Raw genomic sequence first — 72089 nt, forward strand, 5'->3', positions numbered from 1 at the left:
ACGAACAGAGATAGTACGAAGCTTGCAGAAAGGTTGTCACATGCACGAGGCATTGGAAGATGTCATTTTTCTTTAAAGGCCCACGGAGAGGAGGAATAGGTTCGTGCAACGGATCCTGATGACTTTCTTGCGAGACACTGGGTTGAGTGACATTTGTGACTGACCCCTATAGTTTAAGAGATGCTCAAGCGGAACAATTGCCGGCCTCTTAGGCAAGGCTAACCCCGCCTTCGCAACATCGCAATCAGCCAGCCAACCAACCAACATTTTTAAATTTCTTTAGAGAAGTGAATATAAAATTATAACTTTGTAAACCGATTTTTTTGCTGTTGGTATCATCTATTGAAGTGGAGAGACAGACGAACTGAATGACTGAGCGACCGCCTGAGCGACCGACTCAACGACCGACTGAATAGTGACAGACAGACAGACAGACAGACAGACAGACAGACAGACAGACAGACAGACAGACAGACAGACAGACAGACAGACAGACAGACAGACAGATAGATAGATAGATAGATAGATAGATAGATAGATAGATAGATAGATAGATAGATAGATAGATAGATAGATAGATAGATAGATAGATAGATAGATAGATAGATAGACAGTTAGAAGAGGATCGAAAAACCTAAAATGCGCAAGACCCATTTTATGATCTGCGCTTTCCTTAATTTACTCTCAGGCAGCACGCATGGTGTGTTCATAATAGCCCGTACGGCCTTCTGTAGACACATAAGCATGCGCAGGGTTCCTCGTCAGGTGAGAGGGGAGGGGGGGTTCACAGCACCCCTGTCCCTATTATGTCAGTATAATATACGGGGCTGACATAGCACCCCCCCTAACGCCTACGTTCCTATAACTGCAATATATTGGGCTGGCTTTGCACATTCCCCTCGGTGTCCCCCCCTCCCTGGGGGGCATGTATATGTGTACCTCTACCCACCTTCGATGTTCCCCACGCATCCACCTGGCATTATCCACAATAAAAGTAAAATTATCAAATTTTCTAATACACACTTTTCCTTGGTGCATTGCGCTTGATTTATTAAAGAGAGAACTAAACATTTTTGTCACACACTTCATTGCAGATGTGGACTTCACCCTCATGTGGGAGCGTATCAACTATGGCTGCTCACTATATGTAAGCACAAATGCCAGACATTTCACAATATTCATCACATGCTAGGCACAGAAGCTCCAGTGGTGAACGGTCATAAAATAGTAAAATAAACATAAAACATAAACATAAAGTAAACATAAAAGAGTAAAATAGCTTAGGCATACATTGCTGACCACGACGCCACACTTCGTGATGGCGAGTACGGGGCCTCTGAACATGATTGGACAGCAACGCTTCCGTATCTACTTCATAAAGTACTTAAAGTGATTCAAAACATAAGGATACACTACGCTTAACGATAAAAACGATCTTCTTGTGCCAGAGGATCGTTGAGGAACATCTGAACCGTCATTGGAAATGGAATCGTGCGCATAAATGTTGGAAATGTCAAATTATGATTGGACGTATAGCAAGCATTAGTGACAAAATTAAGGTAGATTTTATCGAATGCAGTGCGTGAACTTGCAAGCTCTTGTAGCTCAGGAAACAACGTATAACTTTATAATTCTGCAGCTAAGATACTTCTGCAAGGTTCTCATACCGATTTCCCCCGAACATTAATAACCTTGAGTGACGCTCACAAAAACGTTTTATTACGTAAGCTGTAAGGAAATGACATGCATCAAAAATGATTGAACTTAAATTTCCCAACTGCATTTTTGAAGTCAGTTAACATTTATTGGAATGCAAATTCAATATCAAGGTAGCAAAACCTTCTGTTTCCCATGAATTTCCATGCTGCAACCATCTTTATATACTTGTTGAAATGAAATAACTTTATTGAAATGCAGAGAATTTAGCTGGCACGTAAAATTCGATGACTAGCTACTCTGCGTGAGGAAGGGGATTGAGGATTGAAAGTACAAATAAGAAGATAGAGAGAAAAAAAGACAAATTGTGAATATAGATGATAGAATGAAAAGAAATAAAGGAAAAGGCCACCTCTTTGATTATTGAATGAGGACGTGCGTTTATAGTTTTTTCGTGGTGTCAAGCTACCGCTACAGCTTGTCTAGCTGACCGATGCTGTCCAAGTATGCAAACAAAAGTTTCATAGCACGCCTCTGTAAAGTAGGGCAGGCTAAAGGTCCCAATACACCGTCAAGGGAGAAAGTTCTCTTGGTTATAGAATGCATGCAATGTCCATAAAGTGCACGCTCCTCAGCATACGCTCTACACTCAAACAATATATGTTCCACAGATTTGATGGAGCCACAGTTGTTGCAATACGAACTCGCTGACTGACCGAAGCGGTACCATAGGCTGTCAGCATAGGCACTGTTTAGACGTAAGCGATGGTATAGCGTTTCCAGATGGCGAGAAATTTGGAATGAGAGTCTTGTTCTAAGATAGGGGTCGATTGAGTGGAGGAAGGCATATTGATGTGTCGGAAGGTTCCAGCGCCTCTTTTTTTCTTCAATCGCAAGTCTTTTGGCCATCTGAGCTGCATGTAATTTAGTGAAATAAGTTCAGGTGTAATTGCGGTGTCAAAGACCCTTGCCTGCTGCTTCATCTGCTTTTTCGTTGGCGGAAATCCCACAGTGAGCCGGTATCCGCTGAAATGTGATGGAGTTCCCTGCGGTCACAGCCAGGTGATTTAGATATGCTATGTCGAACGAAATGGCGTGACAATTCGTTTTTTAGGAGGTTGAACAATATCTGTAGTTCTCGTTTGGAGTCGGTGAAAATTACCCATCGGTGCGGCATTTGGCGCAAGATGTAGAGGACAGCTTCTTTGATGCCATGAAGTTCTGCTGCTGTCGAAGATGTTTTCCGTTGCAGTCGACAGGATAGTGTTTGTCTCTTGTAGAAGGGATATAAAGTCCGTAAGCGGAAGTCTCCTGAGTGGTTGAGGCGTCGGTGTAAATGTGGGAGTGCTGAGCATAGTTCTCAGCTAAGGAGAGGAGAGTAGTCTGCATTAGCGCAGCCTGCTTCCGCTACAGTTCCCAATGCAGATGAGCTCTTCGGGAGCCCTAGACATATTCGTAGGCAGCTGTTGCGTGCTGCTTCCGAAGTTCTCCTATTTGCTGGGGATAATTGGTGAAGCACCGGTAGACAAAAGCGTAATGTCTCTCAATGTATGCTTTCTGAAGCAGTAACATTGAGCGGCAACTACATCCCCATCATGTTCCAGCCATGAATTTGAAGAATTGAGTGGCTGCTACTATTCTAGTTCGAAGTTTATTCACATGAGGAGACCAGGAAAGATTTCTGTCGATGATGATTCCCAGGAATCTTTGAGACCGTACATAGGTCAGCGGCCGTCCACCGAGGAGTAGCGCATACTTGCTGATTTTCTTTTTCGTGAAAGCAATGGCTGTGCTCTTTTCTAGTCAAAGGTGCATGCCTCGAGGCGCTAGATATGTGGAGATGTTCTGTAAAGCTTTCTGAAGTCGCTGTTTGGTGATGTAACGTGACCTTGAAGTGCTCCAGATGCAGATGTCATCAGCGTAAATCTTGATGCATACTACTCGAGGGAGTGATTTCGTTATGTGTATCAAGGGTAAGGTTGAAAAGGAGCGGGCTGAGCACGGCAACCTGGGGTGCACCCTTCTCTACTGTATAGAACTGTGTGGGACCTTTTGGAGTGCTCATATATATTTTCCCCTCTTCTAGATAGTTCTCAATCCATTTGTATAGATTCCCTCCTAGGCCAAGATTTTCCATGGTTGCGAGAATGGCATGATGAAAGATTGAATCGAAAGGTGCCTTGATCTCAAGTAATACCGCTGTCGGGATTCGACCTGCCCAGAGGTCCTTTTCAAGGGAAGAGACAAGTGCGATGACATTGTCGATAGCCGACCTGCCTTGGCGCAACCCATTCAGTTCTTGCGGAAACTCGTTGCGGCTTTCTAGGAACCAGGTCAATCGTTTGTGAACCATTTGCTCCATGAGTTTGCCAACGCAACTCAGTAGGGCGACATGCCAGAAAGAGGTGTAGCTTGTTGGCTGCTTAGCAGGTTTCAAAATAGGCACTATTTTCGCCAGATTCCACTCAGCGGGGACCACTCCAGACATCCGCGAGGAATTACAATATTCTAGGAGTCGTAGGCGGGACGCGTGGGGTAGCTTTGCAATGGCTTCATAGGTTACTTCGTCATGACCAGGTGATGTGCGTCTGTTTGACTCACCGATAGCAGTGTTCCGTTTTTCAATTGTAAAAGGTATGTCTAGCGCTGGCACTGCCACCCGTTAGTTGCCAGGCTGGTTACCTGCCGATGCGGTCGAAAGTGTTGAATTTTCTGATAGTAGTGCGCAGTATCCTTCTGGGAGCTCTTTTAGCAATTTTCGTTCGTGCAGCGAGAGTGCGGCGAAAAGGTGAAGCTGCTGGAGTGGCATGCACATGCCTCTAAAAACCCGCCAGATTTCTGACACAGGTTGGCGAACATCTAGTGTTGAGCAAAATTCACGCCATCTTTGCCAGCGTGTATTCAGGTAGCGCCGAATATGACGCTGTGTCCATCGACAGGCTCTGAGATCTTCTAAACTCTTTGTGGGCAGAACTTTCCGTTCAGCTCGCCTGCGAATAGCAGACAGTCTTTCAAACTCCTCATCATTTGACGGAAATCTGTCGTTTTTAGTTGAAACGCGTGTGTATTCTTTTAGGCAATCAACCATCGTAGGGAGTAATTTATCATAGTTTGTAGCGGCAGCGATTCCCTTTCCTGCTGCGTCTTTGTACGCCTTCCATTCTGTGGATTTCATGAGGGTTTTCTTTGATGTCATATTTACACCAGCAGCTGATATCATAATTGGGTAGTGATCACTCCCACGCGTTTCCAAGTCGGTGCACCAGCCAAAGATGCGAGCGACTGAACTTGTTACGAAGGTCACTTCGATGCTGCTGCTAGTCGTGGTGCCTCGTAGGAAGGTAATGCTGCCGTCATTTAGAGGTTCAATTGAATGTTTTGAAAGCAGCTCTGCAAGCTTAGCTCCTCGAGAACAAGTGTGTGAGCTGCCCCAAATTTCATAATAGGCATTGAAGTCTCCACAAAAGATGTGTGGGGAAGGTGTCCTTGAAATCAAGTTTTCAATCCTTGAAGCGTCTAAAGGCCTGCCAGGTATGCTCCAATGAGAGTGTATTCCTGTTTACCTATTATCGTTATGGCACACACATATTTGTCGTCGCAGTGGGGCGGGATGTCCATCGCAGAGGCTGGAATGTCTTTACGAAAGCCGATGAGTAATTTGCTGATATCGTCAGGTCGCTTTGAGTGATGAAAATAGTATCCGTTCATTCTAAAATTTGGGTCGACGCGTGATTCAGAAATGACAATGAATGGGAATCGGTATTCTCAAACCAGTCGCCGGAAGTGTCAGAGCCTCGAGCGAAGACCACGAGCGTCCCACTGGAATATGGTGCATGTGCGGAAGATTCTGTGAATGGTCACTTCAAGTTAAGATGTCGTTGGGGAAGCCATGATTACTAGTGCGAGAAAGAACGCCCATGTGGAGCATAAGACGACACCAAAGGCTTCATTGTAAGAACTGCTTCTACCTCTGGGAATTGTTTGACGAAGGATTTGCGCGGACAAGTGCTTTAAAAGCTACGAGCAGCATTGGAATCAGTGTGCGTGAGAAATCTTGGTGTGTGTTTCCGTGTTGTTGCCCTCCGCAGATCCCCCTGTCGTGTTGCGGTGGCTGAGACTGGTGACGACGGTACTCTACCGATGAAATTGAGTTACACAAATGAAGACTTACAAGACTATCTGCGTGATCAGGTTGTCGGGTCGGCAAGACGACTCACCACCTACACACCCGAAGATGGCGGCAAGGTGAAAGAGGTACGTCATCGATCCATTATTTTGCGATTCGCCAAAGGTTCACCATTACCTAAACGAGTTACGCTTGGGTTCTGTAGCTACCCGGTGGCCGAGTACGTCGGGGCAGCTACTCAGTGTTATAAATGCCAGAGACATGATCATATATCGAGACAATGCGATGGCCCGGTGTGCTGCAAAGTCTGTGCTAGTGCTCATTCACACAAAGAGTGTACCTCAAGAGCACAACCTAAATGTGCTAACGGCGGTATGGAGGGTACGTTAAAATAACGTTCGTATGGAGGGTACGTTAAAAATAAGGTTGCTACACTTGCACGCTCGTCGCAGCAAGCACGAGGGCAACCACCAAGGCGCCATGATCTACCCCATAATTCATAAGTTGTATTCACGAATATGAAAGACTTCTACCAGGAAAGATCATCGCAAAGCCGTAAGGCAACTGGTGACACGTACGCTGATGTGACGAAAAAGAAACTTGGGAAGCCGACTGGTACATCGCATCTTTCAAAACCACCTTTTCAAAACAACCGTCTCACAAGACTCATGCTTGTTGTCTTTTGCTTACAGACCACAGACAGGCGTGTCACTTTCGGAACATGCCTCATATAGTCTTACGAAAGTTTCAGTAAGGTTGGCAGGTATTAGATTAGTAGCGCAGTCTATGTATCTGTACAACTTTTCTAATCGCTTTGCGCTGGCGATGACGGACGATGCTTGTACAAGGCCGCGGCTACATAAGTTACACGACGTAGAGCAGAAAGATGAGGGTGGATTTTTAAACACGCAGACCTTTGACAGCCATTAATACGAACTCGAACATAAGGACTCTCACGCGCTACTTTGTGAGACCAGATACGTAGCTAAGCAACTCAAGTACGCACTACGAAGTTTTCAAAACTAACACCCGTATGCGCATTATAAGTAAGGCACAAAAGACTCACGCCCATGTCTCGCCTCAAAGGTAATGTAACTTGGCTTTTGTTTATGCGGTTTGATGATCCCAAGCGACAAAGTGGCCTATAGCGCCCCCCACTAATATCGCGCAGCACATGGGCTTCTAGCGTATCACCTCTATCGAAATTGGACGGGCGTGGACGGCGCATACAACCAACACCACTTTTTCACCTACAGCTCTACAAAGACGCCCCCACCACAGACGCCGGAATTCTCGAGAAAAAAGTTTTTAGAGCTAGCCTTTTCAACAGCGTGCTACACCTCCCGCTCACTAAGAAGGGACAAAAAACTGCCTGCCCCTTTTCCTGCAAGTTCCCTGATGAATGAGGAATGCTGGATGCGTAGTATTGTATTCACGGGTGTCTGATGCTCCTAAAATGTTCATAACGGTAAATAACGATCATCCGCCATCGTACGTCATCATACATCATTCGTAATACGAGAAATTATGCACGTTTGCGAATAGCGGCAACAGGATGTACTCAACGTGGAAGCTAAGTGGTTATGATGTACTCTTTTAGAAGATCGAGGATGCCGTGTAATCCGGCCATGATTGTCAATTTTCAATTGAGGCAAAATGAAAAAAAAAAACGCTCTTGCACCTATAGTACAGGCTAAAAAAGCCCATGTGGTCAGTAGTTATCTGCAATTTACCCACACAACCTATCTCAAAAACGTATTATGGTTTTGGTACGTAAATTCACACAATATAATTAAAATTTATTTATAACGTGAGCGCCATCTTATAGAGCGAAAAACAAAACAACTTTATGTGCGCGTGCGCACAAACACACAGAGAGAGAAAAAGAGGAAAACTGAAGCTAAAGAAAAAAGAACACTTTATTTGGACATGGCACATTATTATTTTTTGTTATTATTATGCGGAATACACTTAGCTACATCTATTTTTTGCTTAAAGTAAGGAACCAGGAAAGTGGCAGACAGGCATGGCCTGGCAGCCCCTCTTCTTATAGATGACTCTGATCGTTACTTTTTTATATTCTTTCTTGCTCTCGCTCTGATCATTAAATGTTTTTCATTTTCCTCTCTCTTTAAACACTGCTTAGTGTCGACAAGGTCAGAGACAGGGAGATTGGTGTGACCCAGACTGAACTTGTAGGGCTCACATTTTGTTCCCAGCGTTCATGACGTCCGTGGGAATCTACTCTAGGACGCCATTTCTGATGCGTTCATGAAGCCCGCCAAGACAAAGTTTACCGCACCCATGACACTTCAAAAAGTCGCCATGCTTCCTGCATAGACCGTGTGCCAGCTCATAGGCTCTGAAGAGCTTCTTCGTATACTTCATTTGATGTGCCATGTAGATTTTAAAATTTTATTTCAAGAATAAAACGTTGACCACTTTAGGCACGTGTCACGAGACGATACCAAAACATGTGAGCAAACTTTCAAGCAACACTGCTATGTCCTGTGAATCTCGAATTTCTATTGCCCTATTTTGCTAGAATATCGCTGTTTTCTGTTTCTTTTGTAGATCTTTACTTCGTCAATGTCTTCTGGAGAAGCACTCTCTTTCTTTCTTCTTGTATGGATATACAGAATCATTACTTGAAATAAACACAATTCGTTAGGTGCTTACCGTGCCTCAGTCTCAGTTCTTACTGCGTTGCACCTTTCTCTGCCTCACACATACATGTTCTCTGCAGTTTGTGTACTGATTTCGCAAGTGCACATTGGACTAACCCGTTTGAGTGACGCCTTATACGTGTGTCACAGGTCCCGTTAATTCGGGAGGCGATTGCCGGGCTAATTCCAAGGGCCGAAGTATCGGCCCCCCGAACCGCACCACGAAAGCGTGGACAATTTAGAAGTGGTCCTATTTGGCGCGCCAGCGGACGCCGGCTGTGGCCCAAAGAACAAGTCAGAGCCGAGAGTTGATAAACAAACGAAATTATATTCTCAATAATGGCAGATCAAAACAACACACAAGTATGCACACTCCACAATAGTTGAGTACAATATGTCACCAAACAAACAACGTACTACACAGTACAATCAGTCACACTCGAAACAACGGACACAGACAACAATACGCACTACAATGCAGTCGCATGCATTGAACAACCAAGACACTCAAAGACTAAAGAGATAGGAAACCTATTCAGTCCAAAGTTCTTGGAACAAAAGTCTGGATGATACTCTTCCGAGAATCACTCACTCAAAGTCCAGCGTTGTTGTCGTTCCGCTGCCCTCGAAGTTTCTCTTCCAGGAAACCTCGCCGAAGTTTTTCTTCCAGGAAACCTCGCGTCTTCAACTGGCCACTCTCCAAGCTTCAAAATTCTTCGCCGGAAACACGTCGGCTTCACACACACAGCTGTTGCCACACGTCTTCGCTTGATAGCGGTAAACACACACTCTTGCCTGTAGCTCGAGTCGTCACCCCTCAGGTGGAAATCATCTTCTCCTGCTTTGTCTCTACGGACAAAACCTTCGCCGACTACACGGCAGAATTCCTACGCGCTCTGGCGCTAACTTCCGTCTTCTCCTGATCTTTGGTCTCGGCTGCTCGACTAAATACCTTCCGCGCGAGATTCCAGAAAGTTCTCATCATTTCGTCGGCGCGATGCGCAGCGAAGGCTGGGGGAAAGGTCGAGACGATACGAGGGCCGTCCGCGACGGATCACTAGACCCGGCGTCGCCACGCCCCTTTCCATCTAGAAAATTCGAGTGCTTGCTCGGCCGCCGTTGTGGGGTGAGGAAGCTCGTCGGCGAGCCTACGCTTCCGAGAGGGGAGGGTCGCGCGCCCCGGGGAGTCCTTGGATGCTTGTTTTCTCTTTTTTTCCCGTTGACCTCGCGGCGTCTCTCCCGCGCGTTATCGCAAGAATTTGGCGGCGCGCCCATTTAAAGCGCTCGTTCTGTGACAGTGCCCCCCACTTTAAGAATATTTTCTCATAATATTGAAAACCACACAAATGAGCGCGAACAGTCACCACACACTCTGAAAGACTGTAACACAAACCATCGCTCATGACACTGCACATTCACAATAGATCGCTCAATACAATCGTACATTGTAATTCAATTCCACAACACATGAGATATAGCCACAGGTACATGAATGCAACACTCCATCACATATTCCAAACAATACAAATGTACAAAGTTCTCTCATTACAACAAATATACAATACTATACATCACATCACCGTATCAAACATTTTGACTCGCTCAACATACAGTTGTGACACAGAACAACAAGAACATTAACACAACATATGGCACTCAGTCCTGCCAAACACATTCCGATTTGACCTCAGCACCTATCCTGTGCATTTTGAGCGGCGCTTGCGCCCTTTCTTGCGGTGCTCTCTCGATCTCTTCTTATTGTTTTTGCTCGTTTTGTTTCGGCGAGCCCCTTTCGATGACGGTATCCGAGGCGGCGTCTCAGCCATCGTTGTCACTTGCGACTCTGCTAGCGGGTCATGACGCTCAACCGATTCTGCCCGGTTATTCACCCGTTTTTTCACGTCCCGAAATTTGGCCTGGCTGGCCGACTCCGTCACCTTTACACTGTCGCTCGGTTGAGGTCGTGCCGACGTAAGTCCAGCTGCCCAGCCCGTGAACTCATTCAACACGATCATCTTCTCATTCACTGTCTCTTGCGCCTCGGCTTCACCTTGGGCTCGAGTGAGATCGGTCACGGGATGCTCCTCCACTGTATCTCGCGGCCGCTGGGTTGGTGAGGGCTCTATCTCCGGGTCTTCCCCCAAACGTTCTGGATCATTCGGCCCTCGCGCCCCGTCGATGTTTCCGATGACGAGGTCGTACAGGGGGGTCGTCATGCATAAAGCAGTAACCTTCCCGCTGAAGTACGGGGTTTCAACCTCAATTTCTGCTTCGGGAAGCATCCGAACCGTACGGTCAATTAGGCAAACCGGTTTCGTTTTGCCTGTTAACTCACTTTCCCGTACCAAATTTCTCCGCACGATAATCGTGGAGCTACCGGTATCTCTTAACACCATAATCTTTTTGTCCGTGACTTTTCCAGGCAATGTTGGCCTTCCCTTCGAAACACCGGTTGGTTGTTTTGTCATTACAGCACCCACAATAAAGATTTTCTCCCCCTTTTTCAACTCTACGAATCCATCGGTGACGGCATCATTACCAGATTTCGGTGCCGCTTGCACACAGGATACCTGGTGAGTTTGACTCGCTCCGTTACGAAATGCGTCTACCTTGTGCCCAGTCTGTCCACACTTGAAACATTTTACAACCGTGGGGCTCGTGAAGTTAGTTCGGCAGTTTTTAGCACGGTGACCCACTCGGTTAGACAGAAAACATCGCGGAATGCTCTCCGGTGCACGCTTCTTTTCTTCGGGAGCCGATTTCTTCGAATCTTCGGGACAATCCTTCTTGACCTTGGCCAAATTAGTGCCACCTTGCGCTTCCAAGAATTGATCAGCCAATTCAAGCATGCCTTCAAGTGACTTCGCTCTCCTCTTTTTAAAGCACAGCGACAGGCTTGGGTGGCAACTAGTAAGAAATTGTTCTCTAATTAGGAGCTCTCTAAGTTCATCGTACCCCTGCGCTGTCCCTGAAAGTTCAATCCATCTGTCGAAATAATGGCAAAGTCGGGCGGCATACTGCGTAGCCGTCTCACCATCAGCTGGCTTTCCTGTCCGAAATCTGTCCCGGAATCCTTCCACAGTAAATCTTAATCGCTTCAGCAAAGCAGCTTTCACCTTTGCATAGTTGGCTGATCGGTCGGCGTCAGCCTGCCGTACACACTGAGCGCTTCACCACTCAAGCAGGTACTCAAAGCAGTTGCCCATTGATGTTCCGGCCAATTCTGGCTCCTTGCAATCGTCTCAAATCTGTGAAGGTACGCGTCAAGGTCGTCCTTCCTTTCATCAAACGCTACGAGCAGCTTGCTTGTGTTTAAGCGGAAGCCATGATCTTCCCGTTCGCTGCTTTCAACTCTAGCTTGGACCGGAGTTTCACTTCGCTGTTGCAAACGGAGCTGCTCGAGTTCCATCTCGTGCTGCTGCTGCCGTTCCCTTTCAGACATCTCCGCTTCTCTTTCTTCTTTCAGCTGTCGCTCCTTTGCCTCTCTTTCTTCTTTCAGCTGTCGCTCCTTTGCTTCTCTTTCTTCTCTCGCCCTTTCAGCTGCCAACTTTTCTCTCTCCAGCTCCAACTTCAACTGCTGCTCTCTTGTTTCAGCTGTCGCTCCTTTGCCTCTCTTTCTTTCTCGCCCTTTCGGCTGCCAACCTCTCTCTCTCCAACTCCAACTTCAGTTTTTGCTCTCTTTTTTCCTTCGCCCTTTCAGCGGCGAGCCTTTCTCTCTCCGACTCAGCTGCTTTTTCTTCCTTGGCCCCCTCAGCTGCCAACCTCTCTCGTTCCAACTCAGCTGCTTTTTCTTCCTTGGCTCTCTCTGCTGCCAACCTCTCACTCTCTCCACCGCTTCTTTCTCCTTCTGGCTTACCCACTTCCGTAGTTCGGTGCCAGAAAGAGCCATCTTCTCACCAAGAGCTACTAACTTTTGGAGATCCATTGAGTCTCGCAAATGAAGTCTTGCCGCGTGCATAAAGCATCTCCCTAAATCAGTCTATCGGAACACTCCACTGCACTCGTTAACGAGAACACTGAACAACACACGAAATCGTTCCGATAGCACTATCAACAACTCGAGGTTCGTTCTCACTACTTTGGACACACTGTGCACCAAAAGGTCCTCGTCGCGGACGCCAGATTAATTGTCGCAGGTCCCGTTAATTCGGGGGGCGATCACTGGGCTAATTCAAAGGGCCGAAGTATCGGCCCCCCGAACCACACCACGAAAGCGTGAACAATTTAGAAGTGGTCCTATTTGGCGCACCAGCGGACGCCGGCTGTGGCCCAAAGAACAAGTCAGAGCCGAGAGTTGATAAAGAAACGAAATTATATTCTCAATAATGGCAGATCAAAACAACACACAAGTATGCACACTCCACAATAGTTGAGTACAATATGTCACCAAACAAACAACGTACTACACAGTACAATCAGCCACACTCGAAACAATGAACACAGACAACAATACGCACTACAATGCAGTCGCATGCACTGAACAACCAAGACACTTAAAGACTAAGTCGATAGAAAACCTATTCAGTCCAAAGTTCTTGGAACAAAAGTCTGGATGATACTATTTCGAGAATCACTCACTCAAAGTCCAGCGTTGTTGTCGTTCCGCTGCCCTCGAAGTTTCTCTTCCAGGAAACCTCGCCGAAGTTTCTCTTCCAGGAAACCCCGCGTCTTCAATTGGCCACTCTCCAAGCTTCAAACTTCTTCGCCGGAAACACGTCGGCTTCACACACGCAGCTGTTGCCACGCGTCTTCGCTCGGTAGTGGTAAACACACACTCTTGCCTGTAGCTCGAGTCGTCACCCCTCAGGTGGAAATGATCTTCTTCTCCTGCTTTGTCTCTACAGACAAAACCTTCGCCGACTACACGGCGGAATCCCTACGCGCTCTGGCGCTTAATTCCGTCTTCTCCTGATCTTTGGTCTCGGCTGCTCAATTAAATACCTTCCGCGTGAGATTCCAAAAAGTTCTCATCATTTCGTCGGCGCGATGCGCAGCGAAGGCTGGGGGAAAGGTCGAGACGATACGAGGGCCGTCCGCGACGGATGACTCAACCCGGCGTCTCCACGCCCCTTTCCATCTAGAAAATTCGAATGCTTGCTCGGCCGCTGTTGTGGGGTGAGGAGGTTCGTCGGCAAGCCTACGCTTCCGAGAGGGGAGGGTCGCGCGCCCCGGGGAGTCCTTGGATGCTTGTTTTCTCTTTTTTTTCGTTGACCTCGCGGCGTCTCTCCCGCGCGTTATCGCAAGAATTTGGCGGCGCACCCATTTTGAGCGCTCGTTCTGTGACAACGTGTGTGGTGCGCATGTGATGGAGAGATCACTTGACTAGGTACAACACTGTTGCTTTAATACTAAACAAAGGCTTCTTGATAGTTTGATTTCCTCGAATGAGTCGTTTGGCTGAACATAGTCTATGTTAAACCCTGTTTAGATAAGGGAGACTCCATACGAAACACAAACACGTGCGGGACTTCCCGCCAGTATAGGGACCCATCTTGTGCACGGAAAACAGACACTGTATTTGCGATGGAAAATGACGTCTTGCAAAAACTTTATCGCAAAGCCGTCCCAGGTAGAAGTGGTAACTCGCCTAACTGACAGCTTTACACTAACTTCATCATGGAATCGTAGGCATACTGGCTAATTTGCAGAGGACACAACTTCCTCAAAGTATCAGTGTAAACAGCAAACGCACGAAATTAGCATACACAAGACGAGCGCAGACTAACAACTCTCACAGCTCGTCACTTGAAGCACGCTGTTCAAACAGAAGGAAAGTTGCACGAAATGAGCGCAAAAGTATACACACGACAAGCGCTGACACAAACCTTACGTCACCATGTGTAAGCCGCGCGGTCCTTTCGTAAACGCGGCTGCGGAAGCGAGCGAGGTGACCTTCGCCCTCTCCCGAACTACGAGTCTGATAGCCGCACATAGGGGAGACCACGCTCCGTCTTGGGGACGAGTGCGCCCAATGCGAGCACGTCGCGCCATCTCGCTACTGATAACGACAACGCTGTAAAGTTTCGGAGCTCCGAGGTCCGCCAAACGGTGTATGGTGTATATCGTGGACTTCTTTCTCCGTGGTGTATATAAATGGCTTGCCGTTAGCACCCTCGACCACGTACTCTCTATGGCATAGTGGTTAGTGCCGCGCACTGCGAAACGAGAGACTGCTGGCTTAATGCCGTGTGAAGAAAACCTGTCTTTTGGTTTTGTTCTTTGCAATTTGTTAGTATATATAGTTTTGGACGTAATATACGTGATCGAAATGTGTCAGCGAAGCCATGGTGAACCCCGGTATAAAAGCTGTCTACAGCCTGGAAGCAAAGCAGTAACAAGGTGCTAATTTTCTTTTGTGGCGTTCATTGTTGGAAAAGAAAAAAATCTGTGAATGCGTAGTGAAAGTACAGTTGTTAAGTGCCCAATACGCCATCATTATTCCCTTTGAGAATCACCTAAGAGCCCAGTACGCGTCCGTAAGGCAACCCACGAACCTAAACAGCTGCCCACGGTGTTCATGCTTTTGAAAATGAAGATGGTCGAGTATGCTTGAGCACTTGGTAGTGGGCGGAGCTTCACCACCCTCCTGCTTCGCCATCTCGATTTGCCACCCGGACTCTGCATGGCTGGTAATAACCGGAATGCAATGAAAGGTAAGGCTGCTGTGGATTCCACTGCACCTACATTGCCCAAACCACAGCCACACAAATTGGTGACGGCGGGTACAAACCAGAACATCGTGGAATGCATGGACAAAGCTCACGCGGCTTGGCCGCCGTTGCCCAGTCACAGTGAAATGCAGTTTCACTGTGCACATCGGCAAGTGTGACCCCCCATCGGACGACTGACCATTTGCCAGAAGAAGACAAACCCATCCTTAAACTTTTTCAATCACTGTTAGGCATACTTCGGGCTGTTACAAAGCGCACCTCCGACGACGTTACGAAGGGCGCTACGAATCTCACCGCTGTAACCACTGTTTCCGAAAGACGGCGACGCCAACACGGTCCCGAAGGCGCCACTGCTTCGAACTCCGCCGAGAAGGTCACCAGCCGTTTGGTAGCGTAGGTTCCTCAGCTAGCGACTGCTTCTGCGCAGAGCTGATAGACGAGCGGACGAGACGACGGTGAGTCAAACAAGGTTTATGCACAACATATATACAGAGGCGGTGCAAATTCGGCACTGGGGCCGACAGAGGCTCGAAGAGCTGAGCTCTCCTCTGTAACACATAGGTCTGCTCTCAATTGGGTCCGCTGTCAAAGGGGTCTGCTCTCGACGCACCGCAGGGCTTCTTTTATATGCACCGGGTCCAACCCAAATGTCCAACCAGAAGCGCCGCTGGTCGTGAGGTTAGAATCCTCCAATGGGGTCACCGCTGGGCCGCGTCATTCTTTCTCATCGAATCTGGAGAGGCTGCGCTGCAGGTGGCTGCACCCAAGGACGAGTGACGTCGCCAGACATTGCGTCACCCCCCCCAGACAGGAAGACGCCGGTTGTTTACTCGACGGATCACTTGCTGAGGTGACTCACTGCACGTGGGCGAAAGAAAGGCGCCGTCGCGTGTTGACGCCGTTGAGCTGTTCATCGCGTCTGGTGGGATCGCGTGCTGGCCTCGACATAGATTTCTTTTTTTTCCGAGGCTGGACGTTTGGTGCGGACTCGCAGGCATAACAGGGCGTTCTTCGGGAGCCTGAAACCACCATAGGTTGAGTCTGTACAACAGGTACTAGTTTATGTTTAGTGCTTGCAAGTATTCAGTAGGCACCATGACGAGAAGATCTACAGTGGAAAATGATACACCTAAAATCCTGTCTCCACTAGTGCCGAACGCAACAGTGTAGTTTAGGCTCACGTGTGCTTTTTTGCCCGTTTTCTTTTTTATATATCCCTAACTTTCAATCCCTTAGTCTATTTGCCCTAGCGTAGCATAGCATATCGGACGCACGTATGGTTCACCTTTTTACACCTTCTTCTTCTTCTGTCTTCTCCCCCTGCTCCTCCCCTCCCCCCGCTGCGCCTTTCACATGTTCTGATGCCAGGCTCGCTTCTACACTTCTGCCAGAGAATATATATTACATTACATTTGTATAGAGTTTTTAAACAGTTAAAAAAATAGCGTTGCTTTGTGGCAGGGCACCTTCTTGACACGGAGGCGGGCTGATTTCAATCGTCACTAGGACCGAAGTTTTTCGTTATTCTTATTTACACCTTTCTTGAATTTTCGTTCACGGACGAGAAGGCTTATCGCTGATAATAAAACGTCAGCGAGGCTTACGCGGGCATCCGTATTTCTGGGAAACAAGCTCTAACACTTTCGCGTCAATGATGGCACTTGGTGCTGTGCAAACAAAACGGTCCTTCATAAATGCAAAAGTGCAATGTGGAAGAGTGTGTGCTGTTGCCATTTACATACCACACATTTGCCCAATGATGAAGGTAAGGAGTGTAATTTCAAGGGCTTCTTTTCTTTGCTCGACACACTATAATAAGAACTACCAGCCAATGAAATTAACATTGACAATTGCCCATTGTACTCCAGAAACCACGAAGGACCGCTTTCTTCGCAGAGGAGCGAGTGACAATACATCATAACATTGTGCAAAAATATATATCTATAGATTTCAAAATACAGACCTTATAGGCCCCGCAGAGAACAGCTGGTACTTTTAGTACGAGAACAAACGGTGAAGATGAAGGCTGTGATTTTGTCTCTCGTTTTATTGGCAGCGCTCACCACCATGACACTGTAAGTAAGGCTCTTAGAAAAACCGTGGTAAATTTTTAAGTATGAACATGCTTAAGAGGAAGTTCAAGGAAAAAATATGACAGTGACTTATTGAATGTTCAGTCTACCACCTTATCGAGGGCAAAGTGGATAACTGCAAATGTTTGCTACTTTTGAATACAGTGCGTGGCAGAAAACATGTTGCAAAAAAATAAACAATATTCTTCTTCTTCTCCTTAATATTAGTTCATTCATACAGCAATTAGCGATACTGTCTAGAGTACCATTTGACCGTGGTGGTGAGTGGCTTGCTTACTTGCAATATGTGGCGTGTCAACGTGATCGTGCGAGGTCACGTTGACTTTGGTATGTGGGGCTGAGAATATGAAACTAGTGCGTGGGGCTGTAAACATGAGGGTGGTGAGCGTGGAGGGGGGGGGGGTGAGTGAAATGGGAGGTTCTAACGTCTCTGAAGTGAAAGTTCCACATATGTGAACATACGCAAACACATACCAGAACATGCACGACAAACTCAACTAAAGAGATTGGCCCCGTAGCTACATGTTACACTGCAAATGTGGTCGAAAGACGATAGTCTTGCGTCTGTAGAGAGTGAACAAAGCAGGTCACGGGTTCGATTCCCGGCTGCGGCGGCTGCATTTCCGATGGAGGCGGAAATATTGTAGGCCCGTGTACTCAGATTTGGGTGCACGTTAAAGAACCCCAGGTGATCAAAATTTCCGGAGCCCTCCACTACGGCGTCTCTCATAATCAAATGGTGGTTTTGGGACGTTAAACCCCACAAATCAATCAATCAGAGTGAACAAAGCATTTATCTGGTGTGCTGCGCGAGAAAATCGCTGAATGGTATTCTGGAGGCGCTGCGTTAGAGTGCTTCGAGTGTGCAGCGGAGGCGAACGAGCGCATCAAGTCACGTCACGCGAGAAACATGAGCGCTATTTGGCAGTTATCTTGAAAAACGAAGCGCGCGTGCCCGGTGCGCCCGTATCGGAGGTGATAAGACGTAGAACGCAAGTTGACGGGTAGGTGCCACCGCCGTGTCGTCTTAGCAAAGCGTTGGAAACACTTGCCTTTTCGCGCAAGTGTTGCATGGTCAGCGCAACGTGATAAACGCTACGGTCCTTAGAATTACTTATGTATGCCTTTTCTAGTAAGAGACACACATACAGCATATTGACGTGTTATTATGGTGCCTTATATATGCTCAATAATTGCTTTTAAAGTGACAATCGCACAAGTGTGAACACTGAACCTGAGCAATATTTGTGGGCGCTGCGAATGGGGTCGGCCATTTGGATTATCGTTGAACCACTTTGATGCCGTTTGAAGTACCATTAAGGGCGGACAAACAGACAAATATACAGACAGAGAGACCAAACTTTTTGCGTCGAAGGCTCCAAGAAAGAATCGTCTTAATAATTGTTGGACGCACTTCTCTCAAACCAATGGAAAAATATCACCCAAGGGGAGTACTTCACTATTCACTGAATGGCAGGTGCAACTTCTTCATAGGGTACGATGGATGGTAGGTCGACTCGCCCTTGCAATTTAAGGCATGTCCAATTAGCGTGAGTGAGGATGGACTCAAACACGGAGCCCACAGGGACAGGTGCTGAGAACAGCCTATCGTTAAAGATACACTAATGAGCAAAACCATTTTTCACGTATTGGTAAGGTATAATTTTATAATCCCGAAAACGCCACTCTTACCGCGACACGATGCTTGGTAAGCTAGAAAACGCGCGAAAAGAATATGTGGGTGGAGACGCCACCTTGAAGTTCCGGCAAAGAACACCATGACGTCATAGAATTAGAAGGCGTCCACTACTCAGTTCTACGTAGCCTCCAACCGATAAAAAAAATACCACGAATCGAATCACAGTCACAGTGCAAGCTGGAAGAGCGGCCTTTAAAAGCCTTTTCTAAACACTCTTTGGGAAACTGCTACAGGCCAACTTGCTGGGTACCAAGTACGCCGTAAATAATCATGATTTCTGGGTAGAAGGCCGGCATTCGCCATCCTTCGTCATTCTTCGGAGAAGCGTAATGTCGGCTACACACATGCAAGGAATTTAGTTCAATTTTTTTTATGCAGTGCATTACAACGACGAAGAATTAGGCCTGAAGTGGGTATACGCCACAGGTATCAGGTGATCAAGAACAACCTTTTGTAGTGCGAACGAGCATTGAATGACACGTTCGTTACGCAATCCGGATTCTGTGACGCCTGGTTCTTCCTTTGATGGTACAAAGGAAGAACCAGGAATATGAGCTGTATTACTCATATTATCGCGATTCCTTTCCCGATATCAATCCTGCCTAAGGCAAATTAGCTAAAAGAGTTTGATTGATTGATTTGTGGGGTTTAACGTCCCAAAACCACTATATGATTATGAGAGACGCCGTAGTGAAGGGCTCCGGAAATTTTGACCACCTGGGGTTCTTTAACGTGCGCCCAAATCTGAGCACACGGGCCTACAACATTTCCGCCTCCATCGGATTTGCTAAAAGAGTTTCAGGGGCACCGGCGTGGCCCAACGCTGGCACGGGACACCTGTTCGAACCCCGCTGCGTCCTAGGTGTTTTAGGGGCGATGATCTTTATAGCGGCACCTGTTTGTACTTCGTAGCCGTGGTAGTAGTCGTAGTGTATAACCAGTATCACATTTTGACCTTCAAGGTGGTGCCGGTGGGAGATTTCTTCTGTGCGTTGTTTAACAATAAAAGATAGTGCTAAATGTACATGCCAATGGCTCCTAAGGGGGAATGAGAGACAGGAGAAGTTGGCTTTTAAGTAACGCGCATGCTGCGAATTTTTCATTGTTCAACGACGCACAGAAGACAAGAAAGGGTTGCTACGTTATACTCGCTGGGCATAACCTCCTAGGTTTTAGATCGGTTTAGTGAGCGTTTGGCCGCAGTGCCATCAATACAGTGAACTAGTATATACCATTAACTCGAGGTGGCTAATGGTGAGAAGTAGACACGAAGCGCAAGCCGTAAAGAAAGTGTGCCTCCTCTCGTTCAGTCCTTGGAATGTCCGCTGGATGACGGTGCTTCTATATGAGGAATATATGATGAAAAAATGCGAGATGGTGGTACTTAGAATGTTGAATAGATGGACGAACGGACACACAGACAGATGCATGGACGGACGCACGGATGGCTGCATGGACGGATGGACGCATGGACGGACGCAGGAGGGGATGCATGGGCGAAAGCAGGGACGGACGCACAGATGAACGTGCGGACTCACGAACAGACGCATGCACGGACGGGTGGATTGACGCTTGGGCGGTCACACAGACGCACGCATGAATGGACGGAAGCAAGAACGAATGGACGGACGGATGTTTCGCCCCACTATCCATCATTCACTCCGTGGATAATGGATATTGGTGCGATAGTAGGATAGTGGATACTTATATTTTTTCTCGTTTAATTCGACAGTGGTTACGGACAACTACGGTGCCGCACGTGACCCGTGTGGTGACATCATAACAGCATATGAAGTTTCAGAAACTTCTTTCGAGTCAGCGTCACTAAAATACGAAAAAAACTTGAAATTTTTGACATCACACGCATGGTTTGTAGCGTACTCGCCCCACGGAGGCGCGAAAAAAGGCACCTGCACTTCTTGAAGCTTGGGACAAGACTAGTTTATTTTCCAAGAAAAACAGGCTTCGAAAGTGAGAAACAAAAAGGGGGTGGCTGCCTATCTTCCGCGGCCCTCCGGAGATAATGTGAGGGATGTTGGCCGCGTCTGCGCCATGCGCCTCGGCATGCGAATTGGTATGGCACACAAATAAAATTATCGCGATCATCGGCATCATCGCCTGCTACAGATTGATCTGTAAATATCAAAAATAATACTTCAATCTACATTTTCTTGGCTATAAAAAACCTATTATAGTGAAACGTATATTACAGCTCTCCGAGTGCGAGTGAAGTTTGTCAATCTAAACCAAGTATATGTTACTCTTCAGCTCTCTTCAAGTGCCGGCATATTATTGATAGTATTGACGTAGTACTGTTATACTGGCTTAATACAGCTGTGACCTCTTTACTCTTTAGCAGGGTAATAAAGCATTTTTACTGGTCCTAACGTTTCCCATTTTATCTTTCTCTAGCAGCTAATTCATATTCTTGAACGTCCTCGCTATTCCAGATGTGGACTTCCACCTCGTCTTGGTAGGGGCCTTAAATCCGCCTGCACTCCTTATGTAAGCCCGCATGACATTTATTCTAAAGCCTTTCTTATATGATAGACTCCGCACCTTCTACTTTGAGTGCACGGGCACTGCGAGTGGAATATTCTTTCTTGATTTTTCGTTGAAGAAACACCATTTCAGTCGTCATGGCTCAAATTTATAGATGCTTTTTGTGCTTACACATTTATTAATATTTGTCCAAGTATTAGATGTTTTTTTTACTCTCTCATTTTCCATGAATTTTATTTTATGGATGCCTTTGTATGTATGTTATGCCCTTGTATGTTGTACTTTTTCACTGTGGAGCATACTACAAGTGATAAAGCCTCGATCAGGCAGATGATGTTCCGTCTTTAACCTCGCCCTGGTAGTCTAATGGTTATGGTGATCGACGGTTGAACCAGAAGTCAACGAATGGAATCCTCGCCATGATTGATTGATTGGTTGATTTGATTTATATGTGGGATTTATATGATTAGGAGAGATGTCGCAGTGAAGGGGTCCGGACATATTGAATACCTAGGGTTCCTTAACGTGGACCCAAATCTGAACACACTCTAACGTGGATCCAAATCTAACACCATTTTCGCCTCCATCGAAAATGCAGCCGCCGCCACCAGGTTTCGATCCCTTGACCTGCGGGTCAGCAGCTGAGTATTTTAGCCACTAGACCGCCACGGCGGGCAATCGTGGCCTTGCAGGCTGCGTTTCGCAGAAAGCGAAATGTAGAAGCCCATGTAATTAGATCTACGAGCACGTTTAGAAAAACAAGATCATAATCATATTTGTGGTTCTGGACCTAAGTCCACAATTACTAATAATGCCGTGCTTTTGGCCTTGTCTCACAAGGCTCTACTATCTGAGACAAATGAAATAAACAAGCTATTCAACGGATATTTTTTCGGTACTGTGACAACAGTGATTTTTTTCTATTGTTCAGTGCGGCTTGGGAATGCGGCATGGCCAGCGGTGTGGACCACTGTGTACCTGTCAAGCGTTCTTTCACGCCCCAGGAGCGTTAGCGTGCGTGGGAATCTACTCCAGGAGTCCATATGGAGTCCGTCCTCGGCCACTACCAGGACCACAACATTAACTTGGAGATACTCTTCCAAGAGGCTTCCTATGGAGGTAGTTTCTCGCGATGTAGGCCATGAGCTTCTTGGAGCGTTTCATTGGACCCGCTGTCGGGAAGATTCAAAAAATTTTAATCCAACAACACTTGCGATGCAAGCCCTGCGTACAGCATATATAACGATAGTAAACGGAAACATTTATGCAACTGGTCAAACGATGTCGTTGTATTCGTAAACCGCAAATCCCCTCCCCGAACAAGACTTATGCAGTTCCATGTCTGTGTCGTACTGTTTACATCTGCAGCTTCCCGCTGGAAGCCTTTCTTTCTGCATTGACCAATGACTGCGCACGTATTTGCAAGGTTCTTCTGCAACACGCTCACAAAACAAAAGTGTACATACATCTCTTTCTAATGATTTTTGGACCTCGGCGTTGTTCTCTGGCCCTTCAACGAGCTTTCTTACAGAAATCGTCTCGCCAAGAAACGTCACGTGCTCCTCTGAGCAAGCTCCTCCAACTTAATTCTCTTTGTGGATAAGGCGGTGACTTTATTATATTATCATCAATATTATATATCGTCATCCAACATCTGAAACACGTTTGCATGCAAGTTTACACTTGACAAGTTTGAGTGTCCTTTTATTGTACATTTTGTTTATTTTCAGTCTTTGCTCTGGGAATATGCTGGCCGGTTCAGTGCATCGACGTGGTCGAAAGCGCAATCACACCGGGGCTCACTGCTTTTTCCGGGCAACAGTATGCACTCGGCCGGAATAAACACGTCTAATAAATATCAAAATTGCACAAGGATTCTTGATGAGTCATCAAATGAACTGGATATTTTGTCCGCAGCTGATTGGCTCGAGCCGGGAGAGCAGCTCACTATTTGTTTTCAGTTCTTTCATCGCCGGGAATTAGGGCGTCATGGAGCTTCCAAATTCCAATCGGGACAGACTTCCAAAAAGGAAGTCTGTCCCGATTTTGGCCGCTCGAATCTCGTAGGTCGTTTATCAACTCTGAATGCAATAATCCTCGAATTAGGTTTAACGGAGCTTTCCGCTTAACGCCCCTATGACGGTAGCTATGCATTTCCTGCATCCTTTTCAAGCCTTCTTCGACGCGCCATTATGCAAGAACAGACGTAGAAAGATTGGGGGTCGTGTTAGTGTAGGTATTTTTTGTAAACTTTTTCTTTTTACTATGGCAGTGGGCAACGCGAGTGGGTCAGCGTAGACCTGTCAAGGGAGCTGTGACTCCAGGGCTCGGTGATTTCTCGAGGAGGTTGATGTATTCCACAATACTAACATGTCTTTTAGATGTACATTTCGAGAATAGTGACCTCGATAAATACAACCATGTACAAATCTTAGCTGCCCACATAAAAACACACAGAAGCTTCCAAATTGACGTGTCTGCCCCATCAAGCAAATATGTCTCTACGCCTATCTTGAGAAAAAGGGACACTTTAATCAATATATAAATAGCGGTTTTCGCGAAGAAACACTCCACATCTATCTCTCTGGATGATTTCTATAAAGACCAAAATAATTGTGATAGTCTGCATGAATTTCTTTCCAATTGAATTAGAGATAACAAGCAATGGTGTGAAGGAAAGTATAGCTGATTTTATTGGTAATAATGATAGTGCGAATGTGAAGAAAGAAAAGTGGCCGAAAAGATAACTTCAGACTAGCAGGGCACTGAACCTACGACCTTCGCATAACGCATCCGATGCTCTACCAATTGTGATACGTCGATGGTCATCCCTCGGCCCACTTTATAGGGTACATCTGTATTCTAGGGAGTGAATAGAGGGATGACCGTTTCCACGGCTCAGTTGGAAAAGGATCTGACGCGTTATTCCAAGGTGACAAGTTTGGTCTCTGCCGGCGGCGAGTTTTCTTGCTTCATATTTACATTACACTTATTGCTAATAACGTTGCGTTTATATTCCATTGCGTGATTGTCTTTTAGTTCTAATTAATTCTGTGGGTATAAAAAACATAAATTTACGGCTCTTTCTTTCGAATCGAAAAGCTTTATTGAGTGGATTTCAACAGCGCATGAAACAGAATAGCGTAGAAAAGCTTGCCGTTATACGAGTTCATTACATAACCTGAAAGCTTCAGAAACGTACTCTATGCACCGATTTGTTGAGATTACGTGTTCGATGTAGTCATCCTCGGCGTCCTCTAACACGGAATGGCCTCGGAGAGGAATCAGGCAGGCAGATGTTCAAATGGGTGTGCACGCCATGTCGTACGCATGTGCAACCCCAGCCACATGAGGCTCCCGCGGGCAGGTGTACGCACTGATTTGAGAAAACGAAGAAAAGAACGGTAGAAATATTAAGCAGCGCTAAGGGCCTCCCATGAGATTTTCTGATACATTTCACCAAACTGTCTGATGGACTAAAGCATACTCGAAAATTATCAACCCTCTGCGCCTGATGAGAAAATGCGAAAAAAACGATACGTTTGGTCAGTGTACCGATGTAGAAATACGCTTCCTCGTGCATGTAGAGAAACACAAGAAAGCTTGCGCTTCAGGAGCGAAGGAATGAGACAACTGGAGCGTGATTGACGCCCGCAAGGATTGCGACTTTGAGCGTATCCATCCATCCATCCATCCATCCATCCATCCATCCATCCATCCATCCATCCATCCATCCATCCATCCATCCATCCATCCATTCATCCATCCATCCATCCATCCATCCATCCATCCATCCATCCATCCATCCATCCATCCATCCGTCCGTCCGTCCGTCCGTCCGTCCGTCCGTCCGTCCGTCCGTCCGTCTGTGTGTCTGTCTGTCTGTCTGTCTGTCTGTCTGTCTGTCTGTCTGTCTGTCTCTCTGTCTGTCTGTCAGTCTGTCCACTTACGACACTTAGCACCTCTTTCTGGCCGCTTCACTTATGGTATCAATACCAAACTTGGTATGGCATAACGTGGCTGTATGACGAGTGTGACTTGTCATAACATGAAAAATCGTGATTTACAATTCATGGTCTTGAAGCTCTCGCGGTGGTTTCGTCCACATGACATGTTGCAAAACTGGTATGGTATGACATGACTGCATGGCAAACGCAAGTGACAGACTCTAACGTAGAAATCATGACATGCATGTCATGTAAGTCATGAGTCATTACTACACGCCACGCACATGGTGCGCTTGTGGTAGTTTCGCTAGCTTCACATATACCAAATTTGGTATTACGGGATGTGAAAGCATTACTAACGCATATGTCTGGTACAAGCATGCTAGGCATGAGATGCGTGTCATGTTGGAACATGACTACATCTCACGCGCACGATGCACTCGCGGTCGTTTCACCAGCTTCACATACACCAAATTTGGTATTACGGGATGTGAATGGATGACGAAAGCATGCGACTGGTGCAAACATGATAATCATCAGCTGCGTGTCAAGTAAAAACATGACCATATGCCACGCTGATGATGCGCTCACGGCCGTTTCGCTAGCTTCACATATACCAAGTTTGGCATTACGGGATGTGAATGAATGAAGAAAGTACATGACTGGTGCAAACATGATAATCATGAGATGTATGTCATGTAAAAACATGAATACATGACCCACTCAAGGCACCAATACACTTCGACGGGACCAGGCGCACGTCGCGCTGCGTTGGTTTCGTCACGTCGCGACGGCGATGCCACGCCCGGCGCTGATCTGCCTTCTTTATGCTCGCCGGCACGCGTCGCGCTGCGTTGCTTAGGCGCATGCGCGTCTGATCGTGGTGGGCGTTCGTCCGTCACTAAGAGAGGCAGACGCATTGCTTTCTGGGTAATGCAATCAGCGCGAAATGCAGTATGTCGCATTTCGCGCCGGTTGCCGCCTGGCCGCGCCGACGAACGATGGTTGCGCCGGTCGCGCCTGGCGTCAGACTATAGTGAGCTCGCGTTGCTAGCGCAGCGTGGCTGAGCCCAGCGTGCACGCGCGTCAACGTTAAGTCGGAGTGTATTGGGCCACTCATGATGCGCTTGTGGTCGTTTCGCTAGCTCCCTATATATGAAATATAGTATCAGGTGACGTGAACAGATGGCGAATGTAAATGACACGTTAAAACGTGATAATCATGGTGAGGAAATCATGTACGGCGTAATTTACATCCGCCTTGCAACGTTGTGTTCATTTTAGTGACCTATCAACCTTCGTGCTTCGCATACCATAGATTCCCACACTACGTGGGTTTTGCCGATTTTTTCTTCCCTTGCGATCGCGAGCTTTCCGGTTTGTGCACCTCCCGAACGATGGCGCTACACACAGAAGCATTACACGAAAAGGACTCGTGCTGCCTCACTTCTGGATAAGCCACTCTTCGGCCACGTATGGCTTTGTTATTTTGTTTCCTCAACGTTGGAACTGCCGCTTTTCTTCGAACTTTCGCCTCGACTTGAGCCACCCTGCCGAGGTTGGTCTGCGACTCGATAATGGTGACTTGGACTGTACACTGGATTCGGCTACAAACTGAAGCCCGTGAGCTCATCCAGAAGCCATCAATGTCACCTCTACCCCCCCCCCCCCCTAAAAAAATTAGCATACACTTGCTTCTCGATGCTCGAAGTAGTGGTTATCACTACGTACATACTGCAGGTGCCAATGTCCTAGATGCATATAATTGCTACTGGTTCAGCTTTTACTAACACTATAGGAGTGAGGCTGTGAAAACTTGAATGAGCCGCACAAAACAATTCGAGTATAGGGGAAACACTTTTCTAAGTACATCGTGCCCTTCTAAGGACGGTGTGGGGAAGCACTCGCGTTAAGGCATTCAAATTACGTCAAATGGTTCGTGGTTGTTTTATGCCATACAAACACATGTCTGCGTCCTTCGCATCAAATGGGAAACCTGGACGTCTCCACAAACGTTTCATAGGACAGTTAGATTGCTAATATACAAACATCACATTTCAGATGGTAACAACGAGCCGCTTTGTTCCAGTATACTTTGTACTTATATGAACAAATCAAACACACAATTTCAATTTCCACGTCTTTTTCACAGAGTTGAAGAATAGTCAAACATCAGTCTTGCAAACAGCTGCCATTTTTGTTCTAAAATTTCAACTGACTAAACTGTTAAGGCCAAGTATTCTTCATTTCTATTCAGTATGAACAGTGCCACCTTATCAGACCACAGGCTCTATTTATGTGCGGAAACAGCAAGCACAACAAAACTGAAACGCGTAGACAGTTCATTGAGTGTTAATTACACTAAATTCGCTAAAGTGAGTGCATGAACATCATATGAAACATTATAAACAAGTGTACATTGGAAAGATAGTTACATTTATTAGACACAATAGTGATGAGATGTAACAATCATGCCAAGAAAAGTAAAGGGGATGTTATTATAGGTAATTTTGATGTTTATGTGAAGAAAAAAATTGGACTGAATGGTCACTTGCCATGGACTGGCACCAAGCCTGCGAGCTTCGATTAACACGTCCAATGCTGGTAGAACATCGGATGCGTTATTTGAAGGTGGCAGGTTTTGTCCCCGCCCACGGCAACATTCATTTATTTATTTATTTTTTAATATTGTGCAGAGAGTAGTTTACTCAAATTAGAATGTAAATAAGCAAACAAAAAAAAACAGTAAAAGATCAAAACCTTCTACGTAGCATGGGTGAAGCAGATAGCAATGAATTCCACTGTGTGGTTGTTCACGGGAAGTTTAAATGTTCATATAAACTAGTTCATGCGAATACAGGTTGATGCAATGGCTGTGCTTGCGACATGAGGCTCGTCTTATGGGTTTCTGAAAGTAATCGTCAGAGTTTATTCTGAACTTAACAAAATAAGCAGAAGATTAGAAATTTAAACGTGCCGGTTTTCTTCTTTCGGATAAGGGCTCTAATTCGGCCATCTGTAGCATCTGAACCTAACAAAATAAACAGAAGATTAGAAATTTAAACGTGCCGGTTTTCTTCTTTCGGATAACGGCTCTAGTTCGGCCATCTGTAGCATATCCGACGGTGAATCGAGGCGTCTGAAACGATTGTAAACGTGGCGGACAGCTAACCTTCGAATTTTTTTCAAGTTTTTTTTATGTTGACCTGGGTATAAATTTACCAAACAGCACTGCCGTATTCCAGAAACCATCTAATAATTTTTTGTCCGTCATGTATCTAAGAGAATGAAGGGATGTGCCCAATTTGTGTTTGAGGAGGTCTAACTTTTTTCCCGGTATTTAAAGCTTATGCAATTTATATTGGTCGGCAGTTAGGGCTGGATGTTATAGCGATTCTTAAATATTTCAACGAACTTTAAGAGGGTTATTTTTTCGCACACTCCATAGGCAAAGGAAAGTTTTTTGCATTTGTTAGTAATGCTTATGTGCACAATTTTCTGAGGAATAAATACCATTTACCATTTGTTTCACAATTCTGCCAATTAGTTTAAAGTGCTCTTCAATGTAATTTCATCATGCACAGAACTTACAGGCGTAAATATGATGCAGTTATCCGCGAATAATTTAATGCCTCCAAACGACTCCCCTACGTACGAATGTTATTGATATATTATTATTAAAAAGGAGTGGGCCCAGGTCGGACTCCTGTGGAGCCCGTGGGTGCACATCTAAAAATCGCGAAGTAGATCTCTTAATGCTCATATACTTTGGTTGGAAAGACATGTATTACCACAGTGAATAATGTGCGAGGGTAATACAATTGCTCTAATTTTTAATACTGAAATGTATTTTTGTTTACTTTTCTTTACATTTACATTAGAATTACTTCCAATACACCCCCTATGCTTTGCTTGGCATGATTGTCTTTTAGACCTCATTAATATAAACGTTAGTAATTCCGAAGGTTACGCATTCGAAGTACACTGAAACCGATAGATCTTCATTGATTGATATGTGGGGTTTAACGTCCCAAAACCACCATATGGTTATAAGAGACGCCGTAATGGAGGGCTCCGGAACTTTCGACCACCTGGGGTTGTTTAACGTGCACCCAAATCTGAGCACACAGGCCTACAACATTACCGCCACCATCGGAAATGCAGTCGCCGCAGCTGGGATACGAACCCGCGACCTCCGGATCAGCAGACAAATACCTTAGCCTCTAGACCACCACGGCGGGGCTAGTTCTTCATTGAAATGTGTCGTAATGTGCCGGGGTAAATACATGCTGAGCTTCTCAATAGATGCATGGTGAGCTGGTAAATTTATTGACGCAGTCTCCCATACTAGGATGTAACGATTTAGCACTTGGTAGAATGAGGCATCCCATGTGAAAGCTCCATGCTGGCACCTAGGCGTGGGACCCGCACCACTGAGGCCCCCGGATTTTCAAAATGAAGCTTTTTCATCGTTATCCCATGTAATATGATTAACTTTGACTGGAGGAAAGCATCGATGCTTATTAATTAGTTCATTGAAACTAGTTAACATAGAATAAACATTTTAAGCTTGCTTGTGATAAGGCTATTGATGATAAAGCAAATTGTATTTCTTTAGATTCATTAGTTGTTTTCGTTTCATTTCCTTAAAAAGTACTGTTTAGTAATTTGTAGAAATGCGTGCTTTGCGCGGTGAAACGGTAGGGAATACAGGGCTAAACTCAGCCATAGGCTAAATGGGAAGCCTTTGTGAATTTTAAGCAAGGAGAAGAACTTTGACTGCACATTCCAGGCTTTGTCTAGAAAGAAAGAGCAAGAGATGGGCGAGGTTACAAGAAGCGGGGACACTCGGAACTGAGAGCAGAGCAGAACCACCACGCACGAACAGCTCTGTTCAGCTGCCTTGTGTTCATTTCTTGCGACTGTGCTTTTTTTGTTCTTTTTGCAGGATTAGTGGAATTTCGTGCCATTTTATGTTTTACAGCGAAAGCTGTAACTGGGTATAGGGACAACGGAAAACCATTCGCGACGAGTTTCGGTGGTGGTCTTCACTGCTGCACTGTTAGTCACGTCGTTGTCTACGTCACACCCAAGCGCTAAGCGCCATTGGCAGCACCGTTAGTGAAGTCATTCTCTGCGTCGTATACCTAAGCGCGCGTGCCATTGGCCACGCTGGAGGTGACGTCGTTCCTATCTTCGCAGACATGCCACCGAGCCCGCGTGCAGGATTTTCAACTTACAACTTCTACATGGGGAGGGCGCGGATCGTACGAGCAGCCGAGCAGCGGACGATTTTCCAAGAGCAGTGCCGACGGCTGATCTTCGAGAGAATTAATGTTCGCGGGCCTATGCTGCAGTCTGCAGGGCCCAAGAATAGTCCCGGGTAGAGAGGGAAAGCAGCAAATGCACACCGAGATTCCGGCAGCCTTCCGAGCCCAATGGAAGCGACAATGGCGAGCCGTCGTGGGCAAAGCCATCGTCAACGTGGCAATGGTGGAAACGTATTCGCCGGGGCCGAAGTCGGTTTTCGGTGGGCGTTTTCAGAGCGGCACAATGACGTCGCCTGCAACGCCTTCAACCACCTGTGGCCACACGTTCAAATTTCACTGGTTAAACATCTCATGGATTTCGTAGGCGGTGATACTTTTTATTGTGATCACATGAATTCTTTTGCGGTTATCTGTTTTCTGTTGCATGGTCTCCTAGTGTTTTTCTACAGTTTGCTTCCGACATGGTAGTTTTGCTGCCGCTTCGCTGGCTCAGACAGACGAATTACCCCTCCGGCGCAGCTGGCGTTCGCGTGCTAGGGCGTGTTAGCGTTCCAAACGCGCAGCCTGCTAAAATTATGAGCATCTAACGGGATCTGCGCGACGGCAACGTGAGACTGATCCCACGAAACGACAGTCCCTTACTCCACAGTTTGTAAACTGCACTTCAATAAATTTAGACTGCTTTCTGAAAGAGCCTTATTTTCACACTTGCTTACAATCCTTGGTAAAAGGAAAAAAAATACATCGCCCAAATTACACTCTCCCACGCCTGCCATTAGCGTTCTTTTCGCGGATTTGTTCCGGGCTAGCAAGTCGCTGGCACTCGCTGGGCATGTGCGAAAAAGCTGGTGACTTAAAGATAAAAACAGTTGTTTTCACTGTCTTTTGTAAAGAAAAGGCACAACTTCTTACCTATTATTGATTTCAGCTGTCAAAACATTGCATTATTAGTAGGGTGAAATTGATGCAATCTACATAAACATGCGCTGGTGGTTAAAGTTCAGGGCACAGACTGAATGTTCGAGGACCACCTGAGAAGGTTATAAATTGTCATCATGGTGGTTCTTGAGGCCATTCAAAGATGCACTGAAGCTTTCGCAGATCCTTGAAGGTGAAATGATTCCGAAGAGGTAAGAACCAACGCACGCTATTGTGAATTAAGTGCGCCGTCATGAAGCAAAGAATTTTCCTCGCATTATGTTACTCTTTCATCCCACAAGTTCAGAACTACTGCAGGTAATGTATATGTTGCATACAACACACACAATATTGGTGCTTACATCGTTCGTACAAGCATATTTGATACCCTTCCCAATTGGTGGCGGAATTCCAGATCTGCAATAAAGACGACAACCAGAAGAATTGGTTCTTACATAAAACAGAATAGGCTGAATAGATTGCCAAAATTGATGATAAGATACATCCATTTTTAACATGTTGAAGGTGAAAAGTGCATTGCCAGTGTTGAAGTAACTATTGACAGCGATAGTTTGCACCGATACAAGGTGTTTCGAGAAAAGGTTACGTCAACAATGTTTTTCAAATGAAGCATGGAGCCATCATACTGGTGAGTTCGTATCGTGCTTACGTTTCAAAGCTAATAGCACAGTGATTTGGGTGAAATACCATGTAAATTCTTGTTTAGAGAAGAAAAACAGGTACTTTCTATAAATAAACCAAATCTTTCCATAAAAACAGAAAAAACAAACAAACTTTCTATAAACATAGCTGCAGATCTCCTGAAAGTAACCTATGTGTTGCGTGTGCTGGGCAGGTAACGTTACAACAACAAAACATACTAAGCTCTAATTTCTCACGGGACCTAACCTAAAAGCTGATGCGTTTTCATAAATTATGATCGAGCGTTACGCGACTGAGTTAATGCATGCGCCAGTTTTGCTAACACAAGGTCACTGCAAAACCATCTCAAAGATGAAGACGTGTAATAGAGAATACGATGCAAGCTAAGCTGGGAATCAATAATATCTATCGATATACATATTTCAGTTGAGCGACAATATGGTTTGCATGATTGAGGAATCAAGCTGAAACTCCTGAAGAACGTTGGTGTGAGTTGTGCTGCATGCTAAGTTACGACAAGTGCAGTGTTGCTTGAAAGAGTAGCACTCAAGTGTAACACTTATGAATTAATGCATTATAAAAAATGTACTCACAAAACCAAGGGACAGAGTCTTGATAGTAAAAGAAGATAAAAAATGGTGGCCTTCATTCCAGTGATTCCTTCAAATAGTTCAAGAGTAATACGCTCGGTCTATGCTATTTGTAATCTCTGACGTTTGGGCTGGTACGTGTGTCACTAATCACACATATTGAACTTATACAATCACGAAGAGCTGTTTTGTTCACGAATAAATAGTCGTAGTATTGCTTCATAATTTTGTAGAAGCGTCAAGGCACAAAGCTACGGCACATTTCTATAATTAATGAGCGTAGAAAGAGGCATGTGGGCGCTTCTTCGCGTGGCCGCCATAAATAGCCCCCGAACAGCCACTTCAAATACCAAAAAGGAGCGCATCATTCTCTCCTGGCATTTCCAGTCCTTGCGGCACAATGAGTTGCGACAGCAGTTTGCTGACGCCATGCCGGGATAAAATAGGCTCTCGACTGATCGATATATTGTTCATAACTGCTGTGTAAGCGCGTAAGGGCTGCAAGGCTGTGCCAGTATACGACTGGCTTCAGTGCATGGCGGCTCGACGGACAACTTGCCTGCCGTACGAGCTCGCCAGTAGCATGTTATGCAGTAGCATGTTATGTTTGTCCACAATCATTAGGACTGGGATGAAACAATATGCAATAGGTTAATTATCAATTAATTATTACTCAATAAATAAGTCACTGCCATATATGTTGTTTCAGTGAAGAGAACTTCCAGGAGCCCGTTTTTTTTTTTTGCCTTACTGTACACTCTGCATGCCACGTCTACAAAGCCCGGATTTATGTCTTTTTCTCTATGCCCGCCAGACTCCATTGATTGTCTTTGAAGCTGAAAATAAATCCTGATTGATTGATTGATTGATTGAAGCGAATGATGTTAGAGGAGTTTGCTAGGAGGCGCACGGGGCGTTTCTTGGCGAGGCCATTTTGGCAGAAAGTGTTGTTAACAGGCTGGTGCACGATGTGTACGTCGGAGACAGCGTTGTTAGGCACGTTCCGCTGCCGGCATGGCACAGCGTTGGCCGCGTCACCGATTTAAGCGTTTCGCCTTCCCCACCTTCTCCTGCACGCACCTCTGAGTACCGTCCGATCGTCTTAGAGCTCGAATTTTCATTTTACGGAAAAACAATGGCCTCTCGATTTTCGCGCCTACAAGAACAAGTGCTCAGGGTCAGGTTTGTCCAGTGATACGTGTGCCAATTGCTACGTCTGGTTCAGATAATTGGGATGCGCTCAAAACACAGTCATTTCTTACGACCAGGCGACCCACTGGAAGCTTTCGGGGCCAGATAGAAGTCCAGTCAGTCAGTCAGTCAAATGAACTAAGTCCACAGGAGACCTCTGTTCCTGATAGGGGCCTCTGAGTCGCTGCTGGATATCCGGTGGTGCTTGGTGTCGGGCTCTTGAGTGAAGACGGTACTAGCACGTATAAACTGTCCCTGCTGGCATCACTTGGGCAGCTGTCGTCTATTCCAAGGGCCGTCTCACTCGTGGTGCTGTTTGAGTCTTCGTAGATGGAGGCCCCATCATCTTGGATTAGAGTCTCCTGCCACAGAAGGACTAACAGAGGATGGGCAGCCATGTGGTGAGGGTCAGTATCACGTAGACATCTGCGACGCGTTGACCGCGTGGCGCCTTGTATGAAGAGAGCTCGACCTGCGGTTCCGTTAGATTAACCACTAATTGGAGGCCACTGGATGGATCCTACAGACCTTAAGGGGAATGCCCGGTCTGAGCTAGCCGGAGACGCAGTAGGCGTTTGGTGTGGCGTATTGTGCGTCGTCTGATGTGGCGTGACAATTCGCCTTGCTTGGTCCTGGGGGGCTGGCGGGGACGAACCATCATCCTTGCTATTACTCTGCGATCCTGATAATAAGGGTTGCAGCGCGAGCACAAATGTGCTAGAAGAAACAGACGAAAGTCGAGGTACGGAAGGCAAAGAGGACAACACGAGCACTGAATACCAACTGAATTCGAACCAACTAGCCTAAATCGCCATTCTTCTTCTGCGATCCTGGTTGAAGTGGCAGAAAATTCTTGGATGCCACCTTCCAAGTACGATGGCCTGATGATGCAGCCGATAGTCGCGAGCGAGTCACTGCAGTGGCGACACGGCAGTGAACAGCCTTTCTCCTCATGGCCATAAGCGCTGCACATTCCACAAAACAAGGCTGTGCAATTCATGCACGAAGTTTCCACTGTCCCCACATTGACGGCACACCTGCTGGATCTATATATAGTCACAGGTTATGTGATGGCCTGTGGCCTTGAAGTAGTTGGGAACAGGCGACGAGGTGTTCATTTCCAATCGAACGTTGGTTCGGCGCAGCCCTATGAGTCTTCTGCTGATGTGCAGCACCTTCCCGCAGGGGGAATAATGCTTGAGCGAGGACCTCACTGTGGACGTGGCACGGTAGGAGCAGAACGATGACTTGAGTCACTTGGGGCCCCTGGGGCACGACAGGTACGTGCTCTCCTCTGATGACGAAGCGTGACGCGTCGATGAGTCGAGCCAGAGCGGCTTCATTGTAGATGGTAGCGTTGCAATTTTGGCCTCCAAAGTGCTGTACTCAGTAGACCTCTTCGATACCAACTATCGAAGACGTCGCTTCAACGTATTCGGTACTAGACCCCTCGGGGACGACAACGTCGAAGGCTAACGCCTTCTTCGGCGGCTGGTTTGCTATAATAGGCATCCGCCAGCCCTGGGACGCCCTGAGACGCCAGGAAAAATGGAACTGACGTAGCGCTGATACCCAACGAAGGAGGTGAATGTAGATTTTAGAAGATGTTTATTTACACTATTTACCAAGCACAGATCATGCGCGTGTTTAGGAAGTGTTAAACGATTAAGAGTACTGAGCTATGAACCAAGCAAATCGATCGCTTGCGCATCGAAGCTGAGGACATTCGATGGTTACTTGATGAAATCCATGGTTTGTTAAACACGGCTCGAGGATCCAACTATAGAGACGACCCTTATGTACTTATATTGTCTCAATCGTTGGGCACCAACGCCTTTAGAGGAATAAACAAAGCATTTTTGACTAGTCCCATGGTGACCAGCATAACTAACTGAAAGAAACTGTTTTACTAAAAATAAAAAATCAAGTAACTGTATTCAGTGCCGGCCCAAAATACGGAGGCTGAAGTAACTCGGATTATTTTTATTCGGGCCTTATAAGCGCTTGGTCAAACAAGAATTATATCGGGCTAAACGCACTGGCACACCATCTATTCAAAATAAAGTCAAATTACCGGAAGGACAAGCCTGTCCTGCACCATTGTACGGGTACATGCACTGCTCGCAGCGGCAATTAACGAATAACATGCCACAGCGAGAATGCCATTCATGCAGATGCTTTTCATAAGAAGCACAGGCAGTACAGTGTCTCCCTTGGTTTGCTGGTACTTCGTTATATCGCTTACTTAAGCCAGTTTTCGTCGCATGTAACGTACATTTTTTTATTTCTGCGAAATGCAGATCAGATCATTTTCAGTGCAGAGATGGAAGAAACTATTAGCAATGCATCATGTCAATATCATAACATTCTGTCGCGCCATCACGTTATGAAAGATCCGGTTTCTAAAAATAATGTTGGATCTGATCTTGGTGTTAATTGCAGTTCAGATCACGCCGAAATTACCTGAATTGTCGACAGTGTGGAAACGAAAGAAAATGCGTGTGTTACTTTGGACTATCCTGTTTCGATCCAAGAATAGAGTACGTAGCAGCATATATATATATATATATATATATATATATATATATATATATATATATATATATATATATATATATATATATATATATATATAATATATATATATATATATATATATATATATATATATATATATATATATATATATATATATATATATATATATATATATATATATATATATATATACCTATATATACGAGATCTAACAGACAATAATGTCAAGGAAAGTATAGGGGAAGATATTAGACCAAATTGTAATGTAAAAGTGAAGAAAAGTGGGTGAAAAGATAACTTGCCGTGGGCAGGATCCTTGGCATTATTGTCTGTTAGATCTCATTAATATTGTGTAAAAACACGGAAAAACGAGCCCTTAGATATACACTTATTTCCTTATTCATTAGCGAGGGTCTCGTACTGGCAGACTTAGGGCCTTCAGGTTGTATACGAAGGGACTATTGGTCAGCTGCCCACTCGTAAAAAGTCCACGTGCTACGTGACGCCAAACAGGCTCAAACGAGTGTGCCACACTCGCCGCCATGGCTACTGGTGGCGCTGACAGACACTCCCACGTTTAATTCACATATAAACCCTATAAAGTGGCTAGGGGGATAGCTGTCGTGGTAGCTCAGTGGTAGAGCATAGAACGCGTCATTCGAAGGCCACAGGTTCGGAGCCTGCCCACGGCAAGTTATCTTTTCACCCACTTTTCTTCACATTTACATTACAATTTGGTCTAATATCTTCCCCTATACTTTCTTTGGCATTATTGTCTGTAAGATCTCATTATTATTGTGTAAAAACACGGAAAAACGAGCCCTTAAATATACACCTATTTTATATATATATAATAAGGGAAAGAAGTGTATACATAAGGGCTCATTTTTCCGTGTTTTTGACACAATATTAATGAGATCTAACAGACAGTAATGCCAAGGAATGTACAGGGGAAGTTATTAGAACTAATGGAATGTAAATAGGAAGAAAAGTGGATGAAAAAATAACCAGCCGTGAGCAGGAATCGAACCTACGACCTTCGAATAACGCGTTCGATGCTCGAACGCGTTAATCGAAGGTTGTAGGTTCGATTCCTGCTCACGGCTGGTTATTTTTTCATCCACTTTTCTTTCTTCTTATTTACATTCCATTAGTTCTAATAACTTCCCCTGTACATTCTTTTACATTACTGTCGGTTAGATCACATATATATATATTTATATATATAAATATATATTATATATATATATATATATATATATATATAGAGAGAGAGAGAGAGAGAGAGAGAGAGTGTACGTGCATGCTGCCTACTTTAATGAATACTGATGTAGCAGAACATGAAGGTGACAATGGGTGCTTCTGTTCACGTCATGTTATGTGTGTGTGATTGTGTCATGTCTGCTGCTTTCTTAATACATCGTTCACCAACCCATGAGTAGATAACAAGCTAAATGTAGTGCAAGTAGCAAGTGTCATACGATCAGCGTGTATGCACACCATAGAAAGTGTGCCTGTCGCTGGCGCCAGTGCAGTACGGGTGATGGACCTCTTTAGTAGCAGAGCGAGCAGTTCACTTGATTGGGTACTAAGAACATGAGCATGGGCTCCATTCTTGGCCTTGACGTACGCATTAATATTGTTACGTAAAAATATAATAATGCGTTATACAAATACGTTACGTAATACGTTACGTAAAATGACAAAAAAGACGCCATGGTTTTGCGACAAAGGCTATACGATGAATGCGATAGGAACACGTTAAACGTCACACAACTCCCGGAAAACAACTCGACACTACCGGAGTGTCAAGCGCAAACGATCCCGAGAACACAGATCTGTCAACTGTCACAGCTCGACACTAAGACCGATGTTCGAAAAAAACTCCCAGGTACACAGAGGAAGAACGCGAACTAACAACTGTAACCATTGTTATTTTGTGCTTCATGAGCGTACTCCAAGTGCCGACTCTGCCGGTGACTCCTTTTTTCTGGCACTGTGGATGGTGGACTGACCCTTCGGCGTCGTGGGAAGCGGTCAACAAGGAGGCAGCGTGTCACGGATTCAACGCCAAACAAGGTACCCGAAAGCTTGCAACATTTTCGATCCTGGAGGCATTACAAAGTGGGGTTATGTACAGAAATGTTTCGGAGGCGGACGTGGGCGGATCCATACATGGACTGAGAATGAAAAAAATATGGTCTTTTGCGTCGAATAGCCTTAGGCAGTCGCATTAAGGGACCATGTGAGACCGTTTTATCCAAGCAGTGTTTTCATAAAAATGCTGCAGCATTTTTGTGAAAACGTTGAAAACATTGAAAACAAGATCCTGAACGCCACATGCAGTGGTCAAGATCTTGTTTCTTTTGCAAATGAATTCAACGTAAACGTAAAAGCACTTTGCTGCTAACATTTTTTTAGAAATGGCAAATTAACAAAATTGCGGATTATTCTTTATTCACCAACCTCAGGCCATTTGGTACAAAAAGCTTGTGGGGAGTCGCAATATTTGGGACTCCATTTCTTCATAGTAATCGCGAAAACAACTCTTCTATTTATTTATTTTCAATACTGTTGGCCCCATCAGGCTGTTACATGGTGGGATAGTTTACAGCACACAAAGGATACATGAAAACAGCATAATAAATATACAAAGAGCATAGTACAACAGCACAAGCCAAACTCAACCCTTAATGCGATATGTTCATCGCAATTCAACGGCGATATCAAAACCGAGGTCGCTTAGCCCAAAAAAGGCGAACACTTTGTTACGTTAGAAAAGAACTTCCCGCACACAAGAATTAACTGTGAATAGAGGCACCGCATAATGGCCGTATCTTGCCGTGGAAAGTGACAAGACATCTTACTTGCTCTAACGGAAAGCTGTTGCAACTGCTTGACACCATCACTCCTGTTCTCGCAAGCCTTCAGAAGTTTGCTGCTTGAGAACGCAAGCGGCACCATCATGCCTTCACCATCGCCAAGATTTTGGGTGCATGGGGACAAAGTGATTCTGGCGTAGAACACTGCTGTCACTATCTGTAATTTTTCAAAGTTTTTCTGCGACTCTGTGGAAGACACCGTTCCAGTGACTGCGGCGATGGACGTGGATTCGCCAGGGCTTCCACCGCAACCATCGACGTCGTCCACAGCTACCACGAGAAAGCGTGCGGGCCACCCGAGTGATGCCGACAACGAAGACACACTGATTTACTCTACGGCCAGCGACGAAAGCTCCGATGAAGGCGACTTCGTGCCTGTGACAAGGCGACAGCGAAAAAGAAGACTAGTGATGCCGTCTCCAACAACAAGTAAGAATGTGACGACGACGCGAGAGCCCACGATATACACAATTCTGTTTGTGCCAGTCGATGCGGCTCATAGTCTCAACCGGCTCAATCGTCAAGTCACGTCTAGGTTTCTTGAGGAACTCGCCCAGGGAGAGATCGCGGACGTAAGGATCAACGACCGTAAGAATATCCTCGCCGTAGACGTCACTCAACGAAGCACATTGGAAGTGCTGAGCAACGTCAATATGTTGGATAACATCAATGTTCGCTCACATATACCTGATGGCCGCGACTTTCCGGCAGGCGTAATTTACGACGTCGACATTTCCATCAGCGAAAGTGACTTTGCTGCTCTCATCAAACCGGTGTCTGCAGAACTTACTATACTGCAAGCTCGTCGCCTTGGCAAATCACGCTGCGTGAAGCTCGTGTTCAAGGGTGACAGCCTTCCATCGCAAGTCAAGGTCGGCCATTTTCGACACACAGTGCGACCCTTTGTACCTAAGCCCCTTCAATGCCGGAAATGTTATAGATTGGGCCATGTCAGTGCTGTTTGTACAAACCTGGCTGTGTGCTCACTATGCTCAGAATCACATAGTGCAGACGCTTGCCAGGCAGAACTTCGAAAATGTCGAAACTGTCATGGCCCTCACGAAGCGTCGTCAAAAGATTGCCCAATCATGAAAAAGGAAATGCAAGTGTTGAGGCAAATGGTCCGGGATGGCTCAACTCACAGGGAGGCAGCTGCCCAAGTACGACGCCGGCGGTCTCGTCGCCGGAAGCCCCTGAGGAGACCCAGTGCTGAAGCAAGGACTGAACCTCGCCAAACGACCGCCGGCTCACCACCTCAAGCGTCCAGAAACGCCGACAACAAATCCTCCAAGCAAGACAAGAGCATCACCGGCTCGCCTGAAGCATGGCCAGCGCTGCCAACGATAGACCCACCGTTCGAGCCACCGCATCGCTCGTCAACAATCACTTCGGAACGAGAATGCGGTGATAGTCGCGACAAAGAAATCGTAGCCATAGTAAAGGCCCTTATGAATACAATTCGTACACTCCTCACTAGCATTGACAGTCCGGCTGCAAAGAGTGCACTTCAGTTCGTGGATGCGCTGAAGCCGGTGCTATCAAGTCTGGAAAGGCACCATGGCTCTGCCCCTGCAAGCCTTTTGTAAAGAGGTCAAAGGAGCTTCGATATTTCAGTGGAATGCCAGAGGCCTCAAGCCCCGCATTTCTGATATCCGACAATTTGTTTTTAAAAACCAGTTTCCAATTATTGTTATCTGTGAGCCAAGGCTACACAATGCAATACGACTATCCAGGTACGAAGCCTTCAAGTCCGCTACCTGCAACGAACAGAGTAAAGTCATTGTATATATCAGATGCGACCTTACCTATATCGAGCACCGAGTAGCACCTCACAATGACAACCAGTATGTCTGCTTGACAGTTAAACCTAGAGACCTCATTTTCACACTTGTAGGGGCATATATATCACCTTCAAGTCGTTTCGAACCTGAAAGACTACGTGCACTGTTAACAGCCACACCTGGACCATGGATCATCACCGGAGATTTCAACGCTCACCACCCACTATGGGGAAGTCAGAAGACAGACAGTCGCGGAAGGCAAGTATTCTCCTTTGCTCTGGAGCAACAGCTGCTTTGTGTAAGCGACAGAAGCTCAACGTTTCTACGGGGAACGACATACAGCAGCTGCCTTGACTTGACATTTGTGTCACGAAGCCTAAATGGAAAGGTCGAGTGGTTCGCAGACTATTAAACTCATGGAAGCGACCACATACCAACTTATTTGAAGATCAAGGGCCTGGAAGAATCGCCAACCTACGACACTTCGACTCGCATCGACTGGACAAAGTTCAGGTCACTGACGGAAAAAAGGTGTCAAGAAAATAAAGCGCCTCCTCTTGACACCCTCGAGGATATGATTAGAGGTGCTACTGAAGAAGCGACCTATCATATTCAACATACTTCAGAATATTGTCAACATCAAGCGGAATTGGAATGGCTCAGAGTGATCCGTCGTCGCGCAGAAAGAAGATATAGGCGCACAAAGTCCATTCACGACTTGAGGGAGGCAAGGCGCCTACAGAAAAAAATTCGGCGGTGAATCATTTCACTTCAATCCTTTCGCTGGAAATATCTGTGCGAATCTTTGGATCGACACAAGCCTTTGACGCAGACATGGAGGATTTTCCGTGGCCTACAAACATCGCCACATCAACATCGCCCCTTTAAGTGTGTTTCTCTCCACCAAGGCCGCACCGAAATTGAGGTAGCAGAAGATTTCTGCATGAAAGTTGCCGGTCATGCGTCCGAGTGCACCACGCACCACCTAGAAAACGCTCCAGTTACCAGAGATTCAAGAATGGACACCTTTTTCTCTCTAGAGGAACTACGAGCGGCCTTGACGGCATGCAAACGATCTTCATCGCCTGGTCCAGATGGGATCACGTACATGGCTCTTTGCAACCTCGGAGAAGCAGCTCAATGGGCCCTTCTATCCGTGTACAACGACTCGTGGAGCAGCGGACTTATCCCTCATTCATAGAAATCCAGTCGCCTCGTCCCTGTGCTTAAACCAGGTAAATCGCCTCTGCACTTGACCTCTTATCGCCCCATCGCGCTTACCAGCTGTTTCGGGAAAGTGATGGAGAGGATGATTTTGACTCGCCTAGAGTGGTACCTGGAGCGCCACGAGGTATACCCTCATGCTATGACGGGCTTTCGGCGTGAGCGGTCCGCAATTGATAACGTTATAGACCTGGTCACATCTGTTCAGCATCAAAAAAGACTGAAACGTTTATCTGCGGCTTTGTTCTTGGATGTGAAAGGTGCTTACGATAACGTATCACATGAAGCCATTCTGGTTGTCATAGAAAATGTTGGATTAGGGGGTTGGGTTTACCAATGGATCCACAGCTATCTGAAAGGCAGAACTTTCTTTGTACAGACGGAGAATGGCACAACAACGCACCATTGCAACCGTCGAGGTGTGCCTCAAGGTGGTGTTCTTAGCCCCACACTTTTCAATCTAGCGCTACTCGGCCTGGTTGACGCACTTCCAGAATCTGTCCATCTATCAATATATGCAGATGACATCTGCATCTGGGCGTCAGACGTAACACGCCTTCATTTGCGTGCCCGGCTTCAGAGAGCGGCTACAATAGCGACAAAGTACCTGGAAGAACGGGGACTAGAGCTGTCATCAGAGAAATGCTCGCTTATAGCATTCACGCATAAGGTTATGAGTACATATGTTATTAAAATCAATGGACACACGATCAACTACGTGAAGACCCACCGATTCTTCGGGGTCATAGTTGATCGCGACCTCTCCTGGAGCCCTCACATCGCCCACATGAAAACTAAACTCACCATGATCACCCACGTACTGAGGTTTCTTGCGGGAAAAACGTGGGGTGCATCGGTACGAGCAATGCTGCAACTCTACACTGTTCTGTTCCTCGGTTATATGCGATACAGCTTACCCGTGCTTTGCGGGATCCGAAGAACAAACTTGCGCGTCCTCCAGTCGATCCAAGCCCAAGCCCTGAGAATATGCCTTGGTCTCCCGAGATGCGCGTCTACAGCAGCGACAGTCATCATTGCGCGTGATTATCCAGTCAACGCATACATCCGTGTAGACGCTTTGAGAATGCACATAAGACATTTCGCTCGGCTTCCATCTCATCACCTCGCCTCACTTCGAACTTCCAGGCCCCACACAGCGTTCAGCGCAACTGTAGCTCAGCATTGCGCAGTGTTTCCATTGCACTTCATGCATGCAGCACAGCCGCCGATACCATTATGGTGCCTACACCCTCTCAAAGCCCTTCTTACAATACCTGGCATCCAAAATAAGAAAACTTCGTCGCATCTAGCCCTGAAACAGGCCACATTACTTTTCCCGCAAGAGAAGCACAACGGACGCCTTCACATTTACACGGACGGCTCGGTGTCTTCAGGAAGCTCTGCAGGGGCGGTGGTTATTCCCGCGAGGCACATCACAATTAAATTCATGACATCGCATTTGACGTCGTCGACAGCTGCAGAACTTGCAGCCATACGTGCAGCTCTGGAGTTTATAGTGAAAGAACCTTCGGGAATTTGGTCTATCTTCTCGGACTCGAAGGCGTCTCTTCAATGTCTGATGTCACCCTTTCGTCATGGACCTAATGAACAGTTAGTAGCTGAAATAAGGCTCCTTCATTACCAAGCGATCGAAAAACAGCACAGCATAGTGTATCAGTGGATACCAGGTCATTGCGGTATATATGACAATGACCGCGCAGACGAGGCCGCTAGATCTGCACACGATGGTACCCAGTACACAGCCATCCCGTTCTCAAGAACCGACGCAGCTATGAAACTTCCTTCGCTTGCACGTGACCTCACACTGGTACAGTGGAACTCAACAGGCTTCACAAACGCGCGCCTGCATAACTTGGATCCCGATCTGCAGCTTCGCCTTCCCCCAAGGAGATCTCGAGCTGAGGAGACTCTTCTATGCCGCCTGTGGCTTGGAGTGGCCTTCACGAACGCATTCTCGTATCTCATTGGGATGGCCAGCTCTCCTACATGCACTTATGGTGCGTGATGGTTTCTTCGCAGTTGCGAAGAAACCATCACGCACCTTCTGTGTGAGTGCACCCATTTCAGTGTGCAAAGACAAGAACTCACTGCAGCTCTGGATAGACTAGACGACCGGCCTTTGTCGGAACAAAGGGTTCTGGGTCATTGGCCGAGCCCATTCTCAGCCCAGAAGGCTTTGAAAGCTTTGCTGTGCTTTTTGCGAACAACTGGCCTCAGAGACAGACTTTAGTGTCTTATACTTGATGTTACCTTTCCTCTATCGCGTTTTTTTTGTGTAATTTCTCCCTCTCTTCGCAACATTTCTTTTTAACATCTTTCATTCCCCCCACTCCTTTCCCCAGCACAGGGTAGCCAGCCGGTCTAAGAACTGGCTAACCTTCCTGTCTTTCCGCATAAACTTTCTTCCTCCTTCCTCCTTCCTTGGGTGCATGGAACCACGCATACAAGTTAATGCAACGAATGTGCTCAATTGGTTAAGACACAGATGTGACTCACCGTCTGGGATGTTAAGCACATAACTGCCGTTTAGTCGATGGCATGAGTGACATTTCTCTCCTTCTCTCTCTCTCTGTCTCTAACTTTTATCTCTTTACCCTCTCCCCAGTGCAAGGTAGCCTACCGGGCTCAGCCCTGGTTTACCTCCCTGCCTTTCTTTCATCCTTAATCTCTCTCTCTCTCTCTCTTTTACCCTCTCGCTTTTTTGTTTGGTGAGCATCCGTCTCTCTCGAGCTGCGCGCAACTGAAAATTTTACCTTTTTCTTCATCTCCGCAATAATGAACTGAAAACAGCCACTGCGCTGCTTATTGCTGCTAAGCGAAAAAGTTTTCGTTTTTGCGCTTTTTTATATTTTAAGACAGAAACACCCAAGCTAATCACCCACAATGAATCGGGGGCCGACTTGTCTATCACAGAAGACTTGCATTTCAGGAGAAAATTTCGCCCCGAGACTCCTTGTCTCGAATTCCATCGTCATCGTGGGTTGTTCCTGTTTGCATAGCAGAGCAGCCGTGTTGCCGGTGAGCCTAGAGTGATCAGTTTCGATTTCTTTTAAAACTGAAAGAAAAAATATCAAACTATGAAATAATTTGGTTATTTCAGAGATAAACAGGCTCAGTCGTAAATAATGACAACTTATAACATTTACGTACAAGCAAGTGTGTCCTCAAGTTATATATTAAAACGTAATAGAACAAGTTTTTGTTAAGCACTTACATTTTTGTTATTGCTAACTGCGTCACAGTTTCTTCAACCTTTATGCAGAAGAGTCCTTGAGTAGAAACGACAGGAGCCCGACTGTCTTGGTATTTTTACAAAACCCCTGTGGTGTCAAACAAAAAACAAAGCAAAAAGCATCTTGCGAACCTAACACATTGTGTTGCTTCAGACAAAGTGAACAGAAGTGCCTGAAATCATAGATAAACAAAATGCAGATTGTTACTGTACACTTGACTCGACGTTGTCCTGGTGCATATCACCGGATACACGGAGGAGAAAAACAAACTTGATATCGCCATTGTTTCCCTCGCATTGTCAACACAACAAGAACAGATTTCCAGCTGCAGCTCTGGAGTTTCGAAAGCACATGCTCGTAGAACGAGTCCTCACAGAATGAAACCTAGAAGGCAGACAGGCACATGGTTATCGATAACAACATCTGCTAAGGAAGCTTAATCTCTTCCCAGTGGTAGATCATGAATGCAGCAGCATGCTGTATGGCTTTTGCTTTGTCGCTCCTCTTAGCCGCCGAGTAAGTACGCAATGTTCCTCCTGGCCGCTTAGTAAGTACGCAACATCATGCAACGTCTTCTACACGTTCACGGTAGTAACGCCAGCAATGTCAGCATGTTAGACATTTATTTTGCTATAGGTCTATGCGCCATGCTAAGGCAGTTACCGGTCATCAAGGGTAGCAGACTAAATTATGAGAGGAGCGAAGCGCGCAAGGAGGAGGCTGAGAGTTAGGTGGGTAGATGAGATCAGGAAGTTCACAGAGATAACGTTGCCGCAATAAGGTGCTCAACGTTATCCCGTTGGCGGAATATGCAGAGAAGCCTTTTTCCTGCAGTGGGCGACATGTAGCTGACGTGAAATCAGTCGATAATATGTTTATAAACAGAAAAAGAAGGACGACACCAAAAAGCGCTAAGAATGACCACGAAGGTCACATGACCAGTAGTGCTTGTCTTCACTCTCCCAATGCTTTTGTGCCGTTTTCTCGTTCCTGCGAAAAAAAAAGCTGTCCGAATCAAACATGCACTCCTTGTTTACCTCGTTAAAAAGTGGTTCTCCTGTGAACTACATATCAATTGACGTATCTGTCCTAAGTGATTAGGTATATCGGTGGCATCAGTTTTTTATTAGTTGTATCAGTTGTTTATCAGTATATATCAACGGTATCAGCTTGCTCGCCTTTAAGAACGTGATATCAATGCACGCATTCATCCTAAGTGATTAGCCATACCAGCGATAGCAGTGATAAGGACACTAGGGACACGTGTTATCAGGTATATTACTGATATTTGCCGTCACAGCCCGACACTGTTTGTCGCTCTCACTTATCATATGCAAGCAAAAAGGCACAGCTTATTAAGAGCAGGGCACGGAGCGTAGTGTACGAAATAGTTGTGAGAATTCATGTTATACCGCGAATTCCGCTTACACCGTCAACGGGCCGAAAAACATGTACTGCTGTGGGGACGTTTTTTTGTGTTTTTTTACGTTGATCAATTCACTTACTGCTATCTACTTCTCTTAACTTACACTGCTTTTGATCTGCGCTATGCCTTTGCGACTGCATCTGAATTGGATATCGCTGCAGTACTGATTTTTTCCCATCACAAAACAAATAGAAAAAAAAGATGCATTGAATGACCACAATTGTTTGGCTTGCACAATAGAGTGTTGAAGTCGTTCTCTCACACATGCCACTAGCTTTCTTATGTAAGGTAAGCTTTGTTATTTTCCATATTTCAGGGCAGGACTTCCCCTTGACCGGCACCCCGTATCTGCTTGCGCTCATAATGTAAGACTTCATGTTTTTCTGTATGTTTCACCAGTCAGACAAGTCACTAACATCAAGGCGTTAAGCTTGAATAATCAACCAATTGATTTAAATAGTATCTACGCAGTCGAGGAAAACAAGAAATATCATTTAGAAAAGCTTGTGTGTCTCTATGGAGGGAAGGGGAAGTGCTAGTAGGAACACACTGTAGGTAAAGCAGCACTGCATGGTTAAAGACCAAAAAAAAAAAAAAACAGTTGTAAGATGCGCTTTGTCTGTGTTGTTCAGTTTTTTTTTCGGCCTTCAACCTTGCAGCACTGCTTTACCTACAAGAAATCTGAACCACAATACATACCGTCTCTAAATGACCACCATTATGGGGTTGGTCTAGAAACGTGTCACACTAACACATTTTCGCTCATTTATTATTCGATCATCCAAGAAATGGAAGCAACTTTCCGAAGATATCGCGTCACTTCATGATAAACAGTTTATTTGTGCTGCTTCTGTTAACATTGCATATTTACACTTATCTTTTTTTGCTTTGTTCGCGTAGCCTCAGTGCATCGCAAACTTCTTTGTTCCTTTGTTATCTGCATAGGTAAAAAGGTATATTGAGAAGCATTTGATCTATACGCTGTCAAGTTTTTCTATCGTCTACTGCAACCATTCCCGTCAATTATGATTTCGGTCTAGAGGGTTTTATTAAATAAATAATTTTATTAACTAAAAATAAATAAATACACAAATAAATAAATAAATTAAAAATAAATAAATAAATATTTAAACAAAAAATAAATAAATATTATCCCTAGCTGAACTTTGCATTATGATATACTAAAAGTCCAAGGCCCAAAACGCGAAGCACATTAGTGGTGGTGGTAATAGCTTTAAGAACTCCAGCAAATTCGTGGCCTGGGCCAATAGGCCACGGCGAGGACACCTTGCTGGCTTGCTGGCTGGCTAACAGTTGATATTAGAAGAAGCAGAACAGAGACCAAGTGAAAGATATGGACAACCTCTAGTCATGATCAGATAGAGAGTAAATGCTGCGCATTGAGTTGCTGCGGGCCATTCTGTAAATATGTGCGAAGTAACGGTAAATATTTAACCGCATTTTGAGCTCACACAGTTGTCCGCTATATATAGTGTGAGGTACGCAATTACTTGCGTCCCTAATTTGTGAAGTTATCCACCTTTCCCTTTCCTGATTTAGTGCTACCGGACGCATCGACATGGACACCCGTGCGGAAAAAAATGCACATGTCATGCAGTCATTTCACGCCCCCGTGCCTTAGCGTGTCTGGCCGACGGGTCGAGGATACCGCATGGAATACGTCCACCAAGTCCACAACTACAACGACGCCATCACCCCTGATACGCGCCTGGCAAGTAGGGTAGTCACATTGAGCGCTGACTGCGATCATGTAATTCTACAGCGAGAAAGTTATGATTACAAGTCACGAACATGAACTGCGTAACAAAGGCGGTAAATAAAGCCCGATATTTAGCATTTGCCATAGCAGTACCGTGAAGGTAATTTGGTATTCTGTGTGTTGTTTTGGAGCTTCAGTGATGTGTAAGGTTACGAGATACGGATAGACTTACTACAGTTTATTGGTATGCTAGTCCACCGTGGTTATCCCGGCAACGGGGGCTGCGGTTTCGAGGGAGGCTAAAAAATACCTCAAGCCCATCAACTTGAAAGTGCGTTCAAGGAGCCCTGCAAAACTTTTTGAGCATGGTCAGAAAACGCTGCCGATTGGTAGTAGAGGCTCTCGACTACACGCCAGCCAAATATTATAGCACAGCACGCAGCCTGGAATCGAGAATAATTTCTTAGCTGAAAATAGCTTTTTCTTCTCTCGGAAAATCACAGAATAAGCCCAAAAATCACTCGTTGTAAGCCCATCTATCAGCCATTGGCTGATTTGAGCATGGCGCGCTTGGTTGTTACAGAGGTCGCCGCAAGAGGCCGTCTTGTCGCGCGCGTGCGTGTGCGAACGCACTGAAAAAGCTGGATATACAAAGAAAAAAAAAAGGGGAAAAATCTGCAGCATACCCACGGAGTGGATGATGGAGAGCGGGGTGAAGCATTCTTCCGTCCATTAGTTCTTGCTTCCGTTCGTCCATGCGTCCGTCTATGTGACCGTCCATGCGTCCAAACGCCAATCCGTGCGTGCGTCAGTTCGTGCGTCCTTCCCTGCGTTCGTCCATGCCCCTGCGACCGTTCATGCGTCCATCCTTGCATTTATCTGTGTGTCCGTTCATCCATCTATTCAACACTCCAAGTACCACCATCTCGCATCTTTTCATCATATATTCCCCATATAGAAGCACCGCCATCAAGCGGATATTCCAAGGGCTAAACGAGAGGTGGCACACGCACACTTTCTTACGGCTTGCGCTTCGGGTCCACTTCCCACCTTTAACCACCTCGAGTTCATGGTATATACTAGTTCATTGTATTCATGGCACTGCGGTTCAACGCTCCCTAAACCTTACTAAAACTAAGGAGGTTACACCCAGCGAGTATGACGTAGCAACCCTTTCTTGACAGATAGTGCTTAATGTACATGCCAATGGCTGCTAATGGAGATTGAAGCGTGCGCGTTAACTAAAAGCTGAATCCTCCTGTCTCTCATTTTCCATTAACAGCCATTGGCACGTACATTAAGCACCATTTTTTATTGTCCAGCAACGCACAGAAGAAATCTCTCAAAGGCACCACCTTGGAGGTCAAAATGTTATACTTGTTACACACTACAACGGCTACGAGGGTGCCGCTATAAGGAGCTTCGCCCCTAAAAGGCAGATCCCACGTACAGTGGGAATCGATGATATGCCAAGCACGAATAAGGAAGGTTGATATGTCACTTTAAAATCAGCACAATTAACGTTAGGAGGTGGTGGTAAATGATGCCGTACATGGCTTCCGTGTCATGATTATCATGCTTGGATGTGTCGTTTACCTTCGTCATCTGTTCACATCCCGTGATACCAAGTTTAGTATATGCGGAACTTGCGAAACGCCTGCGAGCACGCTATGAGTGCGGTATGTTGTCAAGTTGTTACATGACACGCGTGTCAGGATTATCATGTTTGCACCAGTCATACATTTCATCATCCATTGACGTCACGTAACACCAAATTTGGTATATGTGGAGCTAGCATTTGGGCCATTAGCGCATCATGAAGAGCCCAATATATTCCAATGTAGCGTTGATGTGCGCACACGCTGGACACAGCGACGTTAGCGAAGCGCGAGTACTCTATAGTTTAACGCCAGGCACTGCCGGCGCGGCCAGCGTCCGTCGGCGCGGCCTGACGGCCACCGGATCGAAATGCGACATGCTGCATTTCGTGCTGATGCGTTACCCACACAACACTGCGTCACCCTCTTTTTGTGACGGAGGGGCGCCGGACGCGCTGAAACGCGCATGCGTCATAGCAACGCAGCGCGGCACGCGCCTGTGAGTATGAGGCAGGAGCGGCGCCTAGCGTGGCAACGCTGGCCTGACGCAACGAAATGAACGCCGGCGAGCACGCGCACCGCGAGACGTTGAAATGTATTGGTGCCTTGGCTATGGCATGTAGTCATGTTCTCACACAACACACATCTCTTGATTATTATGTTTGCACCAGTCGCATACCTTCGTCATTCATTGACGTCACGTAATACCGAGTTTGGTACTTGTGAAACTAGCGAAACGGCCGTGAGCGCATCATGAGCGTAGCATGTAGTCATGTTGTTACATGACACGCATCTCATGTTTATCACGTTCCCATCAGTATCATACCTTCGTCATCAATTCACGTCCCGTAATACCAAATTTGGTATAAGTGAAGGTAGCGAAACGGCCGCGAGCGCATCATGAGCGTAGCATGTAGTCATGTTGTTACATGACACGCATCTCATGTTTATCATGTTTGCATCATTATCATACCTTCGTCATCCATTCACGTTCCGTCATACCCAATTTCGTGTATGTGACGCTAGCGAAATGGCCGTGAGTGCATCATGACCGTGGCATGTAATCACGTTGTTACATGACACGCATGTCATGATTTTCATGTTAGGGTCGGTCGCTTGTGTTCGCCGTGCAATCAGGTCATACCATACCAGCTTTGCTGCATGCCATGTGAACGAAACCACCGCAAGAGCTGCAGGACCATGAAATGTGAATTATGACATTCATGACTTACATGTCATAATATTCATGTTATGACTAGGCAAGTATGTTCTTCATACTTTCATAATATGCCATACCAAGTGTGATCGATACCATTATCGAAATGGCTAGGATATCTAAAAGTCGTGGGTGGCTAGATAGATAGATAGATAGATAGATAGATAGATAGATAGATAGATAGATAGATAGATAGATAGATAGATAGATAGATAGATAGATATTTTCAAAGTCACCGAAAATTGTTATTAAAAGTGCTTAAAGTCTCGATGCGCGAGTGATATTTTTTTGTTTGCCGCTTTCAACCCTCCCTGCTCAACTTCCAGCTTCTGGATTACGCGTGTAGTGGGGGCCTCCCGGCCCACTACACGCGTAATCCAGAAGCGGGCAAGGAATTCGCATTGGGCCACTTACCAGCCTCTACCGCAATACGGGGCACCCCTCTTTTTACGACGAAATGTTGACAGGGCGCCGAGTAGTTAAAGGCTTAGAACTTCCTAAAATGCCCGCTTACCAGCCTCTGCCACAATACACGGCACCGCTCCTTCTACGACGAATTGTTTACGGGACTCCGGGTAGTTAAAGGCTTAGAACTTCCTAAAAAAGCTCTTTTTTGCCCCACACCGAACCGCCAGTGCCAGGAAGCGCCGTCTGGTCGGGAAGAATGCGTTAGTGGAAGGAAGCATACCCAGACCACTGGCATCAGAAAGGTGAAGGGGAGAAGGGGGAGAGAGATGAAGGGGGATGTGGAGGGAAGGGTGGAGGGTGGAAGTGGAGTGAAGAGTGGAAGGGGGGCGCCCGAGGGGAGTCCACCGTATATTATTTCTCTCTTCTTCTATTTTTCTTTTCTTTTTCTTTTTTCCCCTTTATTTCTTTTTTCTTTTCTTTTTTCTTTTCTTTTTCTTTTCTGTCTTTTTTTCTCTTTCCTTGCCCTTTGATTTGAGATTCTATAAAGCTGAGCACCAACAAACTGTATCTTTAATCCTGATGAAGGCCAGACTCTAGGCCGAAACGTCGAAATAAACGACGCTGTGACCACTCACGGAGGATCTACTGGACTCTATGCAACGCTACGGCCACTCAACCACCATGCGTGCCTATATATATATATATATATATATATATATATATATATATATATATATATATATATATATATATATATATATATATATATATATATATATATATATATGGGCACGCATATATATATATATATATATATATATATATATATATATATTGTAACGCGGACTGAAAGAGCGAGGAAGAAGAAGAGATTGGACGCGCTCGAGCGATGGTGATTCGGCAGTGACGGTAGAGCGCTGACTTTTTTCATTGTAAATAAACCCATCACATCCGTAAAAGCTTTGGTGGAGCGGTGCTGGATAACTTGCCATCCTGGACCCCGCAGCAGAAGTTCTTCGAAGAAGCAGACGCTTAGCTGGCCTACCTCCGGACAACATCAGTATGAACGACGACACAGCAATCCCATCGACGTCCTACGCTGCTGCATCCACCAGTGCCACCGACACGGCACAAGGTGGCCGTCGACCTCGACAACCAGACTACTGGGCACCTGAGCCACGAATTTTCTCAGGTAAAACTGACGAAGACGTGGACGCTTGGCTAAAACACTTCGAGAGAGTGAGCCGCTACTACGAATGGGGCGCACCGGCGAAGCTCGTGAACGTAGTATTCTTCCTTGCCGGGACAGCCTTACTTTGGTTTGAGAACCATGAACATGTCCTCCCCACTTGGGATATATTTGTTAAGGAACTGAAGGCCTGCTTTGGGGACACGAGTTCCATGAAAAAGAAAGCTGAGAAAACGCTGTCACGTAGGGCTCAGTTGCCCGGCGAGACGTGCACAACCTACATTGAAGAAGTGTTGAAGCTTTGCGGAATTGTCAACGCAAATATGTCTGACGAAGACAAAGTCGGTCATTTGTTGAAAGGCATCGCCGAGGACGTGTACAATTTTTTGATAACAAAAGAAAACTTGAACACTCCTTCGATTTTCAGGCAGCAGTGTCGCGCATTCGAGGCGTTGAAGACCCGAAGAATTTTACCCAAGTTCGAGCGCGTCCAATCTCTTCTTCTTCCTCGCTCTTTCAGTCCGCGTTACATTATATATATATATATATATATATATATATATATATATATATATATATATATATATATATATTGCTTATTTATTTACTGCAGTGCATGAAGATTATTTAGAAGCTTGAAATCGAGCTTTCGCTGAATTATTTAAATATTTCTACCGTGAAACAATGATGCCAGTAGAAATGACCTATAGTAAGAATTCTCCCTTAAAAATAGAATACTAGAAATAATAAAATTCAATAAATCAGAGAAAACATCACTTTTAGACGATTTTTATTCACTAAACAATTCAGGCACGTAAATCATAACGTTTACTTTCCCTTACTGCATCACAACGATCGTGTATATTCAAAAAAATAATTAATCAATAAAATTAGTGACAAAATCTCATTCCTTGGCAAATTGCTCGGGCCAGTTCTTGAAAATATTCTCAGTTTTAAGGCAGTAATCTTGATTTTCTCTTATTAGAGTGGGCCAATGTTCTGCATAATTAAGAGCTCACTGATCAAACCTGGGCCGTCCAGTCGACCCACGAAGCGGGGTTTACGCAAGACTTGGACATCCTGAAGTATAATACTGGAGCCTGAACGATGAAAATGTTTTCGCCTAATAAAAGCTTTCAAATCAAACAAGTGGTTGCAGTTTAAGAAAGAAGACGTCGAATGCTTGGTGCACCAGGTACTCGGCAAAATGGAAGTGCGCTTTCAAAAATTGCGTTGCCGAATTTCACCTGTTAATTTTTACTTTATCAGGTCTGGTCGGGTGCCCTCTCTGATCTGCTTTTACTGTTGAGTCCATGAAAACATTGATAATTTTTTACTTACATGCTGACGTTTTACCACAGATAAGGAAGAAAAACATTTAGAAATTTTATTCGGAACATTAAGCATTGCTGTTAATTATGAAAACATTCTTTCCCTTGGGGCTTCTCTGGGCAACAGCAACAGGAATGTCAGCATAGCAGTTTGCGAAATATTTAGAGACACAAGAAGATTTCCTTGTTAGGTTATTCCTGATGAAAATCTAGTTCCTAGAAATTCATTTATTAGTTTCTAGTAATACTTCTGTACCTGCTTTAACGGTAAGTGAATTTATAATTGCTGAATTTTATATTTCTTTGATATATATGCTTTATTCATTTACCTTCAATTAGTTTTAAATTCATTTATCTTCAATATAATAACCCCGGGTTTAGTAGCCAATCCTCCATAGTGGGCACGAGCCAAAACATAGGCACAAGCAAAGCAAAGCAAAGCAAAGCAAGAAAGCAAGCAAGCAATCAAGCAAGCCGAATAATTGGCGAGAATCATTCAAATTTTCCCGCTGACCGCATACATAAAACTTCAAGATTCCGCACGCTAACATTAAAAAATGCTCATCAGACCCTGTCTCGGTAGCTCCTCTATAATATAAGAACCTCTTATTTATTCGGAACAGTCAGTTATCGCAGTCGAGAATAATGGAGGTGGCTGTACCCAAACTTCGCATCCGGGTTACCTCCCTCAACGTTTACCAGCCTAGACCAAGTCGAGAGCTGTCTCCTCTGCGTCTCTTCTGTAGTGAGGAGGATACAGTTAGTCATTACTTTCTATTCTAGTGCTGGTACACGTCATTAGGAGAAGACCACCAATTCGAAACGTGGGTCTGTAAATATCCGAATCAGTTATTTCTTCTTTTGGCTCCTCTACTCTGGCCTACAGCCACAGGGATGTTTTCGAAGCGATAGAGGAAGTTATCAGTCAGTCTGAAAGAATATCGAACTAAGTTCTTCATCATTTCAATATATAAATACTAATATTCCATACTTCAGTTTGTTACATTAGCCATTGCTAGCTTATACGAGAAGTATTGCGAAGAAGATATGGATAAAAAAAAACGCCGGGCCTGCGCGGAACGGGCATCACAGTCACCGCGAAAGCTAGAAGAGCGGCCTTTCAGAGCCTTTTATGAGCACTATTAGGGTAAATGCTACAAGCACACTTACTGGGTGCCCAATACAGCATAAATAATCATAACTTTTGTGTAGTAGGCTAGCGTTCACTATGTTGTCCTTTGTCATTCTTCGGAGAAGCGCAAAATCCGCTATACACTTGCTTGGAATTTTGTGCAATTTTTTTTTATGCAATGGCTGACGACGATAAAGAAATATGTCTGAAGTGGGTAAGAGCCACAGTTGATAAGAGATCGAGAACAAGTTTTCTAATGGGTTGGAGCATTGGACGACCCATTCGTTACGCTATTCGCATTGAGCGACACCTGGTACTTTGTTCCTTTGATGTTCTAAAACGCTTTGTTACTGATAATATTCTGTTGTCATATCAATTTCTAAAAATTACTTATCTAACGTGAAAAGAAAGCGCCTTCGAAAGTGTAGTATCGTGCGTCAGATGCGACGCACGGAGAACATAGGGCTCGGCGCTGAAGCGTCAGCCGACAAGAAGTACGCAGCCGCCGGTAGCCGACTCTCTTTATATGACACAAGCACCACTATATATTGCCACGTTCCATTTCCCAAGTTTTTGTTATCGTCCCAAAACACCACACGATTCTCAGCGCAAACCACGCCTGCCGTTTTCGAGAATGTTCCGGACTGTAGTAGATCATTTCCATAAGATCACGCCCACTGTGCGAACGGTACAAATTGTTCTGGAACCTACGCCACCGCCAGCGATAACGCTAGAACATTCGACGGCAAGAGTATAAATGCCGACGCGCTTCGCCGCTTGTCAGTTGTTGATCGAAGGCCGACGCTCGGTTCGCCGGTATCAGTCCGAGACTACTATCTGTGCGAGACTGCTGCTGTAATTGGACTTTCCGTTTACCGGGCACAGGTTCGCCCAAATAAACAGTTAAATCCCAACACGAAGTCTCCTGTCTTCGGCCACGTCACGACCCCGTGACATTCGACCCCGCCACCACCCCCACGTCGGTGGGGGTGGTGGCGGCGGTGGCGTCTGTCGACGGAAGTGCGATGGGGCGGCGTTTTGGCGTGGACGGGGAGGAGAGCTGTGACGTTGTGGCGCAGTGCAGCGGCGTAACTCATAGCTTCCGGCTCGGGCAGCGGTGCGTGGGGAATTTGAAGCAATTGCCGAACTTCTCGCACAATGTCGGCGATTGAATCCACTTGAGGCTGCGCCGAAGGCAACAGCTTGCGCAGCTCTTCCCGCACGATCGCTCGGATCGTTTCACGCAGGTTTCCGGAGTTACTGGCTTGAGCAACAGCGCAGTCTGCAGTCAGGCGACGATTATACTGTCTGGTGCGCATGTCCAGGGTCTTTTCGATAGTGGTCGCTTCGGCTACAAATTCTTGGATGGTTTTCGGTGGGTTTCTCATAAGTCCCGCGAAGAGCTCCTGTTTGACCCCTCGCATGAGGAAACGAACTTTTTTCTCCTCAGGCATGTCTGGGTCAGCGTGATGGAATAGTCGGGTCATTTCTTCTGTGAAAATGGCAACATTTTCATTTGGTAGCTGAACCCGGGTCTCTGATAAAGCAGCGGCCCTCTCTTTGCGAGCGACGCTCGCGAACGTTTGCAGGAATGCGCCGCAGAAAACATCCCACGTTCGGAGCGTGGACTCCCGATTTTCGAACCAGGTCCTTGCGGTGTCTTCCAAATAGAAGAACACACGACGCAGCTTTTCGTCATGGTCCCAGTGGTTGAGGGCGGCCAGATGGTCGTATGTTTCTAGCGAGGACTCCGGGTCTTCGAACGATGACCCATGGAAAATTGGTGGTTCCTTGGGTTCATGCATGACCATCGTGGGCTGGGACGCTGCGGTTGTCATTGTCGCTGCAGTCGCGGTCATGGCCTTGGTATTCCGCGCCTTGTCTTGTAGAAGCCCGTACTCCAGTGGTAGCCCTTGCTGTCGGCGGCTTGTTCGCTGCTCCTGGTTGGCGTCGGTGTCTTCTCCGCGACGTGGGCTGGGTTCACGGCTTGACGGGGGCGTCCGGTAAATGAACGAAGCAGCACCTCCACCAGAGATGTCACGGGGTCGTGACGTGGCCGAAGACAGGAGACTTCGTGTTGGGATTTAACTGTTTATTTGGGCGAATCTGTGCCCGGTAGTCGGAAAGTTCAATTACAGCAGCAGTCTCGCACAGATAGCAGTCTCAGACTGATAGCGGCGAACGGAGCGTCGGCCTTCGATCAACAACTGACAAGCGGCGAGGCGCGTCGGCATTTATACTCTTGCCGTCGAATGTTCTAGCGTTATCGCTGGCGGTGGCGTAGGTTCCAGAACAATCTGTACCGTTCGCACAGTGGGCGTGATCTTATCGAAATGATCTACTACAATCCGGAACCTTCTCGAAAACTGCAGGCGCGGTTTGCGCTGAGAATCATGTGGTGTTTTGGGACGATAACAAAAACTTGAGAAATGGAACGTGGCAATATACATATGTACAACGCCCTCTAGGGGCCAGCCAACCGGTTTCTAAACCAGAACCGAAACCACGACTCCACAGAAAGGACCTAAATGACCCAGTACCCCTTTACGGATCGATGTTACAAAAAAGCAGTTGACCAAGATGTTCTAAAACTAGTTAAATACATGTGGATACCACCTAATGTAAAGGCCTTCTTTATCAAACTACATACAGAAACCTTGGCTGTGAAAACATGACTGGAAAACAAAGGGATTTATGTAGCACAGGGAAATGCGTGCTTTCTGTGTAATAAGCAAGACAATATTGAACATGTATTTATCAATTGTAAGAATGCCATTTTCTTCTGGGACATACTGCAGAGGACTTTAAAGATGGATTTACCGCCTAATGCGCACGCAATACGCTTTTTGTCCTTTAGAAATTTTGCTCAGGCTTTAGGTGTTATCTTTTCACTTGGTCTACACTCAGCATGGCGCAGCTTGCTAGCTTATAGACACTGTGATGATAGAGTACCATCTGCTCATGAGTGTTTTGTGGAAATCATTGTCAAAGTACGTGATATGTATAAGACCAATGCCTGTGCGTAATATATGACAGCTTTGTTGTATTAACACGTATAAAACGGGTATGATGTACGACTGCTAGGCTATCTTGATCTCTAGTCAAGAAGGCAACAAAAAAAACGCCGGCTTAGCTCAGTGGTAGAATACTGGGCTGGCACGCAGCTAACCCGGACTCCGATCCCATTGCGTCCTTGGTGTTTTTATTCACTGAGTATTTTTTTCTTCTTTCTTGTGATACTGGTTACGGACACTAACGGCGGTGGACAACTGTGGCGCCACACGTGACCCATTTTCTGATCTCATAAAAAGTTTCGCTGTAAAATTCACCTAATACTCAGCCAGTATCCTGCATTGGGTACGAGCCATGAGAAGAAGAAGAAGAAGAAGAAGAAGAAGAAGAAGAAGAAGAAGAAGAAGAAGAAGAAGAAGAAGAAGAAGAAGAAGAAGAAGAAGAAGAAGTTACCGTCCATATGAGATTACATGTTCTCTTGGCCAATCACCCAGAGTGGGTATGAGCCATAGATTCTAGGCTACAAACAAACAAACAACAACAACAAGAAGAGTATCGACTATGTCTGGTCCGAATGGCAAAAAAATAATTGCACTATTTCTGTTTTTACGTTTGCGCTATCCTCCTTTTGCTAGAATATGTATCAATTGAAAGCCCTAAAATTTGATATAACCAATTCTTAGGCAATCCCCCCTGAATTGGCAATCCCCGGAATAGGCAAGAGCCATAATGGAAGCATCATCGTCATCATCATCAGAAGAAAAATCTCGCGACGTGCCTACTCGCGTACTGACACCATGGTTCTTTTGGCTCCGCCATTCACTGCTTGCCACGGACAGAATCAGTAACCTGCTGTAACCCTGACCGGTGCCCGGCGTTAGTTACTTCAACAAACCCAGACCTACCCTACCGTCTGAGAAGCCCATCTGTCCAGTGTTCTCGTTCCCTCCCAGCCTTCGCACCCACGCCTGACTTGCACACCTGCATCATAACCACATTCGCGTCCTTCAACATGCAGCCGGCCAAGTCCAACCTTGCCGAAACCCCGCAATTGCCACCAGAGTTTGACACGATCTTCATTAGGTCACGTCTACAGAATACTCAGAAGGCCCTGAGCTCATCCGTAAAGGCTCTTCTGGCTTCGGGGTTTGTTTGTTCTCACACTTCATCAAAATATTTTCAAAGGTCAGGTCTTTGTTCAGAACTGTCAGGGATAAGCTTGAGGCTGTCACTGACGCACTAAAAAGGCTTTCATTGAGTTACAGTATGGGTGTAAATAATTGAATTCAACTTTAGAAAAAAATGGTTCGGTTCCGGAGCGTGGCCTCATGCGCTCGCGCCAATGCAAAGAATGCGACAGGATGCTGAGCGTGACTGACACACTGCTCAGACACTTATATTGAAGCCAGCTGGGCCACGTTTTCAGTGCTATTTCTCGGAATTACCAACGGAATTGGGAGGTAATCTTCTGAAATCAGCCAGATCCCAGAGTTGTAAAAGGCTCGCGCATGTGTTCTTGTGGTGTCTCAAAGGACACATATCAATCCTGGTTAAATTGAAATAAATTGAGAATATTAGGGGCGAAGCTCCTTGTCCCGCGTTGGCGTAGAAGCCACCCACAATATTCGGAATGCTCACTAGATGGCGCTGAGGCGCTCGCTTAACTCCGATGCACAGGACACGCTCCCTCTAGTGTAGTCCCGACTGAGTTCAGGTGGACGGACGGATGGACTGATGGACAGACGGACGGACGGATGGATGGACGGAAGGATGGACAGACGGACGGACGGACGGATGGACGGACGGACGGACAGACAGACAGACAGACAGACAGACAGACAGACAGACAGACAGACAGACAGACAGACAGACAGACAGACAGACAGACAGACGTGGACGAATGGACAGATGGAGGGAGCAAGCTCCTTCATCATCATTCACTTGGTGTATATGCGTGATTCGACATATCGAGTGGGCAATGTATGGGGGATAATGATCCCGCGGAGCTTCGCCCACTCGCCATCATTCACTTCGTAGATATGCTGTGATTTTTCTCAATCGGATTAAACCTGCACGTTCTAGCACCCACCCTCGTGCGCTCGTGTGTACGCGGTGAACGCGACTGGGGGCTGAGCGTGAATCTCGATATTGCTTGCAGCACTTATTCAAAAGCCAGCTGGGCAGCACTTTACGTGCTTGTCGAAGTTAAAAAGAAATTAAAAGTGAGATTTTAGGGATGTTCTGTGAAATCAATTATCTTTAGGACCGGGTATTCAAAGACCCGCCCACACCATCGCACTGTGTTGTCACCCACGGGCACAAAATAAGGCGTCTAGGTTTAATTGCCGTCCATGCGTGAACAAGCTTGGCGTTAATGTTTTAGGAGACAAGTCCAGGTAAGGTGAAACTGAGCAAAACGTCATTTTTTTATAGGTTGGCTCTGCTTGAATTTCGGATCCGTGGTCGGCTCATGTAACTTGAAAAATGCCCGAATATAAATGTGTAGTCTACATTCAGTGGTATTCAGGGAGTCAAATATGGAAAAGAAATACGATGCGATATTTGTACATATAACGGTATAACGTGGATAAAAGTTCTAAATCTTAGGTCGACATTTTCTCTTCTTGCAATGCGGATATTTTTATTAATATGATGAAATAGGTGTGGTTGGTGCCATTATGGTGGCATGGCAAGATATGCGGTAAGATCAACAATGAGGGCACAAAATGCGATTCTGTCCAACGTACGATGTGAAAGTACACATTAACGAAACATCACAAGTCAGTTCACATACATTTAATAGGTTCATATGTTCCACACACGAGGTCATTTCTCTTCACATGACAGTTCGTATTCGCCTAATAGATACCTATGTACACAATTTCCACATACAAGGTCAGTTCACACTGAGACAGATGATTACACACATTAACCACCCCCACTATATAAATATTGCATATTTAGTTTTGCATAAAGACAACATCGAATTTGGTAGGTCAATATTTCTATAAAATATTTGATTCCACCCTGCCTTCCTTATTTCTCGTTTTTTTTATTCCACAAGAAACGTCTTGAAGGCAACAAGTGCTCTTTTCTGAAGACCTACAGTTGGCCATGGACCTAGTATTTTCGTCACTGTAAAGGGCCTTCTACTTAAAAGTTGCAAACTTCCTATTCTTTGTACCCATGTTCGTCTATTTGCCCCAGTAACTGTAACCGGGCTAAATATGTAACGTTTCTGATCCGTCACTGCTGAATATTATGTGAATAAAAATGTGCTGCGTGGACACTTTAGCACCCGCAAAGGCTACATGCAAAGAGTTGGGCTGTCGGCATTTCATTAACGCCCTGTTTGTAATCAACTTTCAAGATTTTAGAACCTCAGCTTTAGATATGCTTTATGGGTGTCCAATCTTAATGATCGCAATGCTGGAGCGTGGTAAAAAGGTTTGTAGGGCGCACTGGAAAGAGCACCTTCCAGTTATATGCTTGCTAATGCATATGATGACCATTCTGTTTGCGTTGGTAACTGCGTGTGTAAATAGGACAAGCGTTTTTCTGTCTTTTTTCACGCGTCAACAGAGGTCCCAGACTGCCCTATGCTCTCCTGCGACGACCTTAACGAATGGATTGGTCTGAACAGGAGTGTAACCGGTAAGCATTCTTCAGTGCGTTCCGGGATGGAGCTGCATAGATTTATGACGTAGCAGATGGCCCCGAACAAGCTATCATATCGTGCACGAGACAGAAATACCGGCTGTGAGCCTGTGAGGTACTCATACTTTGGTTAATATAATAAAGACCACAATATTCAGTGTGTGTCGTCGACTCATGCGTAGCCGCATACGGTTCACCCGCATACAAAGGGCACATGACAATAATAACTTCATCTTAAAAGAAGCTGACACATAGCAGTATTGTTCTTGTACATTCATGCGACTATGCGTGTTGAATGGTGTCGGGTAAGTGAGATTATTTCACCACGCCTGAGCACACAGAAAGAAAATTAAAAAAGCATAAATATACGGGGGTATTTCTGCGACTAAAGTGAGCGTTGCACTGTCCTTGTTACAGCCCTTATTAAACCGGAGTGCAGAGACATGTGGTTCCACTGGATGCCCCTTGGCGCATGTAAATGTTCTCGCTGCTCGCAAAACGAACCTCAGCCAGTTAACTAATTTATGTAACCGCTCCATTACAAAATGTGTCTAGCGAACTCAGCCTGTACTGAAATACTACATTTGTGATAATAACGCTGCACAAGTGCAGCGCTCATTGTGAAAAAGTCTTACGCGCCACAGATACGATAAGCTAGGACACACCACTATGGAGGGCTAAAAGTAGGCGTATGTTGCTAATTTAAAAATTGCATTGCACGATCTTTCTACACCTTATTACTCTCCGATAATGCTAACGGTTCAATTGGCGCAAACATTTTGTATTTTTCAATTTTTATTCGCACGTATTAACAAGAAACTGCGTGCTGCTAACAGGAATTGGATGCACAGTCATCTTGCGTTAATTTCCCTTAAAGGTGCGTTCTGTATGAAACTGTAAAGTACGTTACACGATCCTAAACTATGGCTTTATTGTACGGGAAAATGATCACTTTGCTTTCATCATTGCGCAGGGCCCATAATGGAGGCACCAGTACTATATTAGCATGCGCCTTTCTTGAAAAAAAAAAACCTTATTTTCGCTGTAAACTTCGCGAACTATGAAGTGGAAATTCAAATTAAATGTAGCGCAAAAAATTATTGCTTAATGTACAGTCGTCAGCGGGTTTAACGGGAACGTTCCGCAGCGCACCATAAAACGTTCCGCAGCGTAATATAAAACAGTGGCGCTAGCGTAGTGCAGCTTTAGGTTATGTTGCGCAGATATTACTCATGCCTGCCGAGAGAGAGAGAGAGATAAATCAGAGGAAAGGCAGGGAGGTTAACCAAGCTTGGCTTGGTTGGCTACCCTACACTTGGGGTGGGCTAAAGGAAGAATAATAGAAAGGAAATAGATAGAAAAGAAGAGGAGTAAGAAATAGAAGGATGAATAGTCAGCTCGAGACTTCACAACATGGTGCCATACTGTTCTTTCACAAGCGGTCGTGAAGTCTGGTGGTCCTTAGGAAGTGCAGGAGGGCTTTCGTGGCTTTGCGTTGTTATGCCTGCGAGCCCACAGCGAACGGCCGTGCCTCTGAAAAAGGCAATCTGTGTCAAGGCGAGCCGCGAGCCCGGCTGACGCGATCAACAACTCAACGGCGTCAGCACGCCACGGCGCCTTTCTGTCGGCGCCTCTCTGGCACCCACGTGCAGTGAGTCAGCGCACGTGCCAGCGAGCCCGTCGAGTAAACAACTGGCGTCTTCATGTCTGGGGGTCTGACGCATTGCGCGGCGACCCCATTGGAGGAGTCTGCCCTGAAGACCAGCGGCGCTTCTGATTGGACATTTTGGTTGGACCCGGTGCAAATAAAAGAAGCCCTGCGGCGCGTCGCGATCGGCGGTCCTAGGTGAAAGCTGACATGTGTGTCAGAGCGGACCCGTTTGAAAGCAGACCTATGTGTTAGAGAGGAGAGCTCGGCTCTTCGAGTCTGTCGGCCCCAGTGCCGAATTTGTAACGCCTCTGTATATATGCTGTACATAAACCTTCTTTAACTTACCGTCGTCTCGTCCGCTCGTCTTATCAGCTCTGCGCAGAAGCAGTCGCGAGCTGATAAACACACGCTATCAAACGGCTGGTGACCTTCCCGGCGGAGTTGGAAGCAGTGGCGCCTTCGGGACCGTGTTGGCGTCGCCGTCTTTCGCAACAGCGTGTATGGGAGACCGTCGGCCAAGGTCCCAGGATCTTCTCTTCTGTAAGCGGCCGTGAATCCAGCTGACGGAGCTTGGCTTTCATAATACGTCGTTCAGACTAGTATGCTGGGCAATGACATAGAATGTGCTCGAGCGTTTCCTCACAGGCGCAGATGTTGCATGCCGAAGTGCTCGCCATTCCAAGGAGACGAGAGTACGCATTCGTAAATGCCACGCCCAGCCTCATGCGACACAGTAAAGTTTCAGCGCATCGTGGGAGCCCGTATGGCAAACGAAGTTGCAAGTTTGAGTCGATCGAATACAGGTGCGTGTTGGAGAAACCCGGTGTATTCCATTGTAGGAAATACTATCCAAGGGTACCATGGTATTTATCTCGGCAAAGGGCCCAGTGCTTCGCGCATAGCATCAAATTATAGTACACGTCAGGCATCAAAGCAGGCCCATAGACAGACAGGCCCACGTGTTAAGGACCTTGAAAAACATGTAATTTCATCATTTCTTCTTTGCGAAACAACCCTTTTAACCGAATATTGGGGGGGGGGGGGTAGAGCCCGGGCCTGTACACCCCCACCTTTCCTGGCTACGGGCGCGCATCGGAGCGTTCGTGCGGACAACTGTGCGTGTACAAACATATGTTGTACAAGCTTCTGTACCATTCGGTTGAAATTAACACTGTATACAATTACTGCTCACACTAAACTGTTAGCCTATAAGGAACGTAATAATCAAAAAGCCATTTTCTCAAGGGATATTTGAGTTAAAGTGAATTAGGTTAAACTTGGTTAGTTTGCTTAGACTGAATGGCGTACGCAGGCCTTCGATTCGGTATGGGTTGGCCTCGTTGCGTGCACGCAGTGTGGCTTTAATAAGCAAAAAAGGTTAGCCAGTCTGAAATATAACGCTGTGTCGTATACCATATGGCAGCCAATTCTGCCCACTGATAACGAGAAGACTCACGTGAGACTCCCTCCCGACGTTGAAGTTACATCCCGTGCATATATTTTGCTAATTCCAATATATGTCTTGTTCTAAGAACATACATCCTTTTCTTTCATAGTTCTACAGGGAGCCGGACGATCGTCCCCGGTGAGTAGGGTAGGATGAGGGGAAACGCTGCAAAAGTTTGGAAGCTAGTGGTCATTATTATTCTTTCACGTTTATCATTTATTTTTTTTTTCATTTTTCAGGCTTTGAGACTTCTTGTTAACTGCCGGTCATGAAAAGTAAGTGACCTTTTCGCCCTAATTTTCTTTAGAATATTACAGCTTAAGGTAGAATGTTCAGATAGCAGTAAGAATTCTACCGACTGAGTAACACTGAGCTGCTCTGACCCCTTTTATATACAATGTTAGCTTTAAAGGTGCTCTCCTGCTCCCGCTTCACTGCTTAAGAGTGCTGGCGAAATTTCCAGGTTTTTGTGATGTTCGAAGTGTTCTTGTCGTATTATCTTCTGCTGACTACTCTAAAATTATGACCACTTTGTAGCTAAATTCGCACCATGCCACTAGTGTGCTCTGCCCTTTTATATTCAGTTTAATTTTCATCAGGACTAACAATTCGATCGGTGTCAGGCAAGGTGTATAGAGACAGTCCCTTGGGGAGCGTGTCATTAAAATGTAACCGGATGTGGCTGAACGGTGTTTACGGGAACAAGCGCAACTACGTACATTTTTCTTCCACGGATACGTGAATGACAAACAATAAAGCCTTTCTCTGGCTCGTGTAAATCGCTCACTACTGAGTGGAAAAAAAAGCAAATGACATTTAGCGAATGATATGACAGCGACTCCTCGTTAACCTCATCAATAGCAACAGCAGCTTAAGGGCGTTAAAAGTATGCGCAATACAGTAACGCTTTCTGAACATGTGTCGCGTACAGTGTATAAGAATTTTTCTTCATGAGACAAGCAACATATCTAAAAGCTACTGCTATAAGTCGAATCAAAAGCAAAGGGGAAACCACAAGTGGGCCGGGTCTTAGCTCACCCGTATAGTATTTTTGCGGTACAAGAGCATGGGATCACCAAGGCTGCACTACATACTGCAATGCACACTATAGCCAGAAGGAGTTATTTACATAGTATGTACACTGTACACTATGAAAAACAATTACTTGGCCTTGTCATTCCTAACCTAGTAAAGTTGCATTGACTGCGTACGTTTGGTAAACTAAATGTAACGCTAATTGTTTAATTTTAATTTTGTGTAACCTGAAGCGCCAGTGTAAAGCGGGCTAATGCGACGACCGAATTCGAGTACACTGGGCTTGTACAGTTCGACGGTGCAGTTTGAGTGCACACAAAATAGATACAAATACTTAGCCTTGAAATAGCCTGGTAACACAAGTGAATAATGCATAACTTCTTCACTGGCGAATTTCACCACATAGTAGACAGAAACGTCTACTCGTGCAGACGCACCTGAGGCGACAACCGCCGCAACACCCCCCGAGACGAAGACCGGGACGACGGCCGCATCACCAGGTAAGATGTTACGGTTGTACAGAAAGATATGTGGGGTTTAACGTCCCAACATCACCATATAATTGGGAGACACGCCGTAAAGTCCATCTATTTACGAAAAGTAGCGAAAGGTCTTGATCCAGCCGCCTCGCCGCGCGATTGGCCGGTTGGCGACACGTGACTTTTTCTCCTTCGCGCCCCGCCCTAAGGGTACAGCAGTCGTTCACTGTGCATGCGGATCGCGTGGTTGTTTGCATTTCCGAGCGTGGAATTGGACGTTTCGGTAAGTAAAAAACATTTCTTGCGCCTCTGGTGCATTGTTTTTGCAACGTAGAAGTGCTTATTTACCTTTCCCTTGAATGGACGCGGGAATTACGTGTTTTTATTCAACGTTTGCAACATTACACGCTAGCAGCCGGGCTGCTGTGCCTACGGTTGCCGCAACTGTACGAGGGATGGAAAGAAGTTCTTTTCTATTCCTTGCGGTGATGATAACATCAGCAGACGGAAGATATGGCTCCACAGAATCGGGTGCAAGGATTTCGTGCCCACTGAAAATACCCGGCTATGCGAGGTAAGTGACTTCGTGGTTTTTATAAAATGTAAACACTGTCGTAGATTTCAGTCAGCCATGTGCCTCGGTGGCGTGCCTTTGTTCGTGTATATACTGTTTCATGGGCATTATCTCAACAACGCTGTTCTTATTTTGGCGTTCTTGATGTGGCTGATTTGCGCATTATAGTTATTTACGTTTCACGTCTTGTATTTCTCACAGTGAATAGCTCGAGACCCAAATACAATTGCGTTTGTTTATGTCATCATAATGTGAGCTTTGTCAAGGGTAAACGACTAATGTGTTGGCTGAACACTAAATAGGAAAGCCTAGAGCAATGCAGAGTGCCCCTTGCCATTTAGTTGCTTTGACCCGTCTGCTTAAAACAGCCTTTCGTTTGTGCATTACACATCAGGGCGTGTCACATAAAGTTATTTTTCAGGTGTGGGCATCCTTTTATAATGTTTAGATGCGACAGAATGTATAAGTGAACTTATTGCAGTTTTCCTGTTCATGCAAGGTTTCCCAGATCACGTGAGCATAGATGTAAATGTGTCAATGTGCCAGAGGCTGCTTTTATTCCGTCAATTCAAGGTATTCATGATGCTATTACCATGTGCCCAAACCACACAGAGGCGGCTGTTATTCTCAGATCTTTTTCGGGTGGCTTTAAAACTTGAAACTTACAATAAAAGGTCCGTTCTTGGTATTTATTATTTATTTTGTTTTGCCACGCCTTGCTGTGTTTTGCAGCGGGGCTCTGCACGAGGTCGATTCAGGCTTGTTTGTCTAAGCACTTTGCATATTTTTTTACAGGACCACTTTGATGTTGAAGAATTTGAGCCATTAATCCTACAAAGCTCTGGCCAGAAGAAACTGAAGCCGTATGCCACGCCGAGCATCTTTACTCATCGGCCGAAACAAAATGCTGTGATCTACTCTAGTCAACATGACTATTTGCTCTTTCTGCGGGCTTGTGCAGCAGTCATTTTGACAGTCTTTCAAATAAAAAGTGTGTTCTGCATTCATGCAATAAAAGTATATTTTCAAATACACGTTCCTTTATTATCTGGCATGTGCACACAAACCACCTCACTCAGCTTTTATGGCTATGGTTTCAAATCCTACAGGTGCAGATACATCACAAATTAATTTGTAAATGCAGTGGATAATATTGTAAACATAACCTCATATCTGTGGGGCTTACAAATGTTATGTACATGGGGAGTGGAGGTGGTGCGGATAGTAGAAAGGGGACAGCTTAGAATAAATGTAATTTAAAAAAAAAGAAATTAAATGCGGCGCTTCGTAGACACTAGTAAGCATTCTCTATTTCCCCGATCTTAGAAGGTAATCTGGTCAGGGGCATACCAGAAATAATTTTTTCTAGGGGGGGGGGGGGGGAACTTCCTCGATCTGAAGTGGGGGCCAGGCAGGCACATGTGACCGACTGTCATTTTGTGCTCTGTATGCTATCGAAAAAAATGGAGGAAGGGGGGGAAATGGGCCCGCTGTGACACCCTCTGGCCACGCCACTGAATCTGCTTACTGATAATTGTCAGATGCAGCGAAATCCTTTATCCGAAATAAAGCTCTTAGAGTATTGTGTATACAAATAATTCGGTTAGCGTTAAAAGACCGCGGGAATACTGCCGAGCACTGAAAAACGCGATAAGAGCGCACGTAATTCGCTGCGCACCACTAGAAGCAATCAGTGCGCAATGATGTTTTCGAAAGTTTCAGTAGGCTCACAACCCCCGATATTTTTGAACTATAAAACAAGCACTTTCAGTTGACCCAAATATCGTCTCTACTTCAATGTAAGCTGAATTTCAGATCGTGCAAACTACCGTAAAAAAGCGCCGTATGACTACCGCTGTGAAACAGCGTTCAATAGAATGAGATGCTTCGAAAGTACGAACGTTTTATTGCAAAGCTTCACGCGCCCCGGGATCGTTAGTCGTTGTCCCTACTGCTTGAAGTTTCCTGGGCAGCTTACGCCACAAAGGGCAATAATTAACCGGTTCAAACGCGCACTGAGAGCGGTTTCAGCCGTCCACAAAATGCACGCGAGCGAGTGGAGCGTCGTCTGCTAGCGCTGCTCCTTGGACCCCTCCAGAGGGCGCGCGTGTAGTTGTCGCTACCTTTATATATATAGGGACCTTAATATATGGGGACCTTAACACGCCGTAGTGAATGGCTTCGAAAATTTCGACCACTTATAGGGTTCTTTAACGCGCTCGCAATACTGAGCAAACGGGCCTAAAGCATTTTCGTCTCTCTCGAAAATGGAGCCGCCACCGCTGAAATTCCATCGCGCAACCTCCGGGTCAGTAGCCGAGTACTTTAGCCACCAGAACACAGCGGTGGGGCTGTTACGGTGAGTGTGTAAAGGGGGGCAAGAGATACGATGCGCCTGAAATGGCTCAGCGCGGCCACGCAGCGCATTGTTCACTGTTTTGACACGAACACTCATCAGCGATATGAGGGTCACGTGTCTACTATGATTATAGAATGAAAGCTACAATGGTGTCTATGAGACAGTATACACGATTATGTACATATAACTTTGTACGAAAAATTGCTACTGATAAGATTTGTGCTCATGACTGCTCCAGAAGGAGAAGCACGAAGCTATGGCTGCCGAAGCGCGCTTATATAGCGTAAAAGCGACAGGGGTAAAATATTCCGGCCCGGTGGGAAAACAGCGAGGCCGCCGATTAAAGGAGAGATGCGTGTTGAGCGAAGCTGTCGATAGCAACTTACGTAGCGGAAATATCCCGAAGAGGCTCGTGGCCACGCACTCACGTTTTCCGTAAACCGTTGCGGTTGCCAGTTTAGACACCTTATTTGCTCTGAAAGAAGTGCAGCATAAATATTCTGGGGTGCTACTGACGCGTGCATATTCTGTTCATATAACAGAATCAAAAGTATCAGTCGTGGGTGATATGCACTTCCAGAAGTCATACTTAGCCATCCACGTTACATATTTTGGCACTGTACACCTGGACTCGACGGGAACATTCAAGAGGGTAAACAAAAGGTTTTTCGAGGTATGTAAAACGCCAGTGATAATCACTGTTAGGTTTTTTAATATCCATTTTCTCAGACTAATGTTTGTGCTTAAATGCGTTTTTCTGATCTGTCATTGTTTATCTCAACACTTAAACCCATTACACCTAATATTCAAGTGCTCAAAGAGCATGCAGACAGCTATAAGAGCATCAAACTACAGTACTTCGTTGGTATTGCACCCAGGAGTAACAACCCTTCTGAATGGTTGATTGATTTGTGGGGTTTAACGTCCCAAAATCACCATATGATTATGAGAGACGCCGTAGTGGAGGGCTCCGGAAATTTTGACCACCTGGCCCTTCTGAATGGGCATCAATAACTGAAAGCGTCGGGACTATATGATGTGAGTTCTGCAAAAAGGATGATTAGTAAAAAATAAACGTGGAGATTTTATCAAAGTATATATGACCAAACAATGAAGTTAGTTTGCCCCGAAGGAAAGGCAGCACAAAATAACGCTTAGCTGTTTTTTGATAAAAAGCTAATACGTCCAAAATTTAAGCAACACAAAGCTGAATTTGTACCCTCAAAATACGCTATATTAGTATGCGCACTCTGAACTGATAAAAAACAAAAACAAGAACACCACAATTAGTAATAGCCTATTTAATAAATAATAAAAAAAGTGTACCAGGTATTTCTTACCAGAGTAAGTATGCCGGCACAGTCTATGATAACGCATGCTTTTTTTCTTTTTTGTCTGTTTATTTCCAGAATAAAACAAGAACATTACATTCTGGATGGTCTCCTCTGCTAAAAGCTCTATTGAAACAGCTTGACTAAGGTCTGGAAGACCAGTTACATGGCAACAAGTGACAGCGGAAAATTCTTGCACCAAAAATGTACAATAGATGATCACATAAGGTAGAAAACAATATTTACAAAAAAAACAAAGCATATGACAACACCTGTACAAACGTAACAAGGAATTATTTTGAATGAACACATATCTAATAACACTTTGCCGACTACTGCGTGAAGTAAGGCAAACTACTTTTTGTTTGCAGCTTAAAAACCTAGACAGACTTTCTAAACAGTAAAAATAGGCGAAAAGAAATAATATGGAAACCTGATGTCGCTACATCTAATCAAATATTATTGCTACCGAACCTCGCTTAATCTTAGAAGAAGCACGTGCAGGCAGTGGAAGTCTTATCTGCGCCAGATCGTGTAGGAAGCCGCGATCGACACTGACGTGCAACTCAGATAAAACTTATTTTGTTAAGAAGATATCAATGTCATAAATTTGTAAGCGCTTTTTGTATACGCGAGCGCATTCTATTGCGTCGCAGCTGCCCAATACACAAAATGCGAAAACCTCGCATTAGCTGACCACTTTCTCAATCTTTCAGGAGAACGAAGGTGCTCATCATAGTTGAAACGTACAAACGGTCATCGGGCATAGGTACCATTTGCTTTGTTAGCGGAACGGCTTGGCACATGCAACAAACCCGTGAAAGACCGTCACTGGTAAGTTTCGAAAAAAATG

The 72089-nt window shown here is 45.5% G+C and overlaps 4 long non-coding RNA genes across 5 annotated transcripts; 3 read left to right on the forward strand and 1 right to left on the reverse strand.

Annotated features, from left to right (window-relative positions):
* The first annotated feature begins 17087 nt into the window (after window positions 1-17087).
* LOC119173447 (uncharacterized) lies at window positions 17088-23288 on the forward strand. 2 transcript variants are annotated; one of them, XR_005110098.2, is made up of 4 exons: window positions 17088-17194; window positions 21362-21416; window positions 22345-22532; window positions 23144-23288. It is a non-coding gene; the product is annotated as an uncharacterized LOC119173447 (long non-coding RNA). The 2 variants fall into 2 exon arrangements; XR_005110097.2 differs by lacking the exon at window positions 23144-23288 and having other exon boundaries at window positions 22345-22692.
* Window positions 23289-24496: 1208 nt separating this feature from the next.
* On the reverse strand, window positions 24497-33078 carry LOC119173446 (uncharacterized). The gene is made up of 3 exons (XR_005110096.2): window positions 32805-33078; window positions 31911-31965; window positions 24497-24789 (listed from the first exon to the last, which is right to left on the reverse strand). It is a non-coding gene; the product is annotated as an uncharacterized LOC119173446 (long non-coding RNA).
* A 12967-nt stretch (window positions 33079-46045) lies between these two features.
* LOC142817264 (uncharacterized) lies at window positions 46046-48959 on the forward strand. The gene is made up of 3 exons (XR_012895139.1): window positions 46046-46187; window positions 47414-47462; window positions 48658-48959. It is a non-coding gene; the product is annotated as an uncharacterized LOC142817264 (long non-coding RNA).
* Window positions 48960-67169: 18210 nt separating this feature from the next.
* On the forward strand, window positions 67170-68578 carry LOC142817265 (uncharacterized). Its single transcript, XR_012895140.1, has 3 exons — window positions 67170-67255; window positions 67385-67546; window positions 68342-68578. It is a non-coding gene; the product is annotated as an uncharacterized LOC142817265 (long non-coding RNA).
* The last annotated feature ends 3511 nt before the right edge of the window (window positions 68579-72089 follow it).

This window comes from Rhipicephalus microplus, chromosome 5, assembly GCF_043290135.1.
Source record: "Rhipicephalus microplus isolate Deutch F79 chromosome 5, USDA_Rmic, whole genome shotgun sequence".
NCBI classification, from domain to species: domain Eukaryota; kingdom Metazoa; phylum Arthropoda; class Arachnida; order Ixodida; family Ixodidae; genus Rhipicephalus; species Rhipicephalus microplus.